At 42.4% G+C, this 71,285-nt stretch overlaps 3 protein-coding genes across 6 annotated transcripts; 2 read left to right on the top strand and 1 right to left on the bottom strand.

Annotated features, from left to right (window-relative positions):
- Positions 1-14,300: 14,300 nt before the first annotated feature.
- Positions 14,301-18,682, top strand: mnx2b (motor neuron and pancreas homeobox 2b). Of its 3 annotated transcripts, none has more exons than XM_061068859.1 (3): positions 14,301-14,741; positions 16,821-16,970; positions 18,278-18,682. In XM_061068859.1, the coding sequence occupies exons 1-3, from the start codon at positions 14,301-14,303 to the stop codon at positions 18,680-18,682; spliced, it is 996 nt and encodes a 331-aa protein (XP_060924842.1). The 3 variants fall into 3 exon arrangements, with proteins under 3 accessions (XP_060924842.1, XP_060924843.1, XP_060924844.1); XM_061068860.1 differs by having other exon boundaries at positions 14,301-14,712; positions 16,810-16,970; XM_061068861.1 differs by having other exon boundaries at positions 14,301-14,709; positions 16,810-16,970.
- Positions 18,683-26,520: 7,838 nt separating this feature from the next.
- Positions 26,521-35,972, top strand: atic (5-aminoimidazole-4-carboxamide ribonucleotide formyltransferase/IMP cyclohydrolase). Its single transcript, XM_061068945.1, has 15 exons — positions 26,521-26,668; positions 26,824-26,950; positions 27,785-27,928; positions 29,654-29,742; positions 29,919-30,070; positions 30,851-31,007; positions 33,329-33,454; positions 33,565-33,672; positions 33,748-33,833; positions 33,921-34,010; positions 34,096-34,221; positions 34,342-34,434; positions 34,511-34,693; positions 34,826-34,981; positions 35,648-35,972. Exons 1-15 carry the CDS (start codon positions 26,650-26,652, stop codon positions 35,765-35,767), a joined length of 1,776 nt encoding a protein of 591 aa, XP_060924928.1. The 5' UTR covers positions 26,521-26,649; the 3' UTR covers positions 35,768-35,972.
- Positions 35,973-36,362: 390 nt separating this feature from the next.
- fn1b (fibronectin 1b) lies at positions 36,363-59,699 on the bottom strand. 2 transcript variants are annotated; one of them, XM_061068944.1, is made up of 46 exons: positions 59,378-59,699; positions 58,714-58,839; positions 58,244-58,381; positions 57,870-58,001; positions 57,413-57,550; positions 57,181-57,327; positions 56,882-57,070; positions 56,601-56,783; positions 55,786-55,962; positions 55,144-55,299; positions 54,526-54,654; positions 54,285-54,428; positions 52,115-52,236; positions 51,226-51,394; positions 50,957-51,133; positions 50,630-50,758; positions 50,425-50,514; positions 50,144-50,338; positions 49,037-49,315; positions 48,685-48,948; positions 48,502-48,596; positions 48,075-48,243; positions 47,854-47,940; positions 47,451-47,642; positions 45,949-46,227; positions 45,595-45,786; positions 45,376-45,465; positions 44,131-44,397; positions 43,903-44,019; positions 43,648-43,809; positions 43,398-43,553; positions 43,179-43,295; positions 41,728-41,997; positions 41,439-41,626; positions 41,271-41,358; positions 40,993-41,172; positions 40,811-40,900; positions 40,221-40,409; positions 39,988-40,077; positions 39,116-39,561; positions 38,862-39,000; positions 38,452-38,613; positions 38,022-38,147; positions 37,830-37,936; positions 37,619-37,714; positions 36,363-37,099 (listed from the first exon to the last, which is right to left on the bottom strand). In XM_061068944.1, exons 1-46 carry the CDS (start codon positions 59,520-59,522, stop codon positions 37,022-37,024), a joined length of 7,401 nt encoding a protein of 2,466 aa, XP_060924927.1. In that variant the 5' UTR covers positions 59,523-59,699; the 3' UTR covers positions 36,363-37,021. The 2 variants fall into 2 exon arrangements, with proteins under 2 accessions (XP_060924927.1, XP_060924926.1); XM_061068943.1 differs by lacking the exon at positions 45,949-46,227.
- Between the last annotated feature and the right edge of the window lie 11,586 nt (positions 59,700-71,285).

Below are 71,285 nucleotides of genomic sequence, written 5' to 3' on the forward strand. Positions count from 1 at the left end.
TTATAGGTCTCTTTATCATCTGACCCGGCTCAATTATGCCAATTGGATAGCGCAGTGACACTGTGAGGTTGTGGGGACAGTAAAAGGAAATGCAGAAAGTGAGGGGGGTGTTAAAGCGTGTGTGTGTGTGTGTGTGTGTTTGTTTGTTTGTTTGTTTTTGAGAGGTGGAGTAAAGATGAAGTACACAACAGTAGAAATAGCTTGTTGGTTGAATATGCTTCACTTAGAATGTATTACTATGCAGAGAGAAGGACAACAATTTAAATGTTGTGATGTAATTTCCACCTGTCAGTCGTGTGGGGGGGCGATAAATGTGAAGCCATTACACAAATGAGATGTTGACGTGACCCTCTGTATTACTACACACACACACACAAACTCACACAAGGGTTTCCCTTTATATTTTGTAAATATATAACAAAAGAAGAAAATGACCTGAATCTGTCCGTTTGCCTTCGCTCACACTCGGGAACACTGATGCAGATATTTGGCTAAACAAACTTTTTCCTCTCTACCACAAACAATCAGCATTTTAAGTCACTGAAACGGAGATTTTTAAAAACGCCTTCCAAAGTGCAGATAAAAATAAAAACTCTTGTGTCATGCTCATATAAAACAGAAAGTTGCTTTGTGTAATGAGCATGCACCCGACACAACAAGAACAATGGCAGATATACACCAATTTATCTATGTTTGGATCGTTGATGTAGTTTATCTATTGGCCAGGCATGCTTTCTTTTTAAGTGTTTGTAGTAATTGTTGTGTTCCTGTCTGGATGGAGATATTTTGTCAACTAAAGGCTGCGTAGGCGGAGAGTTATTTTTTTTTAAAAAGGGGGAATATATCAGTTCAATAAAATATCAGCCAGCACACCTTTAAACCATTATTTCTGTGCACACACGTACAGCTATCTGTACCTGCAGGCAGACGTGCAAGTTCATGTGTAACCTGCACAAATAGTGGAAGGAGCCACTGTGACTACGCCTCAGCTCGGGACTGTATTAATGATGCCAGCTGCTTTGATGCTGTCAGCCGAACAGATTACCCTGCTCTTAACCCTCTTTTGAACCCAGGGTGCCACACAAAGCGGGCTGAACGCCCTCATACCAGTGCAAACACTTATTACACTTTATTCACTGTCATTGCTTCACAAGTGAAAGGACATTTATTCTGAGTCAGCATCGCTTCTCACACTGAAAACAGGCTGGATTAGAGAAGGTCAACAGCTCAGGGAAGGCACACACAACTGAAAGAGGAAGAACATCTTCATATGTTCATTAGCTCAACAGTCCTGGGAAAGTAAACACGGTTATTACAACGAGCAACTTGAATACATCGATGTGGGAAAAGAATTTCACAATTTTCCAAAATGTTCCTAAAAATTCAAATGGATTTGTTGCATTTACTAATATAGTTTGAAACACAGTAGAAGTAATACAAATAAAAGTAAAGCCCAATCAAGTCCGTTAGTCTGAAACTTTTGTCTTGCATTTTATTACTTGCAAATTTTGACCTCATGATGGCGCTCATGATGTTCTTCTTCCACTTATTCGTGGTTGGGTCGCAGAAGAAGTAGTCTAAGCAGGTTTGGCAGACGTCCCTCTCCCTATCTACGCTTTCCAATTCCTCCTGTGGAATCCAAAAGCATCTCCAGGTCTGATTGGATGTGTAGTCCTGCCAGCGAGTTCAGGGTCTACAGGGTCTCCTCCTAGTTGAGCATGGAGAAACGGAAAAACCTCCAATGGAAGGTGCCGATAGGAAGGATCCGGATAAGATGCCTGAACAACCTCAACTGGCTCCCTTTAACACGAAGAGGCAGCGGCTCTACTCTGAGCTTCCTCCAGTTGTGCTAGCTCCGTTCCCTTTCTCTAAGATTGAGTACAGCCACCATGTGAGGAAAACTCATTTTGGCCTCTTTTATCCACAGTCTTATTCTTATGGTCACTTCAGGGTAGCATTCCACTTTCTATCCAAATACAGACGTAAAGTACCCATCCTTCTCATTTACGCAGTAGCTATGTCAGGAAGGTCTTGAGGGAATTTCTCTTATTTTTTGAACACACGTCCACTTGGACCGAAGGATGAACTGATTACATTTTTGTGGTCAAAGGTCAAGGTCACTGTGAAGTCCCGGCCGTCCCATTCCTATGAATGTCAGATGTCAGGAACACCTGAAGAGACCTTTTGTTCATCAAAGGTCAAGGTCACTGAGCGTTTCTGGTCATAACTCAAGCATCTGTTCCCTAATTATGATAAAATACACATAATACTTTTTATTAAATTCCCTCAAAGTCTTTACTTGAACATGAATCTGGACACTCATGGATGTAAACTGTGACTTGACTGGTACACAGGTTTGATGCTGATTTGACCAATTTGCAATTAAAATCTTGAAAAATTTTGAATTAAAATCAATAATCTTTAGATCTGAACTGGTTATAATTCTTTGTTTTAATGTGTAAATAAATGACGGTAAAGCTCGAGGTGTAAACTAATATTGTGGCGTTTGCCTGTCTCCATGTGTCACTATGCTGTTTGCAGAGCTGAGGTGGGAGAGGCAGGCTGCAGGGGGGAGGCTGGGTTGGAAGGTCAGTGTCTCTCCTGCCAGAGGAGAGGAGGCAGTCTGTGTAGGTGGAGGGGGGGGGGGGGGGGGGGGATTTAATTAGAGGGAGTGCCTGCATCCCCCTCTGGTCTCCTACGCCTTATTACTACTTGCTGCCAAGGGTTAACTGGACTGATAAATGGGATCAGTCACACTTGTACACACACACACACACACACACACACACACACACACTTACCTGGTTTTTGGAGAGGGAATGACTAAGGCCTGAATGATACAAACAAAACGAGTGAAGATTCATATATTGAAATCGCATGTATTCAGGTGTAGGGGGGTGCAACGTGAAGGAGGCAGGAAGGAACATTTAAATTCTTCTGCAAGAATTCCTTGTATTTGTTTACAGCATATCAACATCGGCAGAATGTTGATATGTCCAAGTTGATATGTCCGTCTGCGTCTTCGGTGTCTATAGCTCCTCTTCTTCATTCTGAGATATTACTTTTTTATTTGTTAAGTAATGCTTCTGCTTCATGTTGGAATGGGCTGTTTTCTTGGCCTGTGGTGAAGCAGGTTGCAGGTAATTGAACTGCGGCAAGTTAAGACCGGCTGCGGCACTCAGTCGGCAAACGTCACTTACGTTGATGAGTCCCAGCCGACACTGCTACAGAGCGCTGGTTGGTTGTATTGCACCAAATTCAACACTGCACTTCTCGGGACACAACAAAACCAATACCTTAACGTGCCAAGTGTGAAGCTGATAGAATGAACTGTTCCTGAGATATATACAGATATAGACAGATGTAAAGTACCATCAAGTCAAAATTTACACTTTACACTTAATTTATTTGGTTAATTGTAAAATACCTTTTAAACTAGCTAATCTACTATCAGCTGCTCTACTTTTTGTGATAATTAGCAAATGTCGTGTTAGCATGCTGATATGAACATTTATCTCAAATCACCACTAACACCTTCTTCATAAAGCAGCTCACATGGTGGGAAACGCTTCATAGAAGGAGCAGTTGGAGCAGCGTGTTGTTTTTTGGAAGCGCTCACAGTCCAAAGCTGTTCTTACTAGACTGCATCTGTCACATTACACACTGGGGGTCTTCAGATTAGTGACATTCATGAGGTCACTTCCCGTGATAACTGTGTCAAACACCTCAGCTGAAGGAAAGTACCTTCACCACCAGGGCCTGAATTTTCATAAATCTTTAGTCTTCATCAAAGCGGAGCCCGTGTCCATTAATAACTCAGTGTGGTTGGCCTGATGACAGAACACAATGCACCCCTAATGGAACAATTTATTTCCATAATGCTGCATTGTCAGGGCAAGTGCACAGACTCAGGGGGGGGCGGTGCAGCAACACGAATCGGTGAATGAAGGACAGTGATGAAGGACATTCAAGGTAAATTCAGACAATTTTTTCAAAACTTGAACGGGGGTATAATTGTTTTCCGTTAAGGGAGACAATCATATAAACATATACACATAAAGCATCAGCATTAATATTTCCACTCCTTCATCCAAAATCTAACAGCAGCGACCTCTATGTTGAAACCTCAGAAAAAAACTTAACCTGAACAATACTAAACAGCTTGTAAGCCATTCTTTGAGCGATATGTCACTTCACACTTATATTGGAAACACACTTAAGATCACTCATACTTTGACGGCCCCTATACAATACAGGCAAGGATATAAACAGATAAGGGGTCAAGACACCTGTTAATATGAGCTGTATGTTTTGTGTGGCTCTACATCTAGGAGGCAGTTAGCCTAGCTTAGCATTACAACGGAACCAAGAGCATTTAGCCCCTAAAGAGACAGCTTTGTGCCTCAGGAGTTGGTAGAGACCCAACACAGAGCTAAAAGAGAGACAATCCTAGAATTAGTGAACGTGTAAATAAGCATTCATTCAAAAATACATGCTGTAACATTTTTTAAATAATAGATTTAATGACGACTTTGCATCATCACTATTGTCTCACTGTTACATATTCCTTTAATGTTGTGATTAGTCAAAATGTCCTTTTGCTGAATTAGCAGAAAGTGCATGGAAAGAACCTGCCCCAGTATCAGCATTGACCTTGGTGCATTGTTCAAGCTTTGTTTTGTGTTTTGAATAATAACACTCAAATATTTTATGTAGACTGAGACGATTATGGCATAAACAAAAACAGGAGACGGTAAATGTTCTAATTAAAGCCTGACGTTTTGTCGGCTGTATTGTGAGATAGAGCAGGAGACAAATCACTGAGTGAGCACTTCATCATCTCTGCCTGTCAGAGCCGCCGACAGAGCAGCCAATTATGGAATTGCTAATTCCACGGTTAGCTCATCTTGAGCCAGACCCATATTGGCACATTTTGAAATGTTCTGTTGAAACTTAACACTTCAGAGCACGGAAAGCTTACAATATCAAAACCGCACTAATCTCACAAGGATTTTTAAACTAAGCAAATGTCAATAAACATGAGATTTATCTATGGTATTTGTAAAATGTTTGTCTCTCAGACTTATTTTGGAGAAAGTAAAATAAAAATAATTTATTAAAAAACACTTTCCTACACAAAAAGTTACTCGATATATAGATTTAAATTCATTTCAAAATCACTAAATAAAATGTCAAAGTTATCAAAGAAAAAAAAGCTCATAGCTGATTAAAAACTGTATCCCGACGCAAAGCTGCCTCAAACGATTCTGTATCAAAGCTAAGTCAAAATCGTTTTTTCAAGTTTCTGAACATGGCAGTCATTTTCCTTCCAGCACCCATGTTATTTAAATAGCAAGTGCACTTGTGCCATCTGAGCACGAGCATGTGATTTAGGCTGCCTTACATGCAGTGAATCAGGAGGAGGGGCAGCTTATCCAAACCAATTAGCACACTGACAGAGAGGGATGGGTTCCCTGACCTCTCTGCCCTTGTAGCCGTCAACAGAATAAATATAATGAACAAAGGGTGAAGAAAAGAATGAGCCAGACATGATTGTGTTGAAACCACTTTATTGTAAAACTTGAATCCTTCCCTCAATGTCAGTGGCACAGAATATATTGTACTTTTCATATGTATCAAAACTCAAACCTAAAAGCTAAGTGTTTGGTTTGAGTGATAACTTGCATGACTGGAGCCCATTTATTTCATATGGTCATTAAGTCAAAAAAAGCCCAGCTGTTGCTCTTTTCTAATTTTATTTCTATTTCTCATCTGGTCTGCTGTAAGATGAAGCTGAATGAGCAGAGACCTGAGTGTTGGTTGCGTTGTGTTTCGTCACTTTGTCACTTCATCGTCGCTCTGCTGCCACTGGAGCTGTGGGTTGACCACACTTTGTCACACCTGATGACATTTTGATCAATTGCGAGCCATTAAAACACATCACAACTCCGTGATTTACCTCTGCCACAGTTTCACATTGACACATTTTAACAGCGCTCCATTAGTCTATTGACAAACTCAAGCGACTGATCAATTCATTTCAATTTTTGGAATATTGACCGAACAGAAATTACCTGATGGGAGGTGGCGCTGCGCGCAAGATCAGAATGAGACTCATTTGCTTAAAAGATTAGTCTCATTGAATTTGTTTTAATAACCTGTCGCCCTCTGCTCTCGACAACTCATAGGAACAACTTAAATTGATTTGGTCAAATAAAAACAAAAGTCTCCTCTTTCTGTCCTAAAGAATGAGGACTGAGGTGAAGCTGTTTTTTTTTTTATTCCTGAGCTACAAAAGTAATAAACTCAATAACATTTTTTGCTAAACAATATTGCAAAAAAAATACATTGATGCTAAAGGTCAATTAATAGCTTTTTAGTCTGCATGGCCATGAGAGTCAGAACCCTGTGTGGACCCTCGTGGAATCTTCTGGCCGCTCACTTCATGCACTTTGCGTTTCTCATCGTTTGTATTGTTCAGAATAAGCGGCCATTTTTCTTGATTTGACTTTCACATCTTGTTCAGTCAAAGAGAACAAAAAGAAGGACCTCTTCTTCCTGTAGTTTGCTGTAAAGGAGGTAAGAAACATTGCATTCCCACAATCGCATGTATAGTAGTGCATGCACCTGTGTCCGTCTGAGTGTGAACAGGGATTAAGCAGCTAAAGGTTCACCATCTTAAACTTTTAACTTTCTAATAAGCACTGAAAACAAAGTACAGCTGCATCTACTGATTCCAGAATCTCTGTCTGAGCGAATCTCTCAAGGATCATTCATCATAACTTAGAATTTGTGGCGATATATGTTCAGTATTAATAAACATTGAATAAATAACCAACCAGTGCACTGTAGCAGCAGCAGCAGCAGCTGGATCTCATCGAGTGGTGTTATCGATCATGACATCTGGGCGTTCACATCAGTTTGTTCACATCAGTGCGTTCACATCCACAGCAACGACGACAGATTCTCCAGCTCAGGGTTGTGTGCACTGAGTTAGAGCTTCACTGAACTTTAAATAAACAGGTAAACTGCTCTTTGTGCAGCAGCGGGGGTGAAACTTGAGGGTTCTGTGGACTCCAGCTGCTGGTCTTATTTTGCCGTGGCTCAATTACTGCAGGTCACTTTCACAGCTTCAGACAGAAAGCTGCAACCTGTCCATTAAACAGGTATAAATAATAACATTTAAATAATATTTAAAATCAGTAAGAAATAGGTTTTGAGTGCCCTAATGAAAAAGTAACCAACTTTGCCCTTAATTTTCTCAGAGATTCTACAGTATAATCTTCTGACACTTGACCTGCAGACAGAGAGAGTCACCATGAACAAGCGTGAGGTGAAATATCTGTGTCACCTCTCAAGGATTTCCTTGGAATGATATAATGTTCTCAGAAATTCCTCTCACTATCTCTCACTGCTTGTCTGCCCTTCTTTCCTCTGTAACCTTTGGTTCGGGTTAACAGGTAAATTGGGCCATAAGAAGACATTACCTGAGTGCTAATGGCAGTGGGGGGGATTTCCTCGCAACAGGAAAACATTACAAAAAACACGCCATCATGAGCTATAAGCCTTTTGCCCAAAGTAGCAATCAGATGAGGATTTAATAGGCTCCCGGTGGACTGACAGACATTGTATTTACAACACTCTCCACGGCTGAAAGTGAGTTCATCTGAAGGAGCAAAGCAAGAGCGCAAACAGCCAACTGGCGGAGATCATCAAAGCACTTGATGACTCTGAATATCCTCATAAGTGGGCAGATAATGCACGGTGGAGAGGGACAGTGAGATAGCAGGGTGAAAGTAATGATGCCTTGTTGTGGCTGATAAGGCGTATTTATCTCCTATCTCCCATGTCTGTGCACAATGGGGCCCTTGTGTGAGTGATTGTAAAACACAGTGCTGTTAAATGCACGGACCCATTAAATGGCCATAAAACTCACGCTGGACTAGCTGGTGTTGAAAGGAAGCTTTTGTTTCCACTGTGGAAATAATAAACAGGTGAACTGTGACAGAGATTGGTGAGTTGCATGGTTGGAATTCCCCAATATAGATGTAGAGCAGACTCTGAACTTGTGTTTTTTTTTTTTATTTATTTCCTTTAACTGCTGTAGTTTATTAAGCTAAGATTGATTAGCTAAGATCATAACTGGAAGATACGAGGGAACAATTCAGATTAAATAATCCATCATCAGACTCACACATCAAAGGGAAATGCTCAATTCCCATCCCCTATGCATTTGTTTTATATTCATTCATATTTATCTAAGATACCAGACTCTCCTGGCATGTAGACAGATAAACACACTTTATTTTAACATAAAAGCCAGACAGAATGAATCACAACTAACGTACAGTAGAAGTTATACAATATTAAACACTAGATTTGCTTATTATAGGCTTCTTGGAGACGAACACTTCCTATAGGAGGAGTTTTTAAATGATTCTATGATATAGCCAGAAGATTGATTCATACATGTGCAAAACTGCAAGCATGGTTTTTGTTTCAGTTTCCTGTTCAGCAGTACTTGATTTACCTATTGTCATATCCCTGCCTCTTACTGTAAAGTTCCTTTCAGACATGCATTGAAGTTCGGTCATTTTCCTGAACATTTTTAGGAAAATGCTAGAGTGATCCAATGTGAGACTACAGCAGAAAAATATCTGGAAATTCACAGTCAACGAGTTGATAACTTTTCTATCATGAAACGGACACAAAAATGAAATAGACAAAAAGAATCTAGATTTCTTACAAATCACAAATCTAAAACAGGAACATACACATAAAGAAACAAATAAAGATCACAAATTAAAAATAAATGTGAGAGCTTTTGTTGACTAAAAAAAACAAGTGCAAACAAAATCATGTGATTTTCGTTGTGGAATATATACGCCAACCTCTCACCTGAATTTTGTAGCTGTATTCTCACATGGGCTCACTCAAACATTTTATGGATATTTTACAAGGGAGCTGGCAGGAAGATGTCTGGAGCAACTGACTCGGGCATTCAAGTTCTCACATGGAGCCCCTCCGGAAGAGTCTGGATGTCTGAAAGCAGCTTTAGTGTTTAAATTTGAATTTATTTGGTTGTAACTGTGTGTTGCCAACGGTCTGTGGACATTTGTTAAGATAATGTTTTAGTTTGTAATATATCCGTGCAGGGCATTGGAGAAGAGGAGAGAGAGGGAAGTGGCCGAAGCAGCAAAGACACACAGCAGCAGATTCACATCCAGTAGCAGGATATCACTTGGCAGAGCTCAATATTGGTTAATAAATGATGGGCACGGAAACTCAGAGGAGTAAAGCTCTCATGAATTAACTTTATCTCTTTAATGAGACAACATTCATTTCTGTCTCAAGGTCCGACGGAAAGCGAGGTGATTTATCATCTGCCTTTAACGTTGTGGGAATTTGTCTAATTACCAGAGGAGTGGAGAGCTCACCTCACAGGAAACCCATTGTGCACTCGCATCATTTATCACAACCACAGTGCGGACGTTGTACCCGAGGCCTGGTGGGAAAAAACTATTGTTGGTCGACAGCATCCCTGAAAGCTGCACATGTCCCATCAAGCCTGACTCAGGGGAATCATGCAAATGTGGTGGGTACACGTTTTGTGTTACGTAGAAGGTTGAGGACCTCACTTTTCATCTTTCAGCAGTTGATTGCAAAACGCCATTAATGGTTAGGCAGAAATGAAAGTGCTGCAAAGTTTAAATCAAATGGAAATTACATGTATAAATATGTGTTGCCTTCAAAAGGGGTTTACAATGTTCACAGGAAGAGTTCAGAAGAACTCAACTCTCTTGTCAGGACCTCAGATCGCCAAGTTTTCTGAAAGCTCATTTTCAATGTAAATTTTATAATTGGTGATGATTCAATACATTTTAATTTTAGTCATTTAGAGTTTTTCTTCAGAATTATATAACATGTCTGTGGAAAATGTTGATAGAACAGTCTCATCCCTGTCACTACACTGCCCATCTGTTAGCTTATTGAATTGTTGGCCTTTGTGACACCGACAGTAATGTTCATACTAGCATCCATGTTGTCATCGCCCTGCAGCAGTGATAAAAACAAATCCCCATGGATCCGCCTTCAAATGTATTTAGTTCTTTCTTGGACCAAGGTCCCATTCTTCCACAAAGTTCAGTGGAAATCCATCATGTAATTGTTTTACAAAATCCAGTTGACAAACACATGAACAAAAGCTGAAAGATTATCTCCCGTAACTTCACTCTGCTAAACACCCGTGTTCAAACATGTTCACTATCCAGCACATCTGGAAACTTGTCTTGCAGTCTCCAGACGAGTTAATAAAAGAATCTGATCAATCTTATTGCGTTGACATGTTTTCATCCGAATCCATTTTATCGTAGACGCTCCAAAAATCATTCACCTCCTGAACTTGCTTTAGTCTCATCTATCAACAGCGTGAAGGGTCTTATCAGCAGGTTAAATAAACCAGCGAGGACCAGTGACCCAGTGGGAGTCAGTACTGTACTGGGCCGAGGCCAGAGCACGAGATCACACCTGGAAGCCGAGCTGTCTCTGAGCCGTGGTAATGATTGAAAAATATGCCTGTAATTGCTGATAAGCTCTTTAATGTTTCAGTAAACTCTTTCTGCCGCTGAGTTTTACTGATGTATAACCCGTAGATAAACTCCGGCTTTGTAGTGCGACGTCAAGGGCCGGCGGCTTCTTTGAACCAATTGTCCTCTCGCGGTGTGCAGGGTGTGTGCTGCGCTGAGAAAGCTCTGTTCAAGAGGTCGTGTGCATGTGAGGACATGAATGGAGACGGTTTACGTTGGTCAGGTCAGAACTTCCAAGTCTTGTTTTTCATGCATTATCGCCACACTGTCCAATGGGAAAAACCGTAAATCGCACACCAGTCCCTTTGACACTGTGACCCTGACCTCTGAGAGATTTTGTTTAAAATCGATCAATATAGAATCATTACTATTTATCTTAAAAGGAAGTAAGTCACAGTCACACTACAACAGCTCGGTGAGGCTGTTCATATATACTCAAGGTGCTATACTGTTCAGAGGCTTTATTGTTAATCAATCATCATCTGATTCTTCTTTTATATTCAAATAGTGGGAATACGCAGGTTTTTTAAATGTAGGTAAACCCTCTAAAAAAGGCAATATGATCTGACAGTCAAAAATATGATGCCTGTCTATTCAAAGTATTAGGATACAGATGTGTTCTTCCCTTTTGGACGCTCCAAGCACCTGTACCACAACACCTCAAATAGACAAGCATAACATTTTAACACAAATGACAGCTCACTTGATGGAAATGGGAAACTCTGCACATTTCAGCCTTCATCACCTCTCTCTTTCATTGTGGTTGAGTTTCCGGTGTTTGGCTTTTGCAGTTGTGTTGTGGTTCTTGCATTCCTGTTTTTTTTTCCGTTAATGCACTTGTGTGAGACATCTGAGCCACCGTAGAACTGATACGAACTTGTGCAATTTGCTGCCTCTTGATCAAAGTTAAAGAGACTTGGGCCTTGGTGGGGGTGCGCTCCATTCTAGTTGTAATGATTAAAAATTACTAATATTGGACTTAGTTCTCACCATTTAATCCCTTCAAGGAGAAAGGCCGTGCTGCTGAGAATGACGCCAGGTGACATTGGAGGCAGGGGCCACATGAGTCTCAGGCACTGATTCAATTTAATTTGTGCTCTTCTGTCAACAGGCCCCGGGTGACAGATTTACCTGTGGCCCGGCTATTTAAATTACTTTCAAATACTAAAAGCAAGGGAACGTGTTGGGTTTGGAGGGAGGAGAGGATGAAGGAATCAGGCAGAAAGCAGCACTGATTTCCCCGGAGCAAATTACCTCTATATCAGCGGCGCAGACAGCCGGTAATCTGCCTGCTAGAGAGAGAGGCAAGGGGCGAGAGACACAGAGTCACAGTGGTGAAGGAGACAGAGCGAGGGAGAGGTGGGCGGACCGGTGAGACAGCTCCAATCTTCTGGAGGTCAACTTTGCTTGTGCACACGCTCCGGGGAATTACATATCATGAGTGATACCCCCCCCCCCCTCCATACACACACACACACACACACACACACACACACACACACACACACACACACACACACACACACACACACACACACACACACACACACACAAGGTAGACTAGTGTTTCATTCATACAAGCAGAATGAATTTCTGTTTCCTGTGTGTTGCTGGAGCTGTGACACTGTGATGTTAAACCAACGACACCCCGGCTCTCACTTCTGTCATTCAAAGTGTCGAGACTGACATCGAACACCAGATCCTTTTATCTGCGGACCAGACGTTCAGCTCTACAAGGAAGTTTTAATCATCATAGTGAAAAAGTTTATTGACAATTATTTTGATTATTTTCTTGATTAATAATCTGGTCCCAGAAATAGGAATAAATAGTTTCAAAGTAATGGGAAGATCCCCTGAATGTTTGGCATCTTGAAATGTTTTTGCTTTGTCAATGAATTGGAAGATTTTCTGTTCACTATCACAGATGTTCAAGAAAACCAAACAATATTTAACCGGCTGGAATCAGTGAATTTTGACTTAAAAAAACAACTAAAAAGGAATTCTTGTGCACTTAAACACTTCATCATATCATATTGAAATGTTATTACTCTTTGGTCAAAATACAAAATGAAACAATATATTCCTCCATCAGAGGAACATGTAAATGTTAATAAAATATGTGAATAATACTCTATGTAAATATATATAAATAGACTTAATAAAGCTGACTAACATTAACCCAATGTATACGTGCATATAAATAGAAACAATATATACCCCCCGTCAGAATTATAAAAATAGTTGTAGATAAGAATAAAATTTAAATGTGAGTATTACTCAAAGTGATGTTAATATATATTGTAAATTAATCTTACACACCCATATAAATGCAAAATAATTTGCATCAGAATAAATACGAATCTGGAGACATTCATGCTGGGGAAATATAAATGAACATCTTCTCTGAATAGCTGCATTTGAATTTAAATTATATCTTAAGATTTCTTTTGGCTGTTGCTTGGGAGTTCGGTTACACAACAATCACATTGTTGTTGTCTCTACATTTATTTGTGTTGCTTCAACTTGCAGATTCAGTTTGATTAAAGGTTTCATATAGGAGCTAACTGATGAATTCAAGCATAATTCAAATATAGCCTTTTAGACTTTATTAATAATGTGTTTGGTTATAATTAATATTTCATGAAATAACAAGTTATACAAGTTATAAACTCTTCTGCTGAAAATAACAAGTTTCCTCTCCACTTCAGCTGATTCACCTTCTACTTCCTCATGTCTTAAAACTGCATTAGTTCCCATTAAGCAGAAGGCCAATTAACTTATAGCCTCTTCTGCCAAGTCATTACACTTTTATATGGTTTGTGTGCAATTCCTGGTCGTAAACTTTAATAGCATTAGTGTGGCCTTATAGTGTGAGAAGGAAACAAGCCTTTAATATTAATGATTTAAAATCTGGGAGTGGGCACAATGTTTGTTCCTGATCTAAAAGGACTCAATAACATTAGGACTGTTGAGAAACAGCCAATATTTGTTGCTAAGGTGTGGATGATGTTTGCAGCACTAATAATTAGTTGGGACGTCCGGAGCTGCTGTGCGTAATTCCTTGTTTATGGCGAAGGGATCTGCAATCTGTGTTGAGTGTGAGGAGCTGGCACTGAGGTAGACACTGGAAATACAATCGCCCTAATCTTCTAATGTACCTCCGCGCTTTGATGCAGTTGAAGGTGTTTGCAGGCGGGACAAGGGTTGGACATTACCTCACTCTGAATGCTTTCTGGGGGGAGAAACGAGCGAGTAATTAGCTGATTAGAGGCCCGTCAGTGCAGCTCCACCTCCAGCCAATCCCTGCGCCCGGCGGCCTTCAGGGGTGGAGGAGGACGGCTGATGGAGCGACACACACACACACACACACACACACACACACATACACATACACACCTTTGGAGTTTGTTAAATTGGTATTAAACAGCAGGACCCAGTGTTTGCTGAGGGACACGTTTAGAAACAATTCAAGGAGCTGGATGGAGGGACGCGCGTAAAACCCTATTTATCAGTCCAGAATAAGTATTTTTCTCTTAAGACATTTGTCCTGGCGAGTTGACGATGCTTATTTATTTAACATAATAGGAAATAGCCTGAGCTGCTCCTCGGGTCTGAACTTTAACGAAGGAGAACATATGAGTTTGTGACTGGACGTGGACCCGCTGTTTGCACAGAGAAACTCCGCAGCCTTTCCCGAGTGGAGACGAGGTCATGATGGAGAAATCTAAAAACTTCCGGATCGACGCCCTGTTGGCCGATGAGACCACCCGGGGGACCAGCTCCCTGTCCCCGGGTCTGAGCAGCGACAGCCCCGGGGACAGCCCGCTGTCCTGCCGCCGCGGAGACACCCCGTCCCCGCGGGCATCGAACCTGCACACCGGAATAATCCCCAAACCGGGAATCCTCAACCTCCCGCACCCGGGGCTCTCCTCCCTGCCCCACGGGGGGATTCCCGGCATGTACCCGGCTCCCATGTACCCGCACCCCGCGTTCGCTTACACCGGCTTCACCCACCTGACCCACAGCTACCCGGAGCACCTGAAGGCGGCTGCCATGGCGGGGTCTCTGCCCCTGGAGCACTGGATCCGAGCCGGCATCATGATGCCACGACTCCCAGACTACAGCAGTGAGTATAATATCAGAGCGGATTATTCTGTAGAATCCTGGATTAAAAGAAGAGGAAAAACCCCAGAGATAAATAGATAAATAAATAAACAGGTGTAAATAGATTTCTCTTATCAGTCTTTCCAGGAAGCAAAGGATTTAATCAGATCTGACTTCCGAACGCGGAGCTGATGTAAACTCTCTGGACAGAAGTTAATTTTTGACGAAACACTATTAATGTTCTGTATCCATCATCATCATCATTATTATGTATTTGCCTTGTATTATTGTTTATTTATTATTTATAGTAATATTGTTGCAGGTAGGACAATAAAACAGGTCTATGAGATACTTCTAACAAATTATTATTAGTATTTATTTGTTTGTTTACCTCGTACTATGTTGTTTATAGTAATAATGTTGCAATAATAATTATGAAATAGGCCTAAAAGATACTAATAACAGATAATTATTACTATAAACAACAATACCAATAATATAATAATACTATTGTTGTTAATAGTGACAATGTTGCAGTCATTAATATAATACACATTTAAATAAAACAGTCCTTACAGATACATTTTATAGATTATTATTATGGTAGTTATTATTAACCATAATGACAATAGTCATAATAATAATATTGTTTACAGTGACAATGTTGCAATCATTATGATAATTAAGATATTAATAAAATTGGCTCGACAGATATTCCTTTTGACTATTTATATAATTTCTATCCTTGTTTTCATTTTCTCTGTCATCTGTAAACTTCTATATGATTCACTATGAAAATAATATCACAGGTAAACAATTCCGCTGCAGACTGTTTTCATTGAGCCGAATTTCATATAATTTCGAGATGTCACCTTTAAGGACACTTTTTGAATTTCTTGATTTAATCTGAAAACGCACGATGTCGTAAATGAATTTCACAGCCGGAATCATCATAATTTACAACCCACTTTTCTGAAAGCTTTTTACAACACGTTCTTTTCGGTCCCCATTCAGCCTGTTGATAACCGGTCGTTCCGCACCACGCAGTGCTGCCGGTTTACTTCCCATCTGTGTCATACTTTCATTTTGGCCCATTCGTTTCTCTATAAACGCCAACAAGATGAGAATTGTCTTTGTGCGATGAAGAAACTATAAACAAACACCTAAAACGTTCTGTAGTTCATCAATAAAATCCCCAAAGCCTCCATTGGATTTTCATTAAGTTAATGGCATGCCTGTGTTTTTATGGCCCCTGCGCCCGCTCCTGCTGTGTGCCCCCCCCCCTTCAAACAATAAAGTGGAGTAAAGCCGTTATGGTTAATGATGGAGGAGACTGCGGGCATATGTGCGCCTGTTCCCTGCTACAAAATTATATTGAACCCTCCGTGTCCTTGGTGTTTGATAAATAAGACTCGTGTACAGTGGAAGTGTCTTATCAAATACTCTAAGACTCATTTCATGCTTGAATCTAAACCTAAATATCCCCAAATACTTCTAGAAAAACACCAGACACCATGAATATTAAAAGCAAAAAAAAAATCAGGCGAACTCATGAGGCTCTGTGGGCAAATCTCAAACTAGAACCATGGGGCACATGTGTCCATGAAGGTGGAAATTAAGTGAAGCTGCACCATTCCCACAATCAGATATCAGTCCCTTAAAGTGTCCGTTTTCTTTTCATCAGAAATATTCCCTGAGAAATCCATGAAAATGTCTACATAATTCTATTGTTAAAGATAGTTATTAACTTGATCTAATGTGGATCTGCACCAAAATGTAATGAGTTATTTCCTGACCCACATCCTTCAAGATCACTTCAGCTATTTTTGTCTAATCCTAAACAAACCAACCATCAGACAGGGGTGAAAACCTCCTGGTTTGAATGAAGGTGACATGAAATAACATAGTAATAATACATTTATTTGTGTAGCACTTATTTTAACATGGTTACAAATTGCTTGACAAAATCCATGGGTGAAAATGAATGAACTAGAATAAAAGGTATTCATTCAATCCAATTTTAAGCCCCAAATCATAACATATTAAGGTCGAGGTCTTATAGAGAAACCCAGCAGTTCCCACGATGAGCAAGCACTAATGTTTCTCTCTCCTCCTCCAGCGGGCCCTCAGTCCGGTCTGCTCGGGAAGTGCCGGAGGCCTCGCACCGCCTTCACCAGTCAGCAGCTCCTGGAGCTGGAGAACCAGTTCAAACTCAACAAGTACCTGTCCAGACCCAAACGCTTTGAAGTGGCCACCTCCCTCATGCTGACCGAGACACAGGTGAGACAGAGCACCTCACGAGACAACATGTTAGTTTCAAGGTTAGAATAAAAAGAAGAAAAGGTCAGGCACAGAAACACAAAATACAGTTAGAACGTATACTTCAAAATAAAGTCCTTCGTGCAGCTAGCATCCGGCCTGACAGCTGGAATTCAATGGATTTACCTGAGAATGTTTATTTTAATTCACAGATTAAATCCCAAACAACATAAGACCAACAACACAAAGTACGTCACAAATCACAATTAAACAGAATTACAACTATACAGTGATTAATATGTAAAACTGTATAACCAAATATAAAAAGCATCTTAAAACAAACACATGAGGTGTCTAAATCCACAATAAAGACTCAGCATCAATCCATTCATAGTGTAGTGACAGTAGTGTGAAATGTGAAATTTCAAATATAGCTTAATTCTGGGAAACTATCTCTCTGAAAACTGATTTACTGCTTAACTAACATTCACTGATATTTGTTAAAATATCATCATACAGATATTTTTTTTGAAAAGAAGGACGTGCACTATGTACAATGGAGTCAAGACTTTATGTTCCCAGTTTGTGGTTTGATTATTTCTGACCAATTGTGAGCTGGTGAGTTTATCTCACACTGAACTGAATAAAGACTTCAGCTGATTTTTACTTTCTTGCATTATTAAGTGAAACATTTTTTTACAAGTTGTTTTTCTGTTTTCATTGAATATTCTCACACTATTCTGGGATAACTGTAAATTATAATTCGAGTAAATTTGATTATAAATCGGGAAGATACCTTCATAACCAAATGTTCCAAGAAGATGCGGTAAGCATTCCTACTTAATAAAGGAATCAGAATCAGAATGTATTTATTTCCAAGTAGGTTTACACCTACCTGGAATTTTATTTAGTATATGGGTGCATACAATGAACATGAAACATAAAACCACAATAAGTACTTCACATAAGAAAAAATAATAATAACTTTATATAAAACAAAACAAAAATATAAACAAGATATAAGGTGAAAGGACAAAAACAATGACTCCTCATGAACTATATTCGAGTTGTGTTGGGTTAAAGGTTTTCCACTTTTCACACATTCACTCTTTAGTGTCAATAGGAAAGTTTAAATATAGGTAAAGTAAATATAGGGGTATATATATAAAGTAAATTTTAATAGCTGTATGGGCTTGAAACCCCAGAGAGCCCAACTGAGGACTCTCCTCCTCATCATACTTGATGTGATGACAAAATATGCATTTAAATCTGTTCATTTCCTAAACGTCTGTTGAACTGGTTCTCTTTGCCCTGTCATCTCTTGGCAGGTCAAGATCTGGTTCCAGAATCGCAGGATGAAGTGGAAGCGCAGCAGGAAGGCGAAGGAGCAGGCCAGCGCCTCGGCTCAGTCTGAGACCGAGCGACTACGCAGCGGAGGAAAAACAGCCAAAGACAAAACCGACGAGAACAGGCGAGCTGTGACTCCTGATGACGGGGGGATAGATCTTGACATGGAGGATGGAGAGGAGGAGGAAGAGGAGGAGGACGAGGAGGAGGAGGAGGAAGAGGAGGTGGAAGGCAAGCACGCTTTTCCTGTTGCTATGGGCAACGGCATTGGGATGCCAAGATCCACAGACTTCGGCTACAATCCCCACAGCCCTTTCTCTGATGAGGAGCTGGAGGGGGTGCAGGGAGGAGGAGGAGGTGACAGAAAGATTGGAGCAGGACTGTGAAACCAGAAAACACTGGTTTGGTCTCCTGAGCGTTACAGAGACGTTACACTGGGATTCTAGAGGAGACACATTTCATATCAGGACGTTTGCACGAACCACTGATTGTTCACACGGCTGCCAGACACACACAGGACTCTGATACAAGTACACTGTGTAAACTGTGAATAAAACCACCTCTGAATCCTGTACATTTCATAGCATGCTGAAAAAAAAAGAAGGTGCTTATTATCCTCCCTACATTTGGGCTGTTTTCATGAGTGTCTACCAAACACCTTCTGGTCACCTTGTCTTTTCTCCGCCCAGTGAACACACATGGCCATGCAAGTGGAAGATGTGAAGTGCAACAAGCGAACTGTTCAAACAAGCTGCAGTGTTGTGCCTATGAGCTTAGACACATCTAAACCATTTGCAGAAGTTCCCATGTGCTATATTTACTTATGTGCATTTTATGTGAATATTGATGTTTTTCTTCTTGACGACATTTATGAATTTGTTCTCGTCACTTAAATGTAAATGAATTTAATTTATTTGAGATGATTCCTATATGTGTATTTATCGGAAACTTGTTTGTGGTGTAGCTGTGAAGTAAAAAAAAAAAGATGACGGCAAAATAAAAATAAAAAAGAGCTGAGAAACAAGTACATTTATGATCAGTGTCCCTCATTAGAATGACCCAATAAATGTGAGTTGTAAATGTGGTCCTGACAAAAAACGACACACAGTATATATAATGGCAGCAGCATGGAAATACACCAGTCATGTAGAATCATTCCCAACTTTTCCCAAAGTCAAATGAAAATTTGTCACAATTGGAATATGTTATAAGTTAAATTAGTTTGTCATGCTCTTATAAGTACTTCTATATTGTTGGAAGAAGAAACACAAACAGATGAACAAACCTTTCTAACACTGTCCATCACCATATTAGATTATTGCATTATATCATTTGCTAATTAACACAAACCCAAAGTACAACTGACGCTGACGATCATCTAATTTCATGGCAATCCATCCAGAAACTATGTGGACAAATTTCACACAGAAATACACCAATGTTGAAAAGTCAGAGATCACCAAAGTCATCGGGATTCATTCTCTGGGGACCATGAACGTCTGAACAAAATCTCATGGAGACTCATCATTAGATATTTCAGTCAGAACCAAAGTTGTGGACATTGTCATTACAGTCACATGAAGACAACCGAGTTGTGATCACAGACTGTAATTAAAGATGGATGATGAGTCCTCCCACAACCCAGAAACGAAGCCAAAATATACCAAACACAAATGCTACCATTGTGTGCATTTGGAGCCAGAGTCTACGAAATAGCCATCAAGGGATGGAGCCACAGTATCGAGGTCCCGCCTATACACAAGGACGACCAATTGCGAGTCAGATTCATCTGGTGGTTGCTATAGAGCCAATCCCAGCTGAGTTTGGGCAAGCGGCGGGAACACCCTGATCAGGTCAACAGCGAATCAAAGGGCCAGCATATTGAGACAAATCAGTGGTGGGAAGTAACAAAGTAGAAATACTTTGTAACTGTGCTAAAGTAAATTTTTCACATATCTGTACTTTACTTGAGTATTTATTATCCTGACGACTTTTAACTTTTACTCGCTACATTTGAGCACAAATATCTGTACTTTGTACTCCTTACATTCTCAAAACTGGCTCGTTACTTGAGCAGCGGAGGTTGGCGGAACGTGCACCTTTACGCACGGCGCACCTCTCTCTCGCTCTCTCGCTCCTGCACGAGTTCGGTTCAGTCTTTATTATTAGGGCCCGAGCACTGACAGGCACTGACAGACGTGAGGCCCTATTGAAATTGTAAGGATTATTATTCAGGCAAATGAATTGGCTTTTTGAGGGCTTTTATAAGGTGACTTTACATAATTTTTTGAAGGTATTCCTTTTTCGATTCACATTCGTTTTCCCTTTCCTGCTTCGTGTCAACATCTGCACATAAATACATTGCTCGAAGCAGCAAGTGGTTAACTTTTCTTAAAGAAAATATTGGAAGTAGTTGGTTTAAACGAAAACTGTTGGCAAATAGACTATCATTGGTTGGCCGTGTCTGCTTAGTCTTACACTTCCACAAAACAAACAGATTTAAAACAAGTCGAGAAGGAAAAACAAACAACACAACCAATTATATAAGCAAACGCAAAAACAACTTTCAGCCAACACAACCAAAAACAAACACTGTGTCGTGGACTACTGCATATTCACGCACACAATTCAGGTTTTTTAATGGACCTCGCCAAATGGAACCCTGGGTAATCAGGCCCAGTTTTCCACTCACTATAATGCCAATATAATTTTTGCAAAGATATTATATATCTATATATTGCCAATTCGAATCCTTAGTCGCCCTTTGTGCTGACTCAACACAACTAAGAAATTTCAAAATTTGTAAAATTATACATTATATATATAGTGTTGTTACAATTTTTCAGTCAGTTGAAATAAATCCTGAACTGAACAATTTTGGGTTGTTTTGTGTCTGTATAGGCCTACTATAACAAGCACTTAACATTTTTAATTGTGGTACTTGTACTTTTACTTTTGATACTTAAGTACATTTCAACACCAGACACTTTTGATACTTAAGTACATTTAATATGAGCAACTCTTAGACTTTTACTCAAGTCATTTTCTGACGGGTGACTTTTACTTTAACCGGAGTCACTTTCAATTAAGATATCTGTACTTTTACTCAAGTATGGCTTTCAAGTACTTTATACACCACTGAGACAAATACAGAAAGACTACAGTCAATTGGGAATCAAACCGGGAACCTTCTTGCTTTCAATCGAGTCGGTTTTATAGCATCAAATAACTGACATCGGTTTGATAAAAACTACATAAAATGACACAGACATTTATTTTACGTGTACTTTTTCATTCAGCCTTCATCTAAACCAATGACATGGAGGAGGCTGCAAATATGACCTTTACTGTTCGCCATAGAGACGATTTGGCTTCACTTTTAGGGAGCAGTAATGTCATCCATCTTTATACACAGTTGATGTTTTCCATCAAAAGGGGTTAAACAGTTGATGTACCGGCTCAAAGGAACAAGGCCTATGTTTCCTTTAACAACAAAATACAATAAAACTTCTCACGCCTCCTTCAACTCTTTTTTCGCGTTCGTAGCCACTGCACTGAAAGCAAAAGGAACTTCTCAGTTCACAGTTTTAATTTACTACAGAGGCTCTCAGATATTAATTACTCTGTGGGGTTTACTGATAGCCAAATAATTAAGTTAATGAAGAGGAAGTAAAGCCATCAAAAGCCTGATGGTGATGTCACACGGGCCCATTTTAATTTCCAAGAGCAGTGGCGTGATGAGTGTGTGTAACGGCGGCGGGGCGTTTTATTGGGTTCCCCTGTAAGGGCTGTGATTAAAGAGCAGATTGGAGGACATGCAGTGTGGTGTCGTTTAGCCCCTCTCACATATTTATATAGTGATTAAATGTATTCTTAACTGGCCGGACAGACACAGGCTGTTCTTGTGAAGGAGAATAACACAGGGCCGTGCAATGATTAGAAGTAGCTTTAAACGCTGATGGGACTTTTAGTGGCGCATCAAGTATTCATCAGGGAAGCAATATGAAGCAGAGCAAAGTCTTTTTCACAGATGCTTTTTAAAAAACATGTCAACTTTGATGAAGTGATTCACTATATGATTAAACTTTCAAGCCTCAGGTGCATGATGCTGCATTATTCAGCATGTGATTCACTTTCATATGAACAAAGTAGTAACACAGAAGATAAAAAGAATCACAAACAGGGTATGTTTCTTTTTTGTATCAGTTACGTCCTGAGTGTCCCACAGATGGTAAAATGTCGAAATGGCCACAGACTCAAACATAATAAGTCAAAAGCTTTTCTTTTACACGTTGTCATCCTGGTGTGAATTTAATCTATGAGAGATATTCATTTGATTAAGTCTCTTAGTTTGATCTCTGTTTATTTTATCCCCATATTTATAACATATATAATCTATATAATATAATAAATGAGCAGTTTAATTAAAAATAAAAGGTTTACTCAAAATTACAAATGTGCACAAAACAAAGAGATGAAGAGTTTCAGCTATATTTCAAACTATTGCATGCTTTGTATTGGACAGCTATTACCTGCTATGGTGTCACTATAGTGTCTATTTGGTCACAAACTCATTTTGATGTAACTTGTGTTTTCAAAATTCGACAATATGATTAAAGATCAATTTGAAAAAAGACCAAAGATCTGACAACTGGTGCTGACAACAAATAAAGTTTATTCAATGTCACATTTTTGTAAAGTCAATCAATCAATCAATTTAATTTCTATTCAGGTCACATAATGTAATGTAGTGTATTGAATTAAATTATTGCTGAAATGGATGGTTGACCAAAAATATATTTAAAATACCATAAACGTCACAGGCATCAAGCTTCTGAAATATATTTTAATAGTGAAAGTGTTTTTTTGGGTTGTGTTAATTGTTGACACAGAAAATTTTAAGTAATTTAATTAGACAAGACCTCACATCGAATATACTTCAAATATATTAAAGGTCTTAAAACTAGAATCTTACACAGAACCTGTCTTCAAGATGAAAGATGGACCCAACACAGCTGAAGTACTGCTTCAGAACCTCGGACAAGGAATTCGTCTTTTCATCCCTGTTGGTTTGTTGGTTTATTTTGTAAGCAGCACTACTGAAAAACAACTGAACCGATTTCCATTGAAACTCAGAGGACGGATGTGGTTTGGGTCAGGAAGAAACTTGAGATGGAAATATGGATGTGGTCATCGTTTTCAACATTTTCACCATTTTCCCAGGGAACAATTCATGGATCTTGATGGAAAGAATCCTGCCGTTTAGGAAACTGATATCCATGAGTCTGCGGACAGTTGGACCTTGGTGGAGGTGTTTGCTCTATAGTGCCATTCTATAGTTTGATTTGTGCATATTGAAATAGGGGACCGGGGATCTGGGGCCCTGAGCAGTTGCTCGATTTTTCCACTTGGTAATCCAGATAGAAGAGGAGAGAGAGAGATGGGGAAGTTGTGTAGGTGAAAGTTTGACTTTACCCTACCTGGTTACAGGCTGATCACTTCCTGTTACTTCCTGTGAAGTTTCAACACACGCATCAGCATCAAATGACCCACTCAATTCACCAAGTGAAGTTTGAACTTGAAGGACTTTAGAGGAGTTTTCACTGACATTTTTAGACTTGATTTAATGGGATAGAAAAGAATACGTAACAAGCTTTGCAGACTGAACCTCCATCAAACTGCAGCTTTTAATTTGGCTGATGAAAAATCATGCGAATCGATAGGACCTCATTTAGTTGTGTGACTTGTCAGACTGCATGACAAATGCCATTTGGCCTGTTTTATGACACAACACCCCACCCCTCCTCCCCCCTCCACGACTCTGTACAAAAAAATCACAGCTAATTCATAAGGCAGTGGAGCAATATATGGAGGTCATTGATTCCGTTTCTCTTCTAATTTAATCTGAATACACCCGTCATGTTGATTAAAAATTCCTGGCGTAAATTACAGTTAGTGCTGATAATGCTGTCAGATTTCTCCACAGTGGGCCTGAGGAAAAGTGCTGACGGCCTTCTGCCTCCCTGCTTTTTGAACCAATAACGCCCGGAGAGCCTGTGTCTTTCAATAAAATATCTTTCACTGTCTATTGAATCACTCAAGTCACCTCTGAGATGTCAGATCAGCCCTCAGACACGGAGCGCTTACCAGAACCCACCATTTTCATAGTTGGACAAATAAATCGGCCTCTTTTTGCTTTGTGGGATGATAAATCAAGGGCCCCTTTAAAATATTTACACCCCGGAGTTTAATCAATCAGCGAAATGTCGGGCTCATTACGTAAATATGAACAGATTGTGCGATCTTTTAACGTAATCACATGTATTGGTGCAGGTTTCCCGGGGCCCTGTCCTGTCACTTAACTAATGGGCAAGTAAGGGAGTGAGTGACGGGGCCCAATAAATTCACATCTGTCCGACTTAAAATGCTGTTGTAGAGTATGGAAAAGGCACCGTTTTTACCAATAAAGTTTATTGAAAAGGCGTGGCCATGGGGGGAATGTATTCATGAGCGTCATTTATTGTTGCAGGAAATGTATGTTACAGGTATGGAGCCAGTAATGGTGCATATAGAGTGATGTGTGCGTCAGCGTAACCTTCAGTTCATGCTGACCAACAGAAAAACATTCAACCTGCATCAAACTCAAGAAAAACACAGACAGTCTGTGTTGTTTTAAATTGAACTTAAATCAATTTTTATCTACAAATACACCTGCACCAAAAACACCACAATAAGACTTCTGATTTTCATCTTGAGATTATTTTAAAGCATTAATTGAGATAATCAATTGAAGGTAGTAACACATCAACCCAACTAACGTGATACAACAATGCCCAGAGCCTCAGAAATAGAAATAAAACTGATGTTTCAGACACAGCGTCTAAAGTGTTAGACCATAAAAAGACATAAACAATTTGTTTTTTTTAATGAATGTTGTCAGAAACATTTTGGAGAAGAGAAAACGTCCTAATGTTTAAGCAGACTTGTGTACAAACAGCACAAGGCCCATGTCTGCCCTCTTGTGTTAACACACAAGAAAACACTTGGCTCAACGGTGGGTTAAGATGAACTTTGGATAAACAAACAAAAAGACAGAGTCGTGATTGTTAGTAAATCGAGTTGTGATGTCACAGACTGATTACCCTCATGCCAAAGGGACGTTTATACTAAACAAGGGGGACAAACAAAGACTTTAGATATCTCTGAACTTTTGGTTTGTAATAGTAATAAGCAAGGTATATCTTATTTTACTAAAAGTTAATTGTGCTGAATTATGGATAACTGGTCAGGACTATATTGTATTATTTTATATGGTGGAATTTATATGTTGTATTACATCATTTGGTTGTGGTCATTTTATATCTCTGTTCATTATTTGTCTCTGTGGTCCTTTTATGAATGCTTTTGGCTTTTGTGTTATTGTCTGTTTCTGGTTAATTTATATCTTTCTGTGGACATTCAATGTCTATTCTTGGTCAATTTAGATCTGTTTGTGGTAATTTTATGTCTCTTTGTGTTTAGTCTGTGTCTCATTGTGGTCATTTTCATATCTCTTTGTGATCAGACATAAAATCTTAATTTATGATCATTATTTCATATCTGTTTTTGGTCACCATAGGTCTTTGTGTGGTCATTCTGGCATCTTTGTGATCTATTCTATTTGTGGTCAATTTTGTAATAATGTGATGTCCATTTGTAGTGATTTTATGTCTATTTGTGATCATTTTATATCTGTATCTGGTCATTTTGTTTCTGTTTCTGCTCATTTTTGTCAATCTGTGGTCATTTGCAGTCTATTTGTGATCATTTTGTGTCGGTTTCTGCTCATGTGTGTCTATTCGTGGCGATTTTTGTGTCTGTTTGTGCCAATTTTACATGAGTTTGTGGTAATTTCGTGTCTATTTGTTGTCCATTTGATCTGTTTCTGCTCATATTTGTCAGTTTTTGGACATGTTTTTTCTGTTTGTGGTGAGTTTACAGTTGTTTAAGTTCATATTCATCCTCTTACAGTGATGTTCTGTCTGGTGGATGTAGATTCTCATCTTTTCAGTCATGTGATGACTCTCAAACAGGAGCAATGAACAGTCACTTCACATGTAAACCAGTTCAATAGTCCCATCACACCATCACTCTTTCTTTACTCAAACTTTTCTCAGACTTTTTATGAAAACTGGACTATTGGGGGTACGCTCGTTTCGTGAGGGGCGGGCCGGCGCCAGCAGGGCGGGTCTCTTCTCCTTTTGAATCTCCTGATGAGCAGCGTGTAGATGAGTGTCGTGCTTCTCTGAGTCTCTACTGGTTAAACTGGGACAAACCTGCTCACCAGCCGCTCACACACACTGTCACCGTCACCATGGCCTCCTCGGAACTCGGTAAGACTTCCTCCCGGTACTTTAACTCAACTTGTTAACTTTATTTATCTGCGACACACAGGGTGCTAGCTCCCCGGCTAACGTTAGCTCCAACGTGGTTTAGCTCCCACGTCTCCTCCGGGTGTTTTTAAAGATGAGTGTCGTGTCTCCTGCAGCTGTCCTCAGTGTCTCAGACAAAAGTGGACTTGTGGACTTTGCAAAGAAGCTGCTGGACGTGGGTCTGTCCCTGGTCGCCTCGGGTGGGACAGCCACAGCCCTGCGAGGAGCGGGACTGGCTGTCAGGTGGGTGTCCTGCAACACAACTCCAATCCTCTGCAGCCATGGCTTCTTTCTCCACTTTCCTCCTCATGCACCAAGTCTAACATCTGCCTGCTGATCTCCTTATCCAACCTGATTGTGTGTCAGTGTGTGTCTGTGTGTGTTAGGGACGTGTCCACGGGTCCTGCTGCAACTAAACTTCAATTCTCTGCAGCCATGCCTTCATTCTCCACTTTCCTCCTCATGCACCAAGTCTAACAGTCCTGCATCAAGTATTCATCAGGGAAACAATATGAAGCAGAGCAAAGTTTTCTTCACAGATGCTTTTTAAAAAACATGTAACTTTGATGAAGTGATTCACTATAGGATTAAGCTTCCAAGCCTCACGTGCATGATGCTGCATTATTCAGCACGTGATTCACTTTCATATGAACAAAGTAGTGACACACAGGATAAACAAAGATTCACATTGTGAAGGGTACGTTTCTTTTTTTATCAGTTACCTCCTGAGTGTGCCACAGATGGTAAAATGTTGTAATGGCCACAGACTCAAACGCAATAAGTCCAAAAGCTTTTCATTTACACGTTGTCATCCTTTTATTTATAACATATATAATCTAGTAAATGAGCAGTTTGTTACAAAGGGTTAGTGTTACTCAAAATTACAAATGTGCACACAAAGAAAAGAAGAGGTTCAGCTATATGTCAAACTATATTGCATGCTTTGTTTGTGGGAGAAAACCTCGGTCCTCTGCAGCCATGGCTTCTTTCTCCACTTTCCTCCACATGCACCAAGTCTAACATCTGTTCCTTCTGATCTCCTTATCTAACCTGTGTGTGTGTCTGTGTGTGTGTCAGGGATGTGTCCGAGCTGACCGGGCACCCGGAGATGCTGGGGGGCCGAGTGAAGACCCTGCACCCGGCCGTCCACGGAGGCATCCTGGCCAGGAAGACCCCCACAGACACCGCGGACATGGAGAAGCTGGGCTACGGCCTGGTCAGGTGAGAGACACGGAACTCACTTTTAATAAACACACAGAAACTTGCGTGTTAAAAACCCTCATCTCTGCAGAGCCAGCTGGAAAACACCACAGATGGATGTGTTAGAAATTAAATCATCTAAATGTTTGGCCTTACCAAGTCTTAAATATGTGAAAATATGGGTCTTGCATATGTTGAGGTAAGTCTTAATTATGTTAACATCCTCAAGTTAGGGGTATGAGAATTGTTTTGGCAGCTTGAATAGTTTTGATGTCTCTGTATGTTGTAGTTCTTTAAAACAAATTAAAACAATACCAACAAGAAGCTGATGACTGATCTTAATGAAGCTGAAAACAACTCGGTCAGTATTCATCACAGTGAACTCAGCTTCTGGGACATTCCTTCATCTCTGTCATACTTAGACATAGACGAGTAGAATCTGTTCATTACATCCTTTAATAAGACTTATTTTTAACTTGTTGAGAAACCCTGTAGAAGGGAAGATTGAATTTGAAATATAAACCACAAAGCCTAGTTGAATCTACGAACGTGTGTGACCTGTGACTGAAGCAGATCACAAGCTGATATTGAGAATCCAGACAGAGACTTGTCTTGTGCCAGGAAAAAGCACGTGTAGTAGATCAGTCTGCTGGTTAATTGGGAAACTGCTGCTCCTGCTATAAACTGGTCTTGTGACTCATTTGTTTTAAGGACAGAGGAATGTGGTGGGATCACAGAATTCACAGTGTGGTCTCAGCTAAATTAAACACGCAGGCTGACAGAGAATCAACTTGACTGATTAGATATTGATCACGTCACTCGTTTGACAGAAAACTCAAGACCTTCTGTGTTTCATTGACTGTTTTGTGAGCATGTGATGAAGATTTGTTGATTCTGAAGGAACCTGATAGAAGAAAATTAAAGTCACACTGACAGAGCTGCAGATAACAATTATTTCCTCATCGGTTAATCATATAATCCAATTTCTTTGTCACAGATATGGCGATCTTCAATTGTCGCGCTTACTCAGAATTCAAAGAGTTTCAGTTTACTATCTTGTTAAAAAAAACTAATAAGTAAATCATCTTTTCAGCTCTACACTGTGACCTGGTTAGTTAATTTACAGACTTTGTGCATGTTGTAGTGTAGGCTCTAGAGGAGAATCCTCTACTTCCATTTAAGAGGCTTAAATGTATTATATTATTGGATCCAACAGGTTTTTAGCAACGATCACATGTGGAGGAAATTACCAAGTTTCTGTAACTAAATTAACATCCAACATGTGCCCACTTACTTGACTGACTTCTAGCACACAGATCTTCATGTCACACAGTCCCACTCCCTCATGCTCAGAGTTGTAGCTGTTACTTTGAACATGAAAACAGGATTTGCACCAGAGTCGCATTAAAATCTGTCCATATATTAACAATACCAAACAATGTTAACTCTGTCTAGCATGCTAACCCTTCTTAAAACTAATGTCAGAATAGTAGAAGAAATCATAAAACAGGTCACATTATTTGGATAAAAATAAAGGATGATAGATGGTGTAGTTGTGAATATAAGGATGATGTGTCTAATAATACAAAATTAATACAACATTTATTTATATAGAACTTCACAAAAAGCGATACAAAAACATCAGTATAAATAAAATAACACAAATAAGCATTTGTTGTGTGTGTGTGATTGAGTGTTTTTAGAGTTTGATGAGTATGAATTACATTTTTGTTTGCTCTTTTTCAGAGTGGTGGTGTGTAACCTCTATCCCTTTGTGAAGACTGTCTCTAACCCGGATGTTAAAGTGGAGGATGCTGTGGAGCAGATTGATATTGGTGAGCAGAGTGGTAGCTTAATAGTTGTTGTTTTTTTCTGAATAAAACAATAACAAAATGCTTCAATAGCAGAAAGTATCAGAAGTTTCATTTCTCCAACTGTATTAATAATCTAATTTATTCCCCACCTTATTAATGGTGAAATCTTTGTGTTCTCTTCTTTCTGTCTTCCCCAGGTGGTGTGACTCTGCTGAGAGCAGCAGCCAAAAATCACGCTCGAGTCACTATTGTGTGCGATCCTGCCGACTATTCACTGGTTGCCAAGGAGATGGAGGGTTCAGAGGACAGAGACACAACCCTGGAAACACGCAGGACTCTGGCTCTTAAAGTACGTTGTTGTTTTTCCCCAGCACCATTTTAACTTCCGAGGATGTGAGAGAAACACACAGCTCTTCAAATCCAACTCAACCTCAGCTGCTCTGGATATCCTTTAAGTCTTTTCAAAAAACTTTAAAAACACTCACCGCTTTCTGACGTCTTAAAGATCAAATGATTCATAGATTAATCCGGGAAATATTTGTCTTACACTTAATAATTAACTAACAGAAAGTCAAACAAACTCTAGTTCCAGAGCAGTAAATTTGTAAAGTTCCCTTTTTAGAGTTAGAAGAAATTAAGTTGTGTGTTATTACCATGTTTCTTAATCACACCAACATGAAAGCGTGTGTTAATCCCACACAGTCACTGTTGAGACTTGTTCCAGTGACTTGTTCTGTGAGTTACGACTTGCAGTTTGGCATAAAATGCTATTCATACCTGTTTTTGTTTTTTTTAAATGTATGAGCAGGCCTCAGTCATTGGTCTCCAGAGTGCACATGCAACCAAAATCTGGTCAATAATATTCACCAAACTGTATCTTGTCTGATGGTGTGGTCACATCTGTATTTGTTTTAGAGGTGAAGGTCAGTGAAAGGCCAAAGTCCAGTGCAGCCTTTTTTATCACAAGTGTTAAAGTGTTCAGGTTACAGAGTTAAACACATGAGGAATTGTGTTGCTTTGCTTTAGGGATGATGAATCCACATACTGCAGATCATTATTGTTGTGACCTTGTATTAAATGTCCAGTTGTTGACCTTTTGTATCTGTGTTTTATGTTCTGTGCACCTCAGGCCTTCACGCACACAGCCCTGTACGATGACGCCATATCGGATTACTTTCGCAGAGAGTTCAGCTCTGGTGTTTCCCAGCTGACTCTGCGTTACGGCATGAACCCCCACCAGGCGCCAGCCCAGCTCTACACCCTGCACCCAGCCCTCCCCCTCAAAGGTAGACCCAGATCCCAGCTCTGTGTGACTTTACAATAATTAAAAATTTTGAAATGCACTGTTTTGCTTCAGCCAAGTTCACAAAACACGACTTAAAAACTTTTCGGATCGCTCTGCAATTCACACTTCACGTCTAGGGTACGTTATCCCCGACTACAGACATGTGCAATGTGAAAAATCAGGTTGGCTGTAGTTGTCGCCAGTTTGTTTAGATATTTAGCCTTGTACAAATCTAGTAGCCATTGCAAACTGTCAGTCTAACGCAGGGGTCTCAAACTCAAATTACCTGGGGGCCGCTGGAGGCAGTATCTGGGTGAGGCTGGGCCTCATCAGGTATTCCACAAAAAAAAAAACTTTGCTAAAAAAATCCAAACTTCTCTAATGTCATTACTAACAGTTATTTAACTTCAATGGGTTCTTCTGAACATGAATAGAATATTGAAGAACACGAACAGTTCTTGTAAACATGGCTTCTCTTGCCTACTTCTTGCTGCCAGAGACCTGGCAGCGCTTCCTCTCACATAGCTGAGCCACATTTGGCTTGAGGGAGGAAGCAGTTGAGACCCTCAGTATGGCTTGAAGATGATCATCAGTAAGCCTGGACCTGTACCTGGACTTATTGAAGTTCAAGGTGGAGAAGAGCTTTTCACACAAATATGTGCTCCAAAAAAGGCACATGGTCCGCTTGAACATTCGGGAAAGCTCAAGGAAGCTGGGGTACAATTCTCACAAAAATTGCCCCAGCTTGTCTTCCTTTCCACTCACCTCCCTGAACTTGGCTTTGAGGTCAGAGTTGCACTGCAGGCCAATGAGCTCCATTTGAAGCACAGGAGGGGCATCTTGCACATCAAAGGAGAAGGGATCCGCAAAATTTTTGTAAAAGTCGCTCTGTGCGTCTTGAAGTCTGCAAATCTATGATCAAATTCCTCCTGTAGCCTCACATTTTTCTATACATGTTGGTGCTTATTTTGTGCCGGCGTGTTGGCTTGCCTGCGTTCTGGGACTTATTTGAGCAGATCCGGTACCTCTCGTATCGAAAAAAATATGAACATTAAAAAAAGTTTTTTAAGAAATGATTAAAATAAAATATAACAATATAATGTAATCACTAGAAAATTACGGAGCCCCTGTTGACATCGGTGGATGAATTACTAATTTGTGGCCACGCAATAACAAGATAATCTAATAAATTATATATAAAGCTTTCTTAACAACAGCATCACAATTTCATAAAATAATAACAAATGCAGACTTCTAAGATGAACCAAAATAACTAGCACATCGTCATGTACAGTCCGTGGCTCGGTGCGTAAATGTCACCACCAGAGGATGAGGGAATTTAAATCATTAAAATTCATCCACACATATCAGGTGTAAATAATAATGTAAAACAGCCCAGACTGTAAAATGTAGATATTAGCTCAATGACGTGTTATAAACTGCTGCGGTTTAGAATAATCTGTCTGCGTAAAGAAGCTCCCAAAACCTCACAGCGCAGCGTGTGCGTAAAGGAGCCGTGGTGTCCCTTGAATTTGCCTTCAATTTAACAAATTGTGTGTGTGTGTGTGTGTATATATGTGTGTGTGTTCCGTTCCGCTGGACACAGAAGTCGCCTTTGCTCAAGACGCCACTTTATTAATCACTGACATAAAGACTGATACCGTGGCATGTGTGTGCTGTTTTAAGCGGCGTTTTATGTGCGTTCCGGGACCTGTGCTCGTCGTACCTGCGCTGTGATATGTACTTAGCGTTCCGGCACCTTGTGATTTATAAATGAAGCACTGGATACATCATGACCTGCGCGAAAGAGGGCGGAAAACTATGAATTTCACCCTCCTGCTCACCGCACATCCAAAGCCACTCTTTTCTCTCCCGGCTCTCTCTCTCACTCACTCTCACACGTACACACACACACACGACCCCGCCCCCCATGTCACTCACTTACATGCTGCGTTCACTGGTCAGGCACACAGTAGGAAACCAGAACATCATAACATTGTCCCACACAGCAGCTAACAGCGGAGCTGCTACAATGTTTGTGCGGGCCGCACTAACATTAAACTTTCATATTAAGGTAGGGGCCACAAAATATCGTCCCGTGGGCCGCAATTGGCCCGCGGGCCGCGAGTTTGAGACCCCTGGTCTAACGTCTATTTAGCTCTGATCTGAGCCTTTTGTCAGCGAATTCTAAAACTCATTGGCAACTGCGAAAAAACAGATTGTGTGGTGTGAACTTGACTGTGCTAGCAAAGGATTGGATAAGAGGTTTGACGTGTGTGGTCATTTTTCCTTTTCTTACATTCATTTTGATTTGTTTCCCAGTGGTCAAAGGTTCCCCTGGTTTTATCAACCTGTGTGATGCCCTGAACGCCTGGCAGCTGGTCAAAGAGTTAAAGGGTGCCCTGGGCTTGGCTGCTGCAGCCTCCTTCAAACATGTCAGCCCTGCTGGTGAGACAATGACACGCACTCTTTTAGAGACACGCTTAACAGTATAAACATCCATGTGGAATAAAATGCCATGAAGCTGAAAAAAAGTTTTTCCCCCCTTTCTTCTGAAGGAGCTGCTGTAGGCGTTCCTCTGACTGAGGAGGAAGCTAAAGTGTGCATGGTGCACGACATGTTAAAGGATCTCACCCCACTGGCCACAGCCTACGCCAGAGCAAGAGGTAAACAACAACAGAAAAAGGTTTGTGCCTAAACTTTTTGACCTGGAGCTGCACTAACTCTGTCTGCATCACCAGGCTCCGACAGGATGTCTTCTTTTGGAGACTTCATTGCTGTGTCAGACGTGTGTGACGTTGCCACCGCTAAGATTATATCCAGAGAGGTAAAGACTTGTGTCAAAGCACTAACATCTTCTAAAAAAGAGTTTCTTTGCTGCAACATTGTTTTGATTCAATCCACTTGTTCTCAGGTGTCTGATGGGATCATTGCTCCTGGGTACGAGGAGGAGGCGCTCAAGATCCTCTCCAAGAAGAAGGGAGGAAAGTACTGCGTGCTTCAGGTGAAACATTTATCATAGTTTATATGCCGAGTTCAATTTGCTGTTTGATTCAATGTTTTTGACCATTTGTGTGTTTTTGTCTCAGATGGATCCATACTATGAGCCTGAAGAGGCCGAGGTGAGAGTGTTGTTTGGTCTCCATCTCAAACAAAAGAGGAACGGAGGCGTTATCGATAAGGAATTCTTCAACAACGTTGTTTCCAATGGCCCTGTAAGTCTCATAAGTTTAATATTATACATTCATACTATTTTAAATAACTTAATCACTAGCAAAACACTTATGGTGTTAATTAACAAGTATTCACCCTTTGACCTTTTCTGTGTCCACAAGCTTTCTGAGGAAGCGGTGCGTGACCTCACGGTTGCCACGATCGCCGTCAAGTACACTCAGTCCAACTCTGTCTGCTATGCTAAAGATGGACAGGTAAGAACAGGAGGAGAACGAAATCAGAATGAGTTATAACTCTTTCACTCATTTGTTTCTGGTCTTTGTTTTACAGGTCATTGGTATTGGGGCTGGTCAACAGTCGCGTATCCATTGCACTCGGCTGGCAGGTGACAAAGCTGATAACTGGTGGCTGAGACACCACCCGCGTGTCCTGAACATGAAGTTTAGGAGCGGGGTGAAGCGGGCGGAGATGGCCAATGCTATCGACCAATATGTGAGCGACACTATTGGAGAGGTAAGGAGGAACATCACAGGCTCTTTGAAGACTAAGCTTAATGTTTCACTATAAAATATATGCAATTTATGTGGAGGGATATATCTTTAGTTTTTGGAGCACTTGTTTATTGTGTGTATTTTTTGTTGTCAGGGTCCAGACCTGGAAATTTGGAAGTCCATGTATGAAGAGGAGCCTGAGTCTCTGTCGGAGACTGAGAAGAAGAACTGGATCAGCTCCCTGCAGGCCGTGGCCGTCAGCTCTGACGCCTTCTTCCCCTTCAGAGACAACATCGATCGTGCCAAACGGGTAAATATCACTTATCACAAAAGCATGTGGACGTGCTGTGTGCACTTTAAATAGACATTGTACGGGAATGCACGTGCTTTAATCTTGCATACACAAAGCTCAGCAGCAGTGTGACATCTATTGATTCCATAGCAGTTTTTAGACATGAACTGAATTGGGTTGGGACATTTCCCGGAGTTTGTCTTTCACATCTCGTCTTTCTTATGAAGAACACAGCAGCATATAGTGATCAGTATGTTTGTCCATTTGTCTGTAATAAAAAAAAAAAAAATCATTACACTTTACAATCAGGTTTCTACTGGAGAAATTACATGTTTACAGACACGAGCATTGAACATTACTGCTAAAAGTTCTTGAATCTCGTTGAATTCCAAGTTGACATTTTGGTCTGTGTCTCATATGGCAGCTCTTTTTCACCGTGACATATTTATATTTTGGCATTTTTTTTGCCAAAATACAAATATTTTTGTTTTGCATCCTTCAGAAACACGTCTACTCGCTCGCTGTGAATCTCGTGCATGTCTGAAAGCAGCTGAACAGTTTTGCACTGACCAGCTTTCCAACAGCCTCCACTAACGCCTCTGCCCTGTTTGTGTTTGTGTTTTTGTGTTTTTGTGTGTTTGTGTGTTTGTGTGTGTGTGTGTGTGTGTGTGTTTGTGTGTGTAGAGTGGTGTTGAGTTCATCGCGGCTCCGGCAGGTTCTGCTGCCGACCAGATTGTGATCAAAGCCTGTAACGAGCAGGGCATCACTCTGGTCCACACCAACCTGCGGCTCTTCCACCACTGAGCATCTTGTTTTTCCAAGTTTGCTTATTAGGGTAATTCCTGTCTATCATTGCTGTAACTTAGAACATTCCTACCTGCATCACTAAAGTGACGAGGTTTTGCAAACACTAACTGCATCGCTGACTTGTGAACTTAACATGAGACATAAACTGTTCATTGTATGTTTATCACATTTCAGCGCTAAATAAACTGTAGATGACAGTTAACAGGTGTTTTGTCTGTTTTTTATTAGACTGGCATCATAGTCAGTGGGTCCAGACTTAAATATATCAACTTTTTGATGGATTTCAGTGATATTTCGAGGTCTCCAGGGAACTTCATTGTCTCCAGGGATTAAAAAGTCAATTTTTGGGATTTGTCAAAATTAATTATTGCTCAATACTTCAGTTTATGGAAGTGTAAATACGTTTTTCCATCTTTGTGTGAACCCAAACATTTTTTTATCCCCTGCATTGTAGTGATCAGTATTTCTGTTCTTTTATCTGTATTCAAAAAATCTTTGGATTTTTTCATGAAACTTTACAATCATGTTAGTGAACTAGTTCCTTTGATATCTTGATATTTCTCTAATTTACATAAAACAAACTACACTGAGGTTAGGTTTCAGGATTTCTCCAGCTTTATTAAAACAAGGGACTTCTTTCTGTCAAAGATAGAAACAACTTTGGCACTGACAACAAAGTACAAAAATAGAACAGTTCAACTTCTCACATCCCAGTTCACACATTCACGCGTTGAGATTAAAGGGATAAATTAGTACAAAGATATTGGGGGTTTAAGAAAGTGTCAATCACACACAGTGCGACCCCTAGGGGACAGAAGAGGGGCTACAGGAAAAGAGAAGCACATTTTCATGGACAACACTACATCGACATTCTTTAACAGTGCTTACTTTCTGACAGGTTCTGCTCTTTCCATGAGGGAATGTTTCTGAACTTTTAAACGGGGGAACAAATGTCAGTTTCACAAGAATATAAATATAATCGCTGACAAGCCCGAAATGACTTCCCTGGAAGAATTATTGTCTGTCAAGAATCTGCATTTTCCATCAGAGCATGAATTTAAAGTCTTTGGTAATGATGATAAAAGATAATGATGGGATCAGGCAACGAGCTGGTGTAACATCTTTGGCTAAACGTGTCAGAAAGTGATCAGGCAGTTGGTTCGGGTCACAGACAGCATGGCTTCTACAGGGTGAGACAGTGCAGCGAATGGACGGTGAGGGAGCAAAGCAGAGGTCGGACGACTGATCCTTTTATTCCCGGGGATTTGGAGGAGCCTGTGCGTCTGCCAGCAGCTCGGGTCGGAGGCACTCGATGGGGCAATGAATGTTCTGCAGGAAGATTAAAGAAGGTAAGATCAAAGGTCAAGGTACAAACCTGTATTCTCATTAGATCTGATCAGTCCAAGTCACTTTATTTTCACCCAATGTCTAATAAGTGTGTTGATATTTTAATTTGAAGAGCCAAAATAGGTTTGAAAAGTGTCATTTATTTGATGCTCTTGCAAATACAGTCTACTGAGGTTCATATAATTATGTTAAACAGAAATTGTGATAGTTAAACGTACAATTTGTAACTTCGGCCGATTGGGGACAATGTCTTTGTGCAGTGTGGCATCATGGGAGTTAACTCACCACCATTGTGAATGAAAATGAATCACGTTCGATAATTTAAAGTTTTATTCACGTTCCGCAGTAAAAAGCAGTGAACGTTGGAAGGAAACAACAAACTTTGTTAGACGTTTGCCCCAGAAGTCACAGAAGAGTGAAAACCACACATAAGGGGGTTTGTTTCAATTATGAATATTAATGCTACATCTCTTTAAATACTTTTCAATGAATTCAACTGACCACTCTGTTCAGGTTGTTGTCTCCATATCTCACAGGCTGCAGCAGGCTGACATCGATATCAGCACCTGGTCTGCGGCAGTTCTCACACCTCCAGCCCTGATGAGACAAAACATGCTCCAGCCTCATGTATCTACACGTTTCATTTAAGTCACAACATAAAACGCGTCGCACTGAACACCAGAACCGAAAGAGTGAGGCTGCTGTGTTGTACCTGTTGACCTCCAAAGCATGTGCAGGTACAGATGGCGCCCAGGTACTCCTTCTGCCACTGGTGGCCCACCTGGTACGCTTTCCCGTCATCGTAGCACGTGGATTCATCTGTGATGGAAGACGCACACGTTGAAATTCACATGCACCATCTCTGAGACGGTCGTAGAGCATTCGGTTGGATGAGAGGACTTACGTGGTTCACACTTGAACTCTCCTTTGCCGTTTCCCAGACAAGTGCAGCTCATCAGGTGACCGTTCTCTGCGCGGCGGTCCCACTTCTCTCCAATGCGATGGTTGACGCCGTTGTCATGGCACCACTCTATTCAGAGAGAGAATCATAATAATAAGAGAACAATAATCCCAAGTCATGGAAGCCCTATCTGTCAGTGCAAGAAAAAAACAAAATTAAATAAAAACTGAGATATAAAATTTTCAATTGAGTCAGTGAGTTATTTGGAGATAAAATTCAATCAAAAACAAAATCAATTTTTGTTATTTCAAACAATTCAAATATTGAGTTTCTTATTACAATGACATGAAGGATTTTTTTTAAAAAGTGGCAGAAATGGATTTCCATGCAAATAACAAATCTGTTCTGAAAAATGAAGTCTCTCATCACTTACTGGATGAATCACATCTGAAGTGGCCACTTCCCAGACCCAGGCACTTGCACCACAGCTTGAAGCCGGTCTCGGACATCCGCTCCCACTCGCCGCCGACATCATGGTGGGTGGCAGTAAAGGCATCATAACATGAATCCCCAGTAGAGGGCACTCCTTCTGGGACTGGAATATGAAGAAGAGCAAATGTATGGTTCTTGATGAAACATCCGGCGTGTATGATATGGATGATTGATGAGTCTGTGCAGTTTTGAGCAGCTCCAGATCTAGTGAATTAAAATTTGGTTTCATAAGGTGCCTGTTGGGCCTTGTGGAGTTAATGGCCAACTTTTTTCTACACGCTGGAGTCCCACCTTAATTAGCAGGAGTTGCTTTGATTACTTTACACTCAGCAGTAGCTGTAGGTCTCTTACTTGTGTTTCCAGCAGTGACAACCTGCTCCAGAACCTTGTGTTTGAGCGCCCCCATCAGAGCCTCCACCAGCACGTTGTAGTTGGCTCCAGGCGTGAGTCCGATCAGGGTGGCAGTGGTGGCTGAGTCTGGCAGACGGACCTGGACAGGCAGAGACAGCGAGGAGGTTAAATCACATGAAATACGAGTTTTCATGTAATATAACTGATGAATATCACTGGACCTGAACCTGGAAACTAAGACCCTCGTCTCTTACCGTGAACATCTTCTCATTTAAGTGTGTGAGAGGATTGCAGGACACCAGGTAGGCGTCGCTCTGGCTGTAAGGCTTCCAGGAGATGGTGGTCTGAGTTTGGGCCTCCTGTGGCACCCCCGTCTCGTTACCGAACGTGGCGCCGACGGGCACGTTCAGCTTCAGGATGGGCAACCGGCGGCCCTCTGCATCAGGGATGGGCACAAAGACCAGGGGCTCACGCACTTGCCCATAGGGAAACTGTGGTTGGCCACCGTTCCCATTAAACCTGTTGTCTCCATGGTTGTTATACTCTGTGTACTCCACACGCTGGTTGTGATCGCCAAGCCCATCCTGGCCATTGGGGCCCACTATATTGACCCTATTGTCCAAGTGAGGTTCTGGCACATCCAGCTTGTCACCACTTCCGGGGGTGTGGGGCAGAGGCAGGGGAAGCAGGGAGTCTGGTTCTGGGCGGGAGAGAAGGGGTTAGGGAAGCGAGCAGGTTAGAACGAGGTGGGTGAGGGGGGGTTTGTAAAGCAGAGCTGCTGTTACATATCTCTGCCAGCAGGGGGTGATAGATATGCAGCATTACTGGGATTCTGTGGCATAATTACATAAGTATTGCAAACACACAGGAGATATTTTGAATGACGTTTCTGGAGGCATTCAAAATACGATATTAAATATATTATTATTTTAGGAGCCTGAGGCTGTTTGACTGCACAGTTTATCTCAAAGCCTCTGATCAGATTGAAGCTGCCTGTCAAGCCCTTTCCATTTTTACAGTTTACTCTTACCTGATTTGAATTGGATTCCTTTGCTACATCAGTTAAATTAATTTCCTTTACCATTACATGTGTCACAGTACAGAGAGGAAGTGTGATAATACTCACGAGTCCTGATTCTGCCCACCAGAGGCGTGCTCCTCAGTGTGTTCTGGATGGCAATGATCTTGATGGTGTACTCTGTGGCTGGTCTCAGGCCTGACGAGAGGAACAAATATCCCTTAGTGGAACCATTAGGATGATGCATTTGACTCGTGTTGACATGTGAGAGAATGATCATAACCAGTGGAACCTACATGAAGCAGCTTTTAATAGACAACATGTTGTTTACGAGCACATACCAGAGATGGTGGCGTAGTTTTGCCCGGCGTGGGGTTGAGGGAGCAGCTCGCGTGGCGCTCTGCCGGACTCCTCGTAGGTGACGTAGTATCCTGTGATCTGCGTGGCAGGCGGCTGCCAGGTGAAGGAGATGGAGGTGGGGGTCAAAGATGTGAACTGAACGTTGGTGGGAGCCTGGACCACAGGTTGAGCTGGGAAGAGAAATACAGAACACCGGGTCATCTGTTTGAACGCTGCAGGGTTATTATTACGCAACCAGTCCATATCTGGTAAATGCTGCTCTTACTGTGGCTGCATCTAAACTCAAGATTATTATGGGCTGTTGGGGGCACATGATGATATAAGACAAAAAGTAAAATGTAAAGTTTATTCTGAATAACTATGAATAAAAAGAAAACAACTAAATACTAGGAGCTTGGAAATAAAAACAAATTTTTTTTTTACGTAACCTATTCAAATAAATACACAAGTTTCTCTGCATTGTTTATTCTGTAAAATAAAAGTTTTTCATATCGACAAACATGAAGCTGAATATGACTGTTAATGGGTTGTATCAGCCAATTATAGATGGATGGATAGATGTGTGTAGTACCTGTTTGAATCATGAGTGTAAACGGAGCACTCCTTGTGTTGCCATTCAGGGTGTACAGATTTACACTGTACATGGTGCCGGGCTGCAGACCTTAGGGGGAGAAAACAAAACATACACTGTAAAAAAAACAACACAACTTCACAACTTGTTAAAGGTTTGTTAAGCAGGACTTGGTGTTGTACCTGTGAGTGTGTAGGTGTGTGTCTCTGCTGGGATGGTCCTGGTGATGGTTGGGCGCGAGCCACCGGCGGGCGTGGCATCGATCAGGAAACCGGTGATGGTTTCGATCTTGGTGCGCCAGTTCAGGGTGAAGGAGGAGTCCTTCACATCAGAGATACGCACGCGGCGAGGAGGACTCACGTCTGCGAAGAGGAGGAGAGGAAAACCGACATGAAACAGAGCACTGGATAATAATTGGCGATAACAGGAGATGTTTGTCCTTTATGGTGCAGCCAGTGACCTTCCAGTGTGGTGGTCTCTCCCTCCAGTGGTCTGCTGGAAACGGAGTTCTTCAGAGCGTAGACCTGTATCTGGTACGTGGTTGCCACCTAGGATACAGAGAAACACAGCTGATGTTAACTCCCTGACTGACTATGAATCTGTGTAAAGAAACAGGACAGGTGTTTACCATGAGCCCGGGTACGAGAACACGCGTGGTGTCTGGAGCAACATTCAGCTCCTTGGTCGGGCTGTTGATGTTCTTGGGGATGACGACCACACGGTAGCCGGTCAGGCGAGCAGTGGGCGCTCGCCACGACACAGTGAAGGTCGAGGGCCCGACCTCTGAGATCAGCAGGGTGCTCGGAGCAGGGATCACTGAGAGCAAAGGCAAAAACACACATTTAAGATTTGAAGTCAGGGAACAAATAAACTAAGTCATGAACGTGTTTTCTGTTTTCTACAGTTTGTGTTTCTACCTGTGGCCTGAGTTCCCACTAAGGGCGTGCTGGGGGTGCGGCCATGGAGGGCGTAGACTGTCACCGTGTACTCGGTCCCGGGGCGGAGGCCTCTCAGCACCACAGTGTTCTGGTCACCTCTGGGTGCAGGACGCAGCTCCCGGTCGGCCTCCTCTGGGCTGGAGTACACCACGCGGTAGGATGTCACCGTGCCGTCCGGGCTGTCCCAAGTGATGCGCATGGAGGTGGAGTCGATGTCGGAGAAGGTCAGGTCCTTGGGACGATCCATAGCTGCGGGAAGGGAGGGAGTCATTTCAGTTCTAAGCGGTTGTTTAATTTAAAGAACAGATTCATCTCTGACGCTGTGAATAGATCTTTAAAGATGGATCCCTTCACCTAAATCTTACACACTGAACCATTAACCCCTTGTAGACGAATGTCGTGAATGTCGCCTCAAACCCCATTCTTATCCCACTAATGCCTGATGGTCCAAATACCACACATACCATGAAGGTATTCGAAGCACTCTGCCGCCATCTAGTGGTCGGAGTGGAGAATACATACTAGCCCCTTGGTACTGTGCAGCAACGTTATTTTGAGGTATTAAGCTGAATTGGAAATACTGTGATGATGGAACAGCAATAATTGTACAGAAACATATGTTGTTATTCAATTTCAAGCAAAAGCAGCATCAATATAATAATCTACATACCAGAGACTGGAAAATGTGTTAAATTACGGTTATGCCCCATTATGCCTAATGTCGCTAATTTGCCTCATACCTACATTTTATATCTATTGTATATGCTATTTTGAAATTAACTATCTCAACTTTATTAAGCATCTGTATGACAGCCAAAGACACTATTTTTTTTAGATAATTGCAAATTTATTCAGGCAATAAGGGGTTAAAGCAAGTGGCTGGGTTTTAAATGAAGAGGTTTTATAAAAATAATTTTAAATTTAAAGGAGACATATTATGCCCATTTACCACAAGTTGATATGGTTCCTTGGGGTCTTAATGAAATGTCTGTTACATATTTTGGTCAAAACACCACAGGGATCATTTAAAACGGCACCCTTTTCACCCTGTCTAAAACAGCCCTCCTCAGATTGACCTGTTTTGATTGGACACACTCAAGCGTATCGTTTCTGACTAAAAGGAACCATAACAAATCGCGGGAGTTGTTTTTTTCCAGAGTTTTTGGGTCGGTAGACATGCCAGATACCCAAATTAACGTGTAGATTCACTACAAAAGTGGAATTTTCATAAAATGTCTCCTTTAAATCTTTTTGAGCCCTACGAACAGCCAAACTTTCTTATTTTCATTTGAACTGCCTAATTGTATTTGCCTTATTTCGGAAATAGTTTAACCCCCATAATAGTTATTACCACACACTGAATAAAAAATGTTACGTCAAAACAGTCTCTGAAATGAAGCCGGTCTTGGACTGAATTGAGTCAAACTAACCGGTTTCGATGTTCGCCTCCGCCGGGGCCGAGGGCTGTCCATCGCTGCCCAGGGTGTAGACACTAACCAAGTAATCCGCAGTGGGCATCAGACCTGTGAATGTTATCTGTGTCTGATCTATAACAGAAGAGCAGGAAAGAAACCAGTGAGGACAGGATGCTCTAGTTATGTTTTCTTTTAAAAGGTGTCAGTCTGGTTCAGAACAGTTGTTGTTTTTACCAGGAGCCACCACCTCAGAGTAGGAGGGCCCCAGCCCGTTCCTTGGCACGCTGGTGACCCTGTAGCCTGTGATTGGCCCAAGAACAGCAGACCAGCGCACCGTGATGGCGTTGTCGCTCACATCGGTTACTTTCATGCCAGTGGGAGCCTCGATATCTGAAGGAGAGATGAACACATTTCAGCCTTTAGATTTAGTTTAAACCCTCAACAGTACGTTATGTAGGAGCAGTGGTTGTCCAGGTTGCTGTACCGGTCTTGTGTGTGATGTGGACCGGCGTGGCGGAGGCGGGGCTGTCCCCTCGTCCACTCACAGCGTAGACTGTGATGGTGTAATCGGAACCAGGGTTGAGACCGGTGATGGTGGCGGTGGTCTGAGTGCCCGGGATGATGAAATCTTGAGGAGTCTCGCCACCTAGAAACGGAAAGAGGTGAAGGTTCCAGTGTTAAAATCAGAATGTGGATGAGGTCTTTGAGGAAAACTATGAATCAAATCCCAAGTACTGACTTGTCCCTGCATAGGTGATCCGGTAGTTCCTCACTGGGACAGAGGGGGCGTCCCAGCGGATGGTGATGGTGCTGGGGGTGGAGGATGTTACCTCCAGATCAGTGGGAGCATCAGAGACTGAAAAGAAATAGAAGAGGTAGGAAAAAAGTGCAAAAGTCAAAATCACGATTCAGCTGTTTAGAGTCATTGACAGAAGAGGTGGTGGTAGAAACCAGTATGGAGACTCACTGGTGGCCTGTGTGCCAGTTAGAGGCTGACTCTCCTGGTTGTTGTTGACAGCATACACATATATCTGGTACTCCGTCTCTGGGGTCAGTCCAGTCAGGGTGAAGCGGTTCCTGGTCGGGGGAAGCCTCTCGTCCTTGGTGCGCCCGCCGCTCGTCTGCTGGTGGCGGACGCGGTAGCCGGTGATGGCGGCGGTTGGAGCGAGCCAGTGAACGGTGAAGGAGTTGGTCTGGATTTCAGAGAAGTCCAAGCCAGTGGGGGAGTCCAGAGCTGGAGGGGAAGGAATCAAGAGATTTAGGAAAATGTGTTATTATGAAGATAAGAAAATCTGTGGGTTGTTGATATGAAGCAAAGCATATATACACACTCCATTTTAAAAAACAGCAGAAGAATCGTATTTACAAGGTTTTCTCAATGGTGATTTTCAGATTTCAGATTCAGCCTCTGTCTTGATATATTAAAAATAAAAGAGTTTAATGAGATTAAAAATTTTGGAGCTCGGTGTTACAATATATCCCTCAAATTACCTCTTCTCCAGTACCTCTAAATCCTAAGCTATGTATATTAAGCATCTATCCAGACAATTGTTCTCTGTCTAATAGAGAAAGAAAAATGGTTGACCTGTGTCTTCTACAGGCCAGGCGCTCAATCGCTCTGACGTGGAGGAATGTTCGTTGCCCCTCTCTAAGCCACTGGTTAAAAAACTTAACGTCGAGTTTGGCTCTTGAGAAGTTAACATATGTAGTTAGGAAGAAAGCTTCGCAATTTTACAGTATCTGGGAGATGTTTTTGGACTTTGTTAAGAATGGTGACATTGAAGAGGCATTGGAAATGTGAAGTGACTAATCTGGTGTGAGGAATGTGTGCTGTGCTCTGTTTCTTGTTAGTGACTGTATTTTATTTTACTTATATATATATTTAATTTTGTTTTAATTTAGTTTAAACTAAATTAGTATTTTCATTGTAATTTTTTGTACTTGAATTTATGTTGTAATCATATCTTAGCAATTTCTGTGACTTTTGTATTATTTATTTCTATTTATGCTGCCATATGTTTAGGTTGGGGAAGGTTCTTGTATGTATGTAAATTAATGTTAATGTATAAAACTATATAAAACCAATAAATATGTTTACATTTTTTTTTTTAATTTTTAAATGTAACATCTTGATTTTTGTCTTGATGAACTTCTATTTAAAATGTGGAGTAAACTTGCAGCAGCCACTGTGATAAGCCGCTGTCAGACTCACTTGTCCTCTGAGTTCCTGTGGCTGGTTGACTCTCTCGTTCTCCGTACACACACACCACACTGATGCTGTAATCCGTGTTGGGCAGCAGGTCTGACAGGAAGAGACGATTATTATCCAGCACGAACAACTTGATATTGAGCAATGCAAAGAAATACAACTATTTTTGACCTTTCCAAGACATCGATCCCTTTAAAAAACACATTTCTCATGTTGTCTTACTCTGCAGCAGGAAGGTGTTGGTGGCTCCGCCCACATTCACCTCCTTAATGTCATCATCTGTGGTCACGGGGTGGTAGCGGATGACAAACCGAGAGATGTCGCTCGGTGTGGCCACGTGTGGGACGGTCCAGGTCACCCTGATGTGATCGGGACCCACTCCTCCAAACTGCAGGTTGGTGGGAGCTGGGATGGCTGCAAGAACAAGGGGGGGGGAGTTACAGCGAACGCAGGAACGACAGAGACTGTGATAAATGTGACTGCAGCATGTTGCACATTCAGAAAAGGGCTGTTAGTGTGACTGCATCAGTTCTCTCTAAACTAAAACCCACTCACAGAGTGAAAGAGTCAAATCACCAGCTTGTGTTTGCTTTGTGTGTGTGGTCGGCTCGCTTTCCCCCTCCTCCGTAACCGTGACGATACTGATGTCATAGTCCACGCCGGGCTCCAAACCCCGAATCGTGTAATAACCGGCAGATGCTTCCACCATATCTTGAAAAATTGGCAAGCTCTCGCCTGACGTCACTACCATTATCCGGTAACCAGTAATGGAAGTATAGTTGGGCGGGATCCAGCGAAGGCCAAGGGTGGTGTCAGTTATGTCGACAAAGTCAATGTGACTCGGTTTGGGGATTTCTGAAAGGGTTAGGCCAGTGGTGAAGCGCAGGCAGAATTACACAGACACAGATTCAACAGCCACAATAATTACACTGATTAAATCGATATCATTCATTTCATTCCCAAGAAGCAGTCAGAGGTCAGAGTGTGACAGAGGTCATGCTCGATAGATGATGACAAACTACTTCAGTCAACAGACATTAGGAATTATAGTCACATAAACATATTCAATTAATTCTACCATTCTGGTCATGCAAACAAATAATTATTCACCATCCCAATTAATGAATATGATCTCCATGCATGGCAGCCAATGATCATGTTAGTAGTTGCTAATGATAATTAAAGCTGTGTGAGCCGACTGGACTTTTTATCGTCTTTTAGCTCATTGTTTTTAGTTTTGTAGCTTAAACGTCATTTCCAGCAGCAGGAGCTGTTTTCATCAAAAACTAAACTTGACAGGATTTTCCCGTAAGATATTTTTCCTCACGTTACAGTGGAAACCAAAGAAGTTTAAAGAGCTGGACGTCAGATTGGGTGAGAATGTGTAACTGGTTGATAGGTGCGTGTTTTTGAAGAGGAATTAAATCTATGCCAGACATTTAAAGGGGGAAAAATCTAAGATTTCAAGAATAATGTTGTAATCTTACGAGATTAAAGTCATAATATTACAAGAATAGAGTCGTATTATTATGAAGGGGAAAAGTAAATATTATGATAATACGGTCAGAGGTTTAGTCAATGGGTCATTTGGGATTTGAAAAGATCTGCCTGTCTGGTGCTTAAAAATGAGGAAGGTGGAGCAATGCGTTGAGTTAAATTTTAGTATAAGTTTCACATATAACAAAATACTTTGTTATACTCATAACCACATTACGATAGTATCAGAACTTTAAAAAGACTAAAAGAAACTGAGTCTGTTGTGAATAAAGAACCAGACAGACTTGGAGATAGTTTCCTCTTTAGTGGGGGAGGAAATGTTTGGTAGTGGTCGACTGTGAAGTTAATGTTGGTCTACCTGAGATTCAAAGTTTTTATCTTTATTCTCAATATATTCAGACTTTTTTATTTATTTCTTTATTTTTTTATTCTTGTATTATTAAGACATTCTCGAAATCTGTTGGCTCTGGTTTAACTTGGACACAACCTTTAATGGCAAACTCGTCTCTGTCTTTCACACAGACACTTGTCTTTATGTGGACACAGTTGTGTGTTTGATGCCTGTGAATGAAGGCTCCTACCTGGGGTGACAATAGTGGACACGGGCACACTTTCCGAATTTCCCTTTGTGGAGAAGACGCTGATGTTGTACTCCACCCCCAGATCAAAGTTCTCCAGGATGAACGAGGTCTGATCGGCTCGGGCGATCTCCTCCAGAGAGTTTCCTCGCTGGCCGTTGGTCGGCGTGCTGGTCACCCTGTAGCCTGTGAGGCCTGCAAAGTGGGCGGATACGGGACAAATATGGATGAGACAGAACATAACGTCACGAGGTTGAGTCACTGTGAGAAATGGAAAAGAAATACTGGGAAGAGCCATTTGTCCTGGTGCATAAAAGAAAAAAAGAGAAACCATTTGAAGGCCAAGGTCTAGACTTGCCGTGATCCAATGGGCTGCCAGCGTGTGGCGAGCACAGTCAATATTTACCTGGTGCTTTGGAGGCGACCCAGTGGACAGTGAGAGCTCCTGTGTTCGGGTTGGACTCCACTCTGAGGTCAGTGGGAGGAGACAAGGCTGCAAGGACAGAAAAGCATGAGAAACTCGCGACAACACTCACTTCTGCCACAAACTTCTGCCGAGTGGTCAGGAACAGTCGCACAACTCTTGTTTAGAAGAAGATTTTTTTTCTCAGTGAGTTAGATACGCACAAGTGACAACGTTGCGGGTGATGGGGTTTCCACGGTCGCGTCCGTTGTAGATGGGCTGAACGCTGTAGGTGTACTGATTTCCAGAAATCAGATCCGGGATAAAAATACGCCCAGAGCCAGAGGTCTGTTCTTTGGGAGACTCTCCTTCCTGGCTGGGCAGCACCGACAGCTGGAGAGGAGGAGGCAAGAATTAGAAAAGTTGAAAATAAACTGATATTAGCGTTAATGGATTTAAAAGGAAAAAATTTGGGCCAAGTTGGGGGCAGAGCATCAAGCTGTGAACACAACACTTATGTGAGATTATTGGGGGGATTTGATTTTACAAATTTACAGTATTAAAATATTAAAAAGAGCAGATTTGCTTTTTTCATTTCTCTAGATGTTGAACAATTCTTTAGAACTCTGATGATCTGAGGCAGGTTTGTACCTTGTAGCTGAACCTGCTGACAGGTATCCAGGTGATGATGATAGAGGCGTCAGTGACCTCTGTGCTGAAAGGTGGAGCATTTCCTATCTCGGGGGCTGGGTGGAAAAACAAAATGGGAGGAAAATGATTAATTGCACAAATTACTCCACTTTCTGCTGATGTTCTGTTTCTCTTGACACTGACCGGTAGTAAAGTACGTGGTGACGCCCTCACTGAGCTGCTTGTCCAGCTCAGAGTGCAGAAGGGCAGTGTACTGGGTGTCTGGCCGCAGATTCCTCAGCGGGAATCGAGTGGCCCGGCCCGGGATCCTCTTCTCGATGGGGGTGGAGCCCTCGATGCTCAGGAAGAGACGGTAGCCGGTGACGATGGCACGGGGCGCCTCCCAGGTGACGATCGCATTGTCACTCCCGACGTCAGTGAACTGAACGTTGGTCGGAGAATCAGGTTCTGAAGGGGTTTGAAAATTTAAAACACGTGAGCCACAAGTTGGCAAAATCTCCCTTTGTCCCTTTAATTTGTGTACGGTGACACCTACTGGTGGAGGTTTGTCCAACGAGTGGCTCGCTTTCCACTCCGCCACTGATGGCGTAGATGTAGAAGCGGTAGAGTTTGCCCGGCTGCAGGTGGGTGATGTCAGCGTATGCGTTGGGGGAGATGGGCAGCTGCAGGGGTCTCGTGTCGGAGCCATCAGGGCCCACGGGGGAGAAGATCACCCTGTAACCAGACACCTCGCTGGGTGGACCGGTCCAGGTTATGGTGATCTTCACGTCTGAAATCTCGTAGAACTGCAGGTCTGTGGGCGCCGGGACGTCCTCTGTGGACAGACAGTGATCGACTGAGTGACAGAGTTCAGACTGGAAAGGACCCATTGGAGTTTTTGACCTCACACAGACAGGGAGAACTCATCAGGCTGCCAAGGATCCAAAAACTGAATGTTTGAGTATATTCTAACTCTAAATGAACTGTACAAGATTAATTAAAATGTCCAACAATCTATCTTTATACATAATATAGAGCAATAGGAGGCTTAAATGTATCATATACTGTCGCCTCAGATAAAGCAGGAAATATAAGAGAAAGGTCAAACCAGATGTTCCAAAAAAAACCACTGCCAGTTTCTATAGCATCTGGATTTGTTTTTACCAGTGTAATAAAACAGCTGGGCCAGGTACCAGGAGGAAAACTCCAGCTAGGGAAATCTCATTTCAGATAACGTGTGGATTTATGGACTTTGTGAGCTCTTGCGTGTCTTCTATGTCTGAACAGGTGTGTGATTCTGCGCCCACCATGAATTGTAAGAGAGGTCACTCAGAGGCCACATTCGGCCCCTGAGTCAACAGAAGGAGTCCTGGAAAATAAATTACGCTGGTATAGCTTTAGCTGTCACAGCATGTTTTGACGAGCCGGTGTTTTGACACGCTCAGTCTTCCCCAAACACTGAAAAGCCGTTTCTAAAGCTCCCCGGCCCTATAAGGAATCAGCAGCTGTGGGTATAAATCTGTGAGTTAATCTGCTCAGCTTTCACTGACGTCCAAAGAATGACCTTAAAGGAAAACCTACACTCTAAAGACCAGGATAACCTTCCATGTATTTGATTCCAACATATTTTCTGATGCACTTTAATTCATTTCTCAATGTTTACCAGGCAGAGGAGATCCAGCCGTGTTGACCTGTACAAACACAGGCTCGCTCTCCTGATTCTCCTCCACGGCGTAGATGCTGATGTTGTACAGATGGCCGGGGCGAAGGTCAACCAGGGTCACTGAAGTCTCCGAGTCCGGCAGGTTCAGCTCCGTGCTGCTGCCTTCCAGTGACGGCGTGTACACCACACGGTAACCTGGCGGGCACACATACTCGGTTACATCTCTAAATCCAAACCCCGACTTTAATTTGCATATTCACACACAGAAGGTTTGTGTTTACCAGTGATTGGAGCCTGAGGTTTGGACCAGCTGATTCGGATGGAGCCCTCTGCCACCTCATCCACAGAATGCCGGGCGGGTGCATCCGGAGCTGCAGAGAAATGCAAACCATGGACTTCTATATTCTTCTGCAAAAAAACTACAACATGTGCAGGATCCTGAGCCGAGGTTCGTGGTGACAGCGGTGCAGAGAGGACGTCTGGTACCTGTGGTCTGAGACGTGGTCAGGATGAGCTTGGGCTGACCCTGGTTCGGAAGCTCGAAGACGTTGACGTTGTACCTGCGTCCTGGCAGCAGATCAGCGATGTTGACAGAGGTGGCCGAGCGCGGAACATCTGGAGAAGCAGATCAAAACTGAGTTAACGCACAAACCAGTAAAGCCATTTGAGGTAAAGCATCTTTTAAGTGTTATTTTAGTTCGACAGTAGCTGTTCTTTAACATTTCTAGTCCCTCTTCACCAGTCAAAACCACAACAGAGAAACTATTCAATTAATCAATTGAATCATTTCTATGTGACTTTATTACAGCTCACCGAGGACTTTGGGCTTCGCTCCCTCTTCACTGAGCTCGTACTCCACCCTGAAGCCAGAGATGGTCGAAGAGGCCGACGTCCAGGACACCACGAAGCTGTTGGAGGTGATCTCCGTCACCGACTCTGAGGTGTCCACCTCCGCAGGGAGCTGTGTCGTCTCTCCCTCGGACGTCTCCACTGTAACAGACAACAGGGGGCGTAGCATTCATAAGAAGGTTTGTCTACATGTGTGGCACAGAGGGAGAATGTTGACGCTCAGGTCTACTCACAGGAGCCGTGGGTGGTGGTGAAATCGAAGCGTGTGACCTCGCGGCGTCCGTACCGCAGGATGCTGATCAGCTGACCCTCGTACGTGATGCCGGGACGCAGCCCACCGATGGTGTAGGAGTTGAGGTGGCCGGGGATGTTGACCTCCCTCCAGGGCGCTCGTGCATTTTTCTACCGGGAAATAAAAGATTGTATTTAGAAGTTTGAAATGAAGTTTTACCGACATATAAGACAAGTGCTGATGAAGTTCATGTGATGTGATTGAAAGCTGACGTTTTTTATTTCAACTGATGATTCAAAGCTCAAGAGTGAATGATGAACTTCAGTTTTTAATTGAACATAGAGTAAACAAGAATGAGTAAACAAATATAACATCTACAATTAAATTATAAATCAACATGACAACTAAATGATATGTTTTTTAAAATAATTAGTAATTCACTTTTTTGACAGCACATTTATTCATTTCATTTATTCATTTATTATAAAGTTAAATAATTTGGGGATTTATTGGAATCATTCATTTCTTCAGAGAATGGAGGAACGGTGGTTTGTATATTTTGGCAGCACACTGGCTCCGACTTGTTTACCGCCACATCCTGCTTTGGAAGTATTTCGACTGGGTTTGCATTCAGTTGGAAAACTTTCTTAGACTTTCTCAGCAGGAGTGCCGGATGACGACCTTGAGTGACTTTGCCGTCCAAAATACACAAACCCCTTCAGAGGAAATCTGCTCGACTTTGAAGTCTTCAGAGGAAAAAGACATGTGAGAAAATAAAAAAACCTCTCGGAGAAGGGGGGGATATTTTCCTTAACTCTTAGAAGAGAGAGTTGATTTTAATTATCAAAACTAATTTCTAACCTGTGTTATAAACCGAAAGAGGGACTCACAATTCTCCATTTGAGGATGTACTGGGTGATGTGAACAGATGAGGGGGCGTTCCACTGGATGGGATGGGAGTCTGGCTGCTTTCCGGCCTCGGTGATGATCACCTGGACGGGTCTGTGGCCGTCTGAGTCAGACAACAAGAAAAAAAGGAAAGGTCAAGGAGGACATCAGGAGAGAGAAGAATCACACTTTGTCAGAGGGATATTTTATAGCCGTGTTACGTGCAGGAGATGGTGTGGGTGGAAGTTGGCTTCTCTTTCTGGTGAGGCTCTGTTTGATGGATTCATTGTTTTGGGAATGAACCAAATCACCAGACGGTGCTAAACTAGCTCAAACAACCACCGACATCTTACACGCTGACATGACACCTGGGTTCTATATTCATCACGGATTATCTATCCTCCGCACCCTCAAGAACACACACACATATACACAAACATACAGCAACACACTGTTTTCCTCACAGGAGCATTTCAGGGGACTTTAGGGCCATTGGGCTAAAGGAACCAATCCCCCCCCAACCCCAAGAAACAGATGAAATGAAATAGACACGTTCAGATACCGATACAGAATCGGTTTGAGGAATGGAAAAAGTGGAACTGGCACATCTCTAACATCGAATCTTCAATTGATACCTATAAGCAAAGGTCCCAGTAAAACAGTTTAAGTTCAAACTCCCTCCACAATCCACATCTCATACACATTTAAACTAGTCTTCATCCAAACTCTAAAATCATGACACTTGACATGAGGCCTCATTCAGGGGGTTTCCAACCAGGTCTAATTGCAGTCCCCTGTACATAGGTCATGTAAAAGAACTGCAGTTGATGTGGATGAAGCTAATCAACTGTTGCATTTGCCTGCTTTGCCCTCGCCGCCCCCCCTCTGCACACACACACCGACACACACCGACACACCGACACACCGACACACACACACACCGACACACACTCCTCTGCGTCAGATCGCTGTGAGATAAATGTTGCAACTGTCACTTTTCAGGTCAATGTTTGATTCGGGAGCAAAGTATCACGTTAAGCAACGTTTACCCAACCAGCGGTGAGTTACTGGAGCCAGGAAGTGTTTTTAAAGGCTTAACCCCCCCCCCCCCCCCCCCCAAAAAAAATAAGCCCAGCATCCCATTCCCCTCAGCAGGTCAACACAAACAACACTCGCAAAAGAAAACCCCCGACACCCGCTGACATGAAGTGAGCTTTTCATTTCGGTGACGCGTGACGGGAGGTGTTGGGCGAGAGGGAGGTGGATGTCAGAAAGTTAAATAAGTAAAGAAAGCTCTAACAGCTCAGAATCAGCTGGGAAATTAAAAAAAAGCCAGACTTGTCTTCCCATTAAAATAATTCTCCTTATTCGGTCATGACGACTGCTGGTGATAAATGCTGCGTCATCATGTCGTGTCATGATTGAGCCTCGGACCAGCCGGAGTTATCTCAAGTACATCACGTGTCGGATTTTCACAACTGGATCAAACTAGAAAACAATGTGGAGATTTAAATAAAATCTTAACATTTGTATTTGTTTAAATGTAGTATAGCCAGCCACCATTGCAGATGAAAATCTACCTGACGCGACTTGGGCACAAATCAGGTTCATGAATGAGGTCATGTATTCAAGTTTTATTCATGTTAGGCAGAAAACAGCAACGAAAAATAAGAAGTTGAGCAATCGACTGTTTAGCTGATCGGCAGTGTGTTAAGTGCCAAAGTCAATATAATATAATAAATAAAATAGATTGTTTAAAGACATTTTTGTGTTACATATTACATCTTAAACACAGTCGCACCATGAAAAGTCATATGAGTCATTCTCAGTTCTCGTTGTGACAACATGATAGTAAAGAAAACAACAAGACGACTTTCTAAAATATATAAGAAGCGTTTTTTTTGGTGTGATTTAAGTAGATCCATGAAGATGAATGGCATCAGAAATATAAAAGTAAACGTGTACATTGAGCTCAATCTAAAAAAAAATGTGTCGTAAAATTCGTGTCTGTGTGTTCAGACTTGATTTTCGCTGTGTGTTTATTTAAGTGAAAAACCAACGTAATGTGGCTCATGTGACTTTGCATTGTCGTTATATTCAAATGCCGACCACACCGACTCTGCCCTCTGAGCAGCTTTGAAGTGATGATGTTGGGAGGATTGTTTTTCTCACCATGGTACGGCTGCTGGGGTTCACATCTCAACTCTCCGATCCCGTTGCCATTGCAATAACAGCGGTAGTGGGCGCCATGGATGACTTTGTCCCAAGTCTCTCCGATCTGATGGAACGCTCTGGTTTCCGGCTCCTGACACTGATCTGTTGTTGAGAACACAAGACGACAGAGGAGATGGTTAGCACGGAACAGAGAATGGGGGGGGCAGTAATTCTTAGCTGCAAAGAGCCTTGAACGCACCGACTGCGTCACACTTCCAGCGTCCACGTCCCTGGCCGTGGCAGGTGCAGTTCATCATGTAGCCCTCGTCGTGGCGTTTGGAGAACTCCTGGTTGACTTCATAGTTGAGGCCGTCAACGATGCACTGATCTGCACGTACAAGAGAGGAGGGAGACAAGAATACGCATGTCATGACCTAATGTCAGATCGTGTGACTTCTGTTGCTAAGACTTAAAGATTCAGTGTGTAGAATTTAGTGACATCTTGTGGTGAAGTTGCATATTGCAGTTTATCACCCCTCAGCTCCCCCTCCCCTTCCAAACATGAAGGAGAACCTGTGGTGGGCTTCAGTTGGTATAAAAACTCAAAGGGTGTTTAGTTTGTCCAGTTTGGGCTACTGTAAAAAAAAACATGGCGGCCTACGTAGAGAGGGCTAGCTCGTGATGCAAATAAAACATTGTTATATATAAATTGCCTAATCTAGGGTAAAGAAAATTATAATCTGTACAATTTAGATGAAACACACTCGTAAAAACGCCCCTAAAGCTATTTTATATACGTTTTCTGCCGATAGATCCCTTTCACCTAAACCTTACACACTGGACCTGCACACGGTTTGGTTGGAGTTGGCTCTCTGACCTTGCAGCTGTGAGTGAGCCACGCAGCTCCACTCCCCACGGCCGCTCCCCAGGCACGTGCACTCCATCATGTGACCCATGACGTCGTGGGGTTTGTCCCACTTGTCCCCGACACGGTGCATCACTCCATCGTTGGTGGTACAAACCTCCTCGTGGGCTACATGAAGAAGAGACAGGCAGAGGAAATCAAAACAAGGAATTGTTGACTGCTTTGTCTACTTTCTGGGTTTCTTTTGTGCATGTGTGCGTGCGTGTGAATTCTCCACTTGAGCTCAGTGCCGTGGTTCTGTGTGTTATGCTACAGCCTTGATGGAGGCATCACTCTCCCATGACCATGAACGTTCTCTCTTCTAAAAGTGAGTTATTTAGTCCCAAATTGTCCACATGTGACCCAAAGAACCAGCATCATTATCATCGATGAGATCAAGATAAGCACCAAAGCATTTAGCGTAATGCCCTTTAAAGACAAAGTATTTAAACTATGTCAGTAAAACGTTTGTACATTTCTGAACCCATCAACTTTCTCCAGGACTTTCACATTTCAACCAAACCAAAAATCGAACAAAAGCATCTTAATCCTCCATCGGGTTCTTTAATTGGACGTCAGGTTGTTGAAGTGAATTGAGTGGGGGTGCACACTCACCGGCCATGGGGCAGAATCCAAAGTGCTGCTCTGCGTCGTAGTCGTAGGTGGTGCCGCACCACCTCATGCCATCACGCCGCCCGTCGGCCGTGCAGTCGGTGTAGTTGCGGCCGCTGTAGAGGAAGGGGAAGTGGCACAGGGCGCCGTTGGAGTTGCCGCCTCGTGTTGCCACAATGACTGGAATCAAGACGGAAACACAGCTGTTATTGTTCATCTCTGACATGGTTACCAACACGTACAATTCTACTATGGTAAGTAGTCTGTTTATAGGGAATTAGTCTGTACATGGTAAATACTCAAATGTCCTGTGTAGTGTATATCGTGCTTTTCTAGGATTGATGAATATTCTAAGTGCTTTACAGTACAGGTTAGCCATTAACACATGAATACAGTATGTGGACACTCACTCACTCACACAGCCGTCATGGCAATTTGGGTTCAGTGTCACGCCCAAAGCCGGGGATCAAACCACCGACCTTATAGATTGTGGTCAACCCGCTCTAACTCCTGAGCCACAGTCCTACCATGTCATTGCTTTTTTTTTTTGAGTTTGGTGGGATGTGATTTATGAAAGATTTTCAAATGTTTGCGCCGATATTCTTCTTCTTTAAGTTTGGACATTTTCAGAACAAACATGAAAAGTATCCATGAATCCCACAAAGGGAGCAAAGACATCCATTAAAACTAAGAGTGAAATGGTGACACCTTTATATTGGTGGTGGACGGTAACAGCCATTGCTCTTGGATGAGGTCCCACATCAACACAATACAACAACAAAACCAGTAAAACCGTGACGCCAAAGTTCCCATCTCACCATTCCTCTCAGTACAGAAGGAGTATTGCTGGTCTTTGTCGTAGTCTGAGGATGTGGAGCACCAGAGCTGCCCGTCCGGGCGTCCGTCCGAGGTGCAGGAGTAGTAAGTCTTCCTGTTGAAGACGAAGGGGAACTCACACGGCTGGCCGTTCGAGTTCCCACCATACGCTTGGTTTTTGGTCTCTGCACAGGAAAGGGAGGGAAGAGAGGGGTTAGATTTTTGGGTTTGAACAAAAGGAAACTGTGACCCCCGGCTTCTCGTCCTTCCCTCCTGCGCTCACCCCATTCCTGACAGCTGACCCCGTTGCCCTGACAGGTGCATTGCATCTGCTGGCTGCCCTGGTTTCTGATCCAGTGCTGCCCATCGTAGTAGGTGGCTCCGGAGTCCGTGCTGCAGGTTCCCTCCATGGGGGGGTCCACACGCTTCTGGAGCACGGCATGGGTGGGGGTCAAAAGAAGAGAACCTGTGGCTGTACAATGCAGATTGAGAGAAAGATGAATGTAAGGGAAAGCTTTTTCCATTTAGTGAGCACTTTGAGCTAAACTGAACTTGAAGGAGAGTTAAGATTTTAAATCTCACTTCGGCCCTCGTTGTGTCCTTCACACTTCCACTCTCCACGGCCGTTTCCTAAGCACAGGCACTGAAGGGGTTGTCCACTTGTGCCTGTCTTCGTCCAGGTGTCTCCGATGCGGTACGACCTCTTGGGGTCCTGGTCGTTGCAGCGATCTAGTGGCAGAAGAACGGTCAACCTCTGCCGCTTAAGTATGAAAAAGCATGTGTGTGTCTGTGCGTGTGTTTATCCTGCTCTTACTCCTGGAGGTGCATGTGATGCGTCCATTCCCCTCTCCCAGACACGTGCAGTCCAGCATCATCCAGCCTTGGTACGGTTTCTCCCAGGTCTCCCCCACCACGTAGGATGATGCGGCGCTGTTGTCATAGCAACGCTCAGCTGCACAGGTAAATAAAAACACAGCATAAACCTTCATTTGAATGTGTCTGCAGTTTTATCACAAGGATCTTGTCCTCCGAGCCTTTGCATGAGAAATAAACCAGGGGGGAAATCAATAGCTGTGGCGTAAGATGGGTGCTCGCACAAACACACCCTGTTTGCTTTAGAATGGTACCAAACATAGTCACACTTCTGAGAAATTACCCTGCTGTAAGTGTGTGTGTGTGTGTGTGTGTGTGTTTGTGTGTTTGTGTGTGTGTCCCCTTGATCTGCAATCCAGAGTTCAGGTTTAAATCTGTGAATCGGTGGAGTTACTCACCCACAGGTTTGCAGGTCCACTCTCCTTTGCCGTTGCCCAGACACACACACTCCAGCATGTAGTCAGCGGACTCGTGAGGCCTCTGCCAGGTGTCCCCGATTTTGTAAGAGTTGCCACCTTCATGGCAACGATCTGAAAATTACACAGATTGGAAGTTGGGTCCATTTTAGCTTTGATTTAAGGCCTTGATAACCACACACTCTTTAACACACCCAACATTCAGGTACTTCTGGATTTTCTACCTATGTAATTGAAGTAAACTGTTTCTACACCAATCCATTTTTTTCTTACATTTAAATCCAATTAAATTTGAAGTTAAACCAACCTAAATGCACAATTACTGAGAATGCATACAAATATATTGTTGCACTCACTTGCGATGGTGCAGCTGATCTTGCCCCGACCAGAACCAATACAGGTACAGTCCCACATCATGCTGTCCTTTGGTCTCTCGTAGGTTTCTCCCACCCGGTATGTCCGGTCATTGTACTTGTCGTAACAGGAGTCCACCGCTGAGACAAACACAGGAAAACTCCAGAAAGTCAACAGGCTGTTATTGTCCTACCTGCTGTGAGTGTTTTCTCTCTTAAAGACGCACTGGTGATGGATCAACTGGAAATCTAAAAGTGCTCCCATATGTGTTTTCTCAAGTAACTCAGTCCTGTTGTTTTAGTCATGGTGTGAGAGCCTATACAGTGTTTTTACTCTGCTTGGTGTCATTGGAACAACAGCTCCCCTCGACCTGCACCGAGGGAGGCAGCTGATCCAAACCAAAGTGAGCCTGAGAAGAAATGGCCCGATGAGACATTTCTCCGGGTGTGAAACAGGTGGGACTCTCACTGACCTTCGGGTTTAGATTTGCATTTGATGCCTGCGGCTCCTCCACAGGTGCAGACCAGTATACTGCCGAGGTAGGGCTTCTCCCACTGCTCGTTCAATCTGTAGGAGCGACCGTTTTCCTCACAGCCGACTGGACACCAGGCGACAGAAATATCAAACAATTAGATCAGGAAATCATTTATTCTGATTTGAAAATATTAGAATACAAGACAAACCAAAATGAGACCGTGGTCCATTGGTGTCATTTACTGTGAACTGTGAACATTTACGCACCAGAAAGCACAATAACACAGAGATTTTAAAAAAATTACCATTTTATGCAGAGATTTAGAGGTTTTTTCAAAGTAAAGTCCAACATGTGTACAATCAAATCAGTTCATTCCTGGATATTTCAAAGTTCTATAAAAACACTTTGCTCAATAAGTTCAGAGTGAGAACTATTAAACAATTAGATCATGAAATCATTTATTCTGATTTGAAAATATAAGAAGAGAGAAAAAACAAAGCAGAAGGAGACGTTTTCCATGGTGTCATTTACTGTAAACTTGGTACATTTACGCACCAGAAAGCACAATTACGCAGAGATAAAAAAACATCTTTGACCTTTTTACGCATTCAGAAGAATTGATTTTCCATTTTGAAAAGGCAATGGAAGCCCTTGCACCCACCTGGAGTGAGAGCTGCTGCGTCCCGGAGCTCAGGATACACCTGGTACTGTCCCGTCTGTCTCCGCTGCTGCGTCTTTGGCGAAGTTTGGACTGCGCTGCTTACGCACAGCGCAACCAGCAGCCCGGTCAGGGGGCCACCAGTCATTTTGAGGGTTAAGAGAAGGAATTAGAGGTGAAGAGTAGTGATGAAGACAAGTTCACAATGAGAAGCGGGTGCAGAAGCAGAGTTTTGCTCGGAGAGATTGTCCCTTGTTGTCTGCTCCCCGTTGCTGCTCGGACTGGCGTGTGGATGTGCCGCCTCGCAGCCGGTGCACTAGACCGAGGAGACGGGAGCGCGTTGCTTATATACCCGTAGACACCGAGGGAGGGGAGGGTCCTAACCGGAGCTGGGGTGACCCGCCCGAGTGGGAACAACTCTGGAAACTTCACTTTCAGGATGAGGAGAAAAAAAGCCACAGGACAAGAAAAAAAAACTCTTGAGGATGGAGGAGCTTCAGAGATCAGAGCTTATGATACCAAACAGGGTCAGGGGCCTGCAATCAAAATGGAGAATGATACAGCACAATTCAATGCAAGAAAATACAACAATAAGAGACTTCTAATTGTAATAATGCAAACTAAAATTTTCCAAATAACACACACACTGAACCAGAGGGTGTCAAACTGTTTCTGTCTTAGAGAACAATGATCCTCTTCTGGTTCAGAATGCACAAATATTCAAAGCAACTATTAAATACACTTTATTCTCCTGCACATAATTAGTTAAATTTCTGCTCTATGTTATTTATCCCCAAATATAAGAAACGGTGGCCCACAGGGATTTATAGCAGCATCAGGGATCGTGTCTCGATACTTTCAGGAGTAAAATATGATAATATACTGAATCTAGGGACAGAATAGCTTTTTTTTTAAAACTAATTTGCTCTATTCCAGTCTGTGTACTTTGCTCCATCCTGAGCAAAATCCTCCAGGGGCTGAAAACAGCAGCTCATCGACAGATAAAGAAAACTCCAAATTCCAAACAGTCTGTTCTGCTTCCAGCCAGAACAAGCAGGAGATTCTCTGTTCACGCTGAGAAACCAAACACGATCCTCATTTTTCTTCTTGAGTCATTGTTTACCAGCCAATGTTTCCTGAGTCTAATTATTTTTATACCATGTCGAATAGTAATGTCTGTTTAAGGGTTTTATGTGAAAGTGAGCACACCCACCCACACATAGTCTGGTTCTTTCCCCTCCACCTGTTCTACATCCATCACAGTGTTTTTCTTTGTGTGTGTTTGTGTGTGTGTGTGTGTGTGTGTGTGTGAGTGTGTGTGTGTGTGTGTGTGTGTGTGTGTGTGTGTGTGTGTGTGTGTGTGTGTGTGTGTGTGTGTGTGTGTGTTACAGAGAAAAACGACTGTGCTCTTACATCTGTAATTCACATTAAGTCTGCATGACCTCTGGATGTCGGGCAGAGCAAAAGCCCATTTTTAAACCAGCTGGATTCCTCTATTCAGGCTTAAGAACTATTATACAGTAACAGCAAATAATATCAATGCTTTTTAAAATATAAGATTTTATTTTTGATGAATTTCACTCACAAATATTCATTGAACATCAATTGATGTGTTTTACAGTGGAAAAAACCCAATCCCCTAAATATCTGCTTAAATGACCAGTAGAATATCTAAAAACAAAACTCTGATCACACCTACATTAACTTTGTTCTGATGCTTCCAATTGAAACAGTCAAGATTTTAACTTTGCATTAATGGATAATTCCAGGTATTTAAGCCCAACATTGTTATTTTGGGCACATTTGGATCCAATAGAATTAGAGAAAACAGTGGTTTAATTGTCCAAACAAGTTTGATGGAAGATTGGTCATAGCCATGTACCCACAAAGGTTTAATTTATGGGAATTCAATTTCTCAGCTGACAAATGTTTGAAAACAAACGTGCAACAGGGAGAAAAATAAAATAAACCCGATCACGTCACGCTGTCCTGGGTCTTGTTATGTTGCATGACCAGGCGATGCTGGTTCCATGGGTCTGGTCTGGAAAGCAGCTTCTGTGTGTGTGTGTGTGTGTGTGTGTGTGTGTGTGTTGGTGAGACTGAGGTCTGAGGATTCCTGTCACAGCGCTCGTGACCAGTCAGCTCTGAGGAAACAGAGGAAGAAAACAGCAAAAACACCGTCCCTGTTTTTAAAGTGAGTGAATCTGAGTCATCAAGCTCTCTCCTTTGTGGAAAAAAAAAGAAATCCTCTGCAAATTTTCCACTTGTGAAACAGCAGCCGAGTGTGGAGGATCAAAACAAAGGGCCGTGTTAAGCCACCAGATCCATCTGGTTAAAAAGTGCAATTTCTTTATTCACTCGAGTCCTGAAATGTTCGCTCATGCAGCACAGCCGAGGATCTGGTGTAAAACAAAGCCTTAATATTTGTGACTGAAAGAGACACGGAGTTCCTAGTGGAATGGTGTATCTGAGCCTGTGCCTTAATTCCCCGGGGCTGGTGGGTCTCACTGTCGGATTTATGAGCTGTCTCTGTGGAAGCCTCTGGACGGCCGCCTGGCTTCTATCAAACTGATTCAACCTTATCTCCTCTCTCTCTCTGTTCTGACTCTGTTTTCCACACTTTACCTTATTACAACAATTTATCTCCACTCTGGTTGTTTGTTTTGAGTGATTTGTATGTGGGAGCTGAAAGTAGTGAAAACCTGATATGATAATCCTGACATTAGCGTTGAGCGTCTTCTGAAGCATGACGCAGTGTTTTAGATTCGATTTCCCTTTTTTTTTTTGCGATCGTCATCATTTTCCACGAATTTCAAATAAACAGTGCAAATTGCTTGAGTTAACCAATCATAAAACACTTGTATTTATTGCAACAGCACATCTGTCCGGGAATGAAGTTGTAAGTATGATTGATTGAAAACATCTGTGGTGCATTACTGAGCAATAATGTGTCTGAAAGCTGATGTTCACTGTAAACGTCTGCAAGCTGATAGCGAGTTGAAAAATAATGTTTCAAACAAAGTGGTGAGCTGTGATATCAATCATCCATGATTTAGAACACATTGTTTTTGTGGATGATGAACGGCTGCACAGAAGTTTCGGATATTATCCTGGAATTTTCCAGATTGGCTGCATGTGAGAACACAAATGTCCGAGATTACAACTACCCCAGGATAAACACATGAAGAAGAAGACGCAGATGTCAAGATTCACAAGCTTTTCGCGATAATGGCCAACGCCCGAGATGTGCTGTAAACGGAAATACTTTAACCGTTGTGGAAGTTAAACGTCCTGGATGCTTTACCCAGAAATCCTACCTGTTAAAATGATTGAACATGCACCTTGACTTTTTAGTTTTGTCCATAATCCGTGGGCTTATACTGCAACCAGCCACTAGTGGGCGATCAAGATAGCATGGCTTCACTTTTGAGGAGGTGCCATGTCATCCATCTTGTATAATCTATGGGGTTTACAGGGAATTGTGACTTGCTTAGCTGACCAGCGTCCAAAAGCAACTGAATGGACGAGTGTGGTTTTGATTTTATCATCTAGGAAGAAAGCCAATAAGTGTGTTTCCCAAACGTTTGAACTGTAAAATACAAACAGAAGGATAAATCTGTACAATCTGTGTAGTTTGTGTGCTGCCAATGCTTGAGTCATGTGTTTGTGCTTGAGTTACCAAAAGAGATAAATCTGTGAAGACACAGCTGTTTTGTGGGAAGCATCGAACAATTTCCAAATCTAAAAAAGCAGTGTAGTGTAGTGCAGTGTCTGCCGAGCTAAAACGCACTCAGAGCGCTGGGAGTTCTTTGTTTCTATGTGTGGCTCTCCACTGCAGCTTCACCGAACTGCAAATGGACAGTTTGAAGAGTGAAGGCCAGATGGCAACAGCTGGATGGAACAATTGGGGCGGTGAGTGGGGGATGTGTGAAGTGATAGGTGAAGAGAAAGCTGAGAGGGAGTAGAATAGAGCTCGAGAGTGGTGAGGCAAGATGAGCGGCAGTGGAACCATGAATGTCCCACTCACATCTGGCTGTTCTCCTGCTGCTTTACTCCATCTCCCTGCCAGCGGCACAGGAAACACGCATCAAGGCAGAAGTTCATACTCCAGACAGCGACAAGGAGAATATGAAATGGTTGAGCAACATCAATTTGCCGGTGTCAGCACTGTCAGCGATCCTCGTCAAGTCTGAATCACTCCGAATTTTCTGCACAGGATGTGAAGAGCATCTGCTGCTGGGCTGAGGACGGGGGCTGGAGGTCGCAGGGAGCAGGGCGGCCCATGCGGAAGAACACTCTGACCAAGCACTTCTCAAAGATTCCACAACACAGTGCTACAATGCACGGTTACCCTGGGAACCAGATTGGGTGGGGCCGTTTGGAGAGTGACAGCGAGGGTTTTACTTGACAAGTGAGGAGCGCAGATGGCGGCGCTTCATCGACCGAATTGTACGCTGAGTCACACGAGACACGCTCCCACCCTCGAGATGAGCTCACCTCAGTGTCAGAAGTCCAGCAGAGGAGCAGAGGGATCCCGATTGGTTTGATCCAAGTCTCGGGTCAAGTCTCTTTAAAAAGCACGTCCAACTTAGTTCATCAGCAAATCGCAGGTCAAGATGTGACTTGAAGCAGCGTAAACACTTCTTTGGCGTCATCCTGTCAGTTTGGTTAGGAGCTCTACCAATTCCTGATACTGGCTCTGAGGTTAGGGCTAGGTTTAAATGCTCCACTTTTCCATCTAGTAGGATAATGACAAGGATAAGCTCTGAATCATGAAACCAAAACAAACAGCTCAAAGATGCTGAAATGTTCTGTGGCGCTGAGGGGGACTGCAGCAGGATGGCCCTGTCTCTAGTAGTAGTAACGTGAGTCTAATAAAATTATCAAATATTTTCATCAACAACCTTTTTTACCAGTCTAAGACAGAGAGATGAAAAAAAGGCCCCAATGTCTTTACACTCAGACTGTGACGTTACGAACATGCTGTATTTTTAAGGAAAAGTCAATAATTCAAACTTTAAAAAAGGAAAAAGAAAATGTTTCAGAAAAAGAGCAGCAATCTAAATTATAAACCAGAAAGGCTTCTCTTTCTTCTGCTATTGTTTAATGATGTCTCAACTTCCTGTAATTGCTCAGAAAGTCCAAACTATTGAACCTAACTGGTTCAATAGTTTGATCTGAACTAACTCTTTCAGTTTGGTTTTGATTTCTTGATCTGCTTCGTGGCTCAATGCTCATCAAATCTGTTATTTTCAGGTTTCAGACTTAACTGAAGGTGGTGACCTAATAAGGAAGGGTGTGCAAGTGCCCTGAAATAGACATTTTAAATGTTGGATAATGAGAACGTCTCACACTTCGTCCTCTCCTAATCTTTTTTTAGGGACCATCCTGATCCAAGAGCAGCACTCCCTTTGCAAAGCATGAGGAATGCTGACCCTCCGCCTCCACCTCTGCAGACAACTGTGTGTCCTCAGTCCAGTCACGGTTGAAACCTCCACCAGTCCAACCCGACATTTCCGGGACGGCAGTCTTTCATGACACTTCTCCTTAAGTCTGGGATGTGGAAAGCTTGTCTGGGGTTTCACACCATGACATGAGGTGAACATAAGCAGGACCTTAAGAGGGCAACCTTTGCTGGAGTGTGTTGGTGTGTTTGGTCAGACAGGCCGTGCTTCTTTAACTTCTTTAACACACACACAGACCACAGTGTAGCCACAGTGCATTCACATATCGTGGACAGGAGATGATGTCCTTTTCTTTTTTTGTAGACTCCTCTTGTAGACTTGTAGACTGTGGTTTTAAATTGACCAGCAGGGAAAGTAGAGGGACGCACGTCTGCATCTTGTTTACTCACTGGAGTGAAAAAATAGCCTCTTTGTTCGCGCTCATGAAAAATGAGCTTCACAGACCTGCACAGAATTTGATACCGATAAGAAAACGTCTGAGTCTTTTCCTGTTGTCACGCCGACTACGACGGATTGTCTTAGAGAACATCTCATTACTGAATTCCTGATTAGGCCGTCAGTGGAAAGGAGATGACATTCACACAGACAGGGCACATTTCCAAGGGGCTTACAGTGAGCTCCAAAGGCAGCGGGGCTGAGAATCCTCCTGCGCTGACCTCGGCAAACCTTGTTACTCACACTTTTGATGTGTGTCTGCGACGTGCGTTTTAGCGCAGCCGCCCTCTATCCGACCGGCCGGCCGCGTCATCCCTGACTGGGCAGTTTGTTCTCCTGTGGAGGAAGCAGACACACCGGACTGGCCATCGAGATACTGGCCACACCTTTCACTGGCCACTGCTGATGAGTAAATGTATTAATCCTATTCTGCATTAAAAGCTGTTTGTGCCCCAAATGCTGAGTCAATTAGGTTCCATGTGCGAGTTGTGTTACTTGGCATTGTTTCTCATCTTTTAAAACACTCATTTACGAGTCAACAGTTTCCATTATGCTTTGTTTCACCTTTTGTTTTATTAGATTGTAAGTATGTTTTGTCTAAATCACAATATGCTGACGATAGACCGTAATATACGTCTGTGAGAGCAGGGTGTTCTTCAGCTGTCCCACCTGCCTCCTAAAACCTTCTGACGACCTGAAGCAGACTCTCACAGCCTCGTCCCCGAAGAGAAGCAGAACGAAGGTTTATGAGATTTTTGCAAGTCAGGAAATATAAGTCAGAGTCTTGGCCTCTCTCTCTGTGCCGTGGATTTCTCTCAGCGTCGGCACTTTCCCTCTCTCTTTGCCAGTTTGAGCTTGCGGAATAAAAACAAAACTTTTCCCAGCCAAATCAACAATCCTTTGTCGACACTCACGAGCTCTCTGCGTACTTTTCCAAACAAATGAGGGGAAATGTCATTAACTGTGTACCTTGCCGTGAGCATCACCATTACTCACTCATTCCCGTCTGGATGACATGGAGGTGCCAGCTCACCTGGGGCCTTTCAGAGGGACACGCCCACCTGTCCCAGGTGAAGTCAGCCTGTTTTGGGAAATGCATGACAACTGATTCTATTAACATTATATAGCAGGACAGGGGAATATGAATGATCAACAGAGAGACTGCAGAGGTCTGTGTGGCGGAGAAAGGAAAGTCTTCATGAAGAGACCACCACAGCCCCCTTCAACGTACGTGCACACCGTCAGACAACTCCACAAACATACACATGCACGGAAATACACAGACACCTCGACAAACACAGTCTGCAAACTGCCGAGGTGTTTGCTCTCGGCCGCGGCCACTCGTGAGGTCACCAGAGGATCGTGTAAATGAAACAAGAATCCAAGAAGCGTAATTCTCACCACAGGAAAGTCTTGACTTCCTGGCAATGACTTTGCAGACACACACATACGATAGGATCCTGTTTTGACACCACTGCTAGAAATGATACACTGTGCTCCGAGTCAGGTGTGCCAGCGTGAGCACGGCAGGGATGGGGAGGTTTGATTCAGAGGGGGGGTGCAGGAAGGGCAGAGCAGCTGTGGGTGAGCAGTCTGCTGTGGCTGCTGAGTGAAGGTTGGGTCACAGTTCACACCCAGACAATGATCCTCACAGTGGGTAACAGGAGGGCTATAATGGCATGTCTTCAGCATTGGTAGGGTAGTGGTGTTGCTTTGGCTGTAAAGAACAAACTGTCCTGCTAAGACAAGCAAGTACTGATTTCCAAAAGCCTCTCAGCGGACAAGAACACTGAAATTGGACAACTTCACGAAAACCCCAGAATGATCAAATATGTTATTTGAAGTATGTTATATTATATTTTGGTTATTATGTTCAATGGAAATGTGTTTTTTCTCCAATATCAGCTAAGGGAAGGGTTGTGGACGTTTAAAAAAAGGTAGTTCAGATATGGGGAAGTTCAGACAACTACAACTCTTGGTTAAGGATAGGAAGATTGTGGTTATATTTTATTGAGAGGCTAATAACAAGTGGGAGGGCACAAACACCGATCTGTCACTTAACGTTGGTATTGCATCCTGTTTATTAGCATTTCATCCATTAAGACTCTCCATACAGCATAATTAAAACAGACTGGAAGACTGGATCAAACTCTCAAGTCCCATTTACAGGGCAGGAACTTTGTCTCATTCAGCAATTATGCATTTAATTAAAATTAAATGTGTGGAGTTCCCCAAGGCTCAATGCAAGGGCCTAGTTTATTTAACAGTTAAATTATTCCATTAACAACTCTAGTAAGAAAATGTAACTTTACATTTGTGGTATGAAATAATGCAGACACTATTTTAATGTGATCAAATCAGCCATCTGCATTTTAACATTTACATTATATTTGGTGGTTAAGAAATCAAAGAAGAGAGAATTAAAAGTTTTTAAATGTGTAATTGTCCAAACGTTTGAACCTGCAAATGATGTCTCATACATCACTAAGAATATAAAAACATTCATTTTTTCATCTCCCCCTAAAATAAAATAGGGAACAGTTGCTATTAATGCAGAATATTTCTGATTTGTAAGATAAATGGCTGGAATAACCAAAACCACCATTGTGGTTTTTAAATCCAAATGGTAATACCGGCATCATCAAAGAATAATTTCACGTGGGCGAGGATATCATTCCACTCTGTCTTGTATGATACTTTCCTTTAATTTCTTCTTTTTTGTATTACCATTTCATCCGCCCCCACACGACTCTGCACTACCTTTTTTGGTGTCAGTCTGAGCCAGTCTCTCCATTTGGCTCCATGTGAGGCTTCTCCCTCCGTAGACCATTTGCCACAGCGTTGTTTTCTGAGGGAAATGCCAGAAAGTTTTACCGACTGTGCCACAGGGAGCCAAACACCACGCCCACATCCGTTTGAGTCTACTGTGAGTTTGCTACTTGAGTGGGACTGCTGACGGTTTAATGGAGAGCATTTCGAACCGAGAGTCGATTAAAGCAAATTTACTGTAAAATTGAGTTGGTGCACAAAAAGTATCCAAATGAGAGGATGACTCACAGGCTGTGGACAGGCACACTGGCAAACCGTATTATACCATTTCCCAGCAGAACAGTTTTCTGCATGGGGAATTCATTAAGACTCTGTGGAGATGGAGTTTCTCAATGTTTTCCCCATTAAGCCACAAAGTAGGCACAAGTTACAGTTTCACTATCGAGGGTTAAATAACAAGCCTGTTAAAAACATCTTAGGAAACAGAATTAACATTTAACCAAACCACAATAGTTTGGCATATGACTTTCCCTATTTCATTACTCACTTTTGCCAGTAAATAAAATTTCTGGTCAGTGCCTTTCTTACAGGAAAAGGCAAATATACCGAAAGCTGCAAGAAATTACCTGCGGCCCAAAACTCAGACCTCGTTAAAAACATCTGACCTCTGCCTCCCTCCCACACTGTCTGACTTTGCTCAGACACAATGCAAACTGTCCGCTCAGGGTAATGTGTCCTGTCCTGCAGCTCCGAGGACCAATTAAACAGACGATGATAGAAGGTCCTCGGAGACAAGCATGACATCATCCCAATGTGTGTGTGTGTGTGTGTGTTTTTCGTGGGTCTTTATAATGTCTGTCTCCTTCTCTAATCTCCTGTAATTACACAGCTCCTCGTCCCCTGAAGGAATCCAGCGCATGACATCAGACGCACCAGAGGTTATTGGTTAAAAGCTGGGACATCTTTGGGAGTTCACACATAATCACGGAGACTTCATGTGACTCACGGGAGACTGCGACAGGAGGTGTGAAGTGCACGTACAGGTAAAGGAAGTCACATGTCGGTGATAAACCACCGCTCAACGGCGTCCTGTATGGAAAACAAACTTTCTCCGGATATTTATATAGATACAGTCAATCTGCTGAACCATGACTGACCTAGACTTTGCAGAAATGAAATAACAGACTCCCACAGATATGACACAGACATGGTGAAAATATTGTGAACATCTGTGTTTGTTGTGGAGATGATTTAGTCAGAGGCGATTGTCTCATAACCAGAGAAGGAAGTCTGGAGGTTTCTGTATTGACTGGTATGAAAATAGGAAGTTAAACTTGTTAAAATCAGTTTTTGTATTTCAAATGGAAAATGCTTAAATTTGCACAAATGCTTAGTAACTGTCATTTTTGCAAATGTGAGCAAATCTGACGATATTAATATTTTTAAAGGACCGTCTTATGTAGTTCTCCTTTTTTTTTTGGCTTCTTCTTACTTCTGTTGAGCAACAGAAACTTTTGTCTTCTCTATGAACTAAGCTGCACAGCTCAGCAGTGACGTATGAGAACATCATTAGATATGCTGTTATTAGTTATTTGCCGAGTCAGAATATTGGACAGTATGAAAATCAACCTGCTGGTGGTGCAAAGACTCTAAAGGCTCTTATATACTTCTACGTATCCGTTTCTCGGAGAGGTCTCAGCGGGGGACAAAGAGTCTTTTTGATTTTTACTTCTCCGACGACTATCCGTCTAAAAACAATTCCCTGCCAAACCCATAGGTGGCGCAACGGAAGACGAGCTCAGAGAAGCCTACCCCATTTGGGAAGAAGAAGTCCACGTGTCTCTGTTGACATGTTAGCTTGCCCCACACACTGAACCATGGCAACTAACATAGGGTGACCAGATTTGAGTTTGTAAAAAAGAGGACACTTCGTCGCGGGGGTGGGGGGGGGTGTTGGCGTGGGGAGGTGTAGTGTATAGCATGCCGCACCATGACCATGTGAATGCATACAAATGTCACAAATGAAATGACAAAAATGACACAAATGACTATATGAACATCTATTTATTGAACTTTAACAAAATTGCAAAGTGCAAATGTAAAACAAATCTTTTTTGTGGCATTTAAATGTGTCAATAATGATAACAAATAAAACATTCTAAATAATAAATTCTTTATATGGCCACATATTAAAATAAGAAAATTAAGAAACTTTTCAGTCCTCCTCATGTGGTTGGCCATATTATGTGCTGTTGTAAATAGCGCACGGAGTGGAAGCGGCAAGGTGCTCAATGTTGCCAGATTGGAATTGGCAAAGTAACGTTCCAAAGGCTCAAAATAGTCGTATTTGGAGGATAATTATCGTGGCTCTGGCAACCCTGAGATCGGTCGCCCAATGACAGACTCTCTCTACAGTCAGCTCGCGCAAGAAGGTGGAACGTAAGGGTGGTACCATTTCCAGAACTTGGAAGGCCGAAATAACTAGTAGGCTATGTTAAAGACCCAGAAACACAAATATGCGACGAGGCAAAAAAAAAAAAAAAATTATTTATATTTTTTTGCGACGAGGCAAAATACCGGACGTTTTTGGAATCCCTGCCGGACGCATTTTTTAGGTCTCGAAAAGAGGACATGTCCGGGAAAAAGAGGACGTCTGGTCACCCTAACTAACAGAACTAAATAAAGTGACACCCAGCGTGTCAAGATGCTGATGTTATCGTTTCTTAGCGCAGCGGTTCCCCGGTCTTGTTTCCGAACTGTGTTGCTGATTCCACAGCTTGAATCTGCTTGAGGCTACATGTAGCTAGAAGCTACCCGGAACTAGCTCCCCCCCAGCTTCCACACACAGTCAGCAGGGACTCCCGGCACTAACAACTACTATCCAGTGTTTGCTTCTAACCTGACGGTATTATAGAAACAGTGTCATGATAGAAGTGGAATTAAAGTCGTGACGGCGGGTTCTTGCACTGTTACCACCGCAGTTAGCATGTCGTTGGCGGACCAATCACAGCCAAGAGCGGTCCGTCGGGTCTCCAACATGAAGACGGATAGTTAGAAAAATCAGACGTGTACGAAAAGCTGTCTGAAGCACTCGGAGAGGGCGTTTCACGACGGATAGGGCGGTCTTATCTGTCCGTAATAGAAAAAACGGAAAGGCATAAATTGGCCTTAAGGAGAAAGATCAAGGCGAGGACTTTAAGTACATGAATCATTGGTCAGAGCTATTCAATAAAAATGAAAAA

This window comes from Limanda limanda, chromosome 3, assembly GCF_963576545.1.
Source record: "Limanda limanda chromosome 3, fLimLim1.1, whole genome shotgun sequence".
Classification (NCBI taxonomy): Eukaryota; Metazoa; Chordata; class Actinopteri; order Pleuronectiformes; family Pleuronectidae; genus Limanda; species Limanda limanda.

Coding starts and splice junctions, on each gene's coding strand:
- mnx2b (XM_061068859.1), top strand. CDS start 14,301: ATGGAGAAATCTAAAAACTTCCGGATCGACGCCCTGTTGGCCGATGAG. Junction 14,742..16,820: donor ATATCAGAGCGGATTATTCT/GTAGAATCCTGG, acceptor GCGGGCCCTCAG/TCCGGTCTGCTCGGGAAGTG. Junction 16,971..18,277: donor TCATGCTGACCGAGACACAG/GTGAGACAGAGC, acceptor ATCTCTTGGCAG/GTCAAGATCTGGTTCCAGAA.
- atic (XM_061068945.1), top strand. Junction 29,743..29,918: donor TGTGGAGCAGATTGATATTG/GTGAGCAGAGTG, acceptor TGTCTTCCCCAG/GTGGTGTGACTCTGCTGAGA. Junction 34,694..34,825: donor TGAGCGACACTATTGGAGAG/GTAAGGAGGAAC, acceptor TTTTGTTGTCAG/GGTCCAGACCTGGAAATTTG.
- fn1b (XM_061068944.1), bottom strand. CDS start 59,522: ATGACTGGTGGCCCCCTGACCGGGCTGCTGGTTGCGCTGTGCGTAAGC. Junction 55,963..56,600: donor CTTCTGTACTGAGAGGAATG/GTGAGATGGGAA, acceptor TCTTGATTCCAG/TCATTGTGGCAACACGAGGC. Junction 43,296..43,397: donor CTCTGAGGTGGTGGCTCCTG/GTAAAAACAACA, acceptor CTTCTGTTATAG/ATCAGACACAGATAACATTC.